General features: G+C 32.9%; 2 protein-coding genes across 2 annotated transcripts; both read left to right on the plus strand.

The window, feature by feature from the left end:
• The first annotated feature begins 8199 nt into the window (after positions 1–8199).
• Positions 8200–9538, plus strand: LOC106758677 (transmembrane protein 45B). The gene has a single exon (XM_014641629.2). The coding sequence runs from the start codon at positions 8286–8288 to the stop codon at positions 9168–9170; it is 885 nt and encodes a 294-aa protein (XP_014497115.1). The 5' UTR covers positions 8200–8285; the 3' UTR covers positions 9171–9538.
• A 14101-nt stretch (positions 9539–23639) lies between these two features.
• On the plus strand, positions 23640–47786 carry LOC106759277 (nuclear cap-binding protein subunit 1). The gene is made up of 19 exons (XM_014642369.2): positions 23640–23883; positions 23964–24023; positions 24645–24701; positions 25483–25554; positions 27267–27329; positions 29030–29206; positions 30073–30204; positions 30656–30722; positions 33700–33899; positions 34688–34758; positions 35055–35139; positions 39009–39077; positions 39182–39300; positions 40917–41055; positions 45534–46031; positions 46311–46610; positions 46806–46978; positions 47087–47198; positions 47356–47786. Exons 1-19 carry the CDS (start codon positions 23800–23802, stop codon positions 47464–47466), a joined length of 2589 nt encoding a protein of 862 aa, XP_014497855.1. The 5' UTR covers positions 23640–23799; the 3' UTR covers positions 47467–47786.
• The last annotated feature ends 12332 nt before the right edge of the window (positions 47787–60118 follow it).

Raw genomic sequence — 60118 nt, forward strand, 5'->3', positions numbered from 1 at the left:
AAATTTGGTAAAAAGGACTAAAACCAGAATTTTCAAAAGTTAAAGGACTAAATTGTACATTCATTTGAAAGAGGAACTAAAACCAAAATCGCCCCAAAATATAAAGACTAAAAACATATTTAACCCTATAAAATTTTAAGTGAGTCCCACATTACATGCAGAATATATATTAATTAAATAATGGTAATAAAGTAAAAGTTAAACCTTAATTGGATAGAAACCACTGTACCATTTTTACGAATCCAGGGCATATTAAATGCACAAACCACTGCATGCAATTATTGATTGAAGAAAAATGAAACTGTTGCACTGCTTATTATCTTAAATATATCCTAAGGATTAAAGAAAGCCAATAACCAAAACTACATGGATTGCGCCGCAACTCAACAATTGATTGGTAACAAAAATAACATGACATACCATAGTCTACATATTTACACAACAACCTCTGCCTTTATTTTAACCAAAAAGACCGTGGGCCACATTCTCAAAAAAACACCTGCACGTCGAGCAGCCCAAAAACTGAGGAGGCTCAATCATCCAAAGCCACTTGGAGGATCAAACTTGGGCTAGGGGTGCAGGAAAGGAAAGGCTAGACTAAAATCTTCCCTCTAGTCCAACTTTCCTAATTTAATTTAAAATTTAAATTTTCGGATGCTCATCATAATTATCATTTTTTCAGAATCTCAATTCAGTTCACTTATTTAGTCTTAAACTTTATAAATTAGTAATAATTAAATCTTTTTCGCAATAAAAACGATGTCAAAATACATGGAAATATGATTTAAATTATAATCTGGAATTAGTATTTAATTTATAACATGACATTATTTAATTGGACATATGTGCTAGGAAAAAAAAATTTAAAATATTTGTTACTATATAAATTTGAAATTGCAAATTTAAAATTTTGAAAGAGATATCAAACAGGAATCAAGGCACCACCATCACCATCTTTCGGCAAATTTGTTACGGTTGCGTTTTTCATTTGAACACTTTACAAACATAAGTTCATTTTAATTCATAAAAAACTGTAGCACCATCATCATCTTTCTCACCTCTTGCTCATCCTCCTTTCCCCATTTAGCTCCTCTTCTCTTTCGGAACATAATAGTCTTAATACTCAACAGAATCCAGCACACCGTTAGTCTTTTTCGTTCACACAAAATTTCTCTCTCATCATCTTTCTTTCTTCTTCCTAACTATTTTTTTTTCTCAAAATCGCTTCAGGGACCTCACCCAAGTTTAAATTTCCAAAATTCTAAAATTTGTTTGAAAAACCCTAAATCAAACCATTGTAAATCAAAGCCTAAAGCCAAATTAGCATTAAAACAAAAGAAAAAACAAAATTATTGGAATGATATTGATTTTGTGTGGTGCATAAGGAGCTAGAGAAAACTTTGAAGGGATATAAGATCTAGACAACCTGTGAAAAAAGTTTTGTATGAGATCTTAAATTACCAATTTGTTTCTCTTTCTTTTGCTTTCTTTTTTTTCTTTTACTTTATTAAATTTCACGTGATAATTTAAATTTTATTTCCACGTAATAGGGTTATACAAATCAAATATCTAATATACATCACATAAATAGGTATTGTTATTTTTTACCACTTAACTAGCTTAATTATTACAAATTTACAAAATTTAAATCCAATTGATACCTTTAATTAAATATATATATATATATATATATATATATATTATGAAGCTAATACAAACACCTTACTAAATGCATCTATCACATAACAAATCATTCCTATTTTTGAACAAAATAAATTATAAATTATAAATTATTTCTAATTTTTCTCATATCTCACACTTTCGACTTTAAATTAATCTTTAATATTAACTATGAGTGCATTACTTGATTTTACACCATTTTTTAATTTATAATTTTTCAATTCATTATAATAAAATTATAAATAATTTAGTTCATGATGATAATATTTTGATGTTTCTATTCTAACATCCCAATAAATCTATAATAAAAGTTAAGATTCATTCTAGGAGTTATCATGAATAATAATAAAGAACAGTGAGAAGTAAGCATAAAGATAGAGGAGGAAAATAATGAAATATCATGTGGAATTAAAACTGCACAATAAGCAAGGTGTTTAATTACAATTTACAAACTAAGACCGAACAGTCATGACACTAGTTCAAGACCAATCGGTACATTAAAAGGAAACTACACCAAACGGTTTTACAAAACCCTTAACCGAACAGTTACATACATGAGTTGAAACAAAGAAAACCTAAACTAAGGACCGGAAGGTCCTGCACAACTCTCAGGTGTAGCATCTAGAGGCTGATCAGTCAGCAAGGCGTCCTCCAAGGTATCTTCGTGATCACCCTCTGCTCACACCCAAAAGGATGATCATTGCAGTGAAAAGAATGACCGAACGGTAAGGACCGAACGACACATAGACAAGACAGGAAAATAAGGGTAAGCTTATATAAATTTAATTAATCATTTTCACATACATTTTAAACATACAAATAATTCACATACACCAAGATGTCAAACATGCTATCATAATCCAAGTATATCATTCAAAAATCGAACGGTAAACATCCACTTTAACCGACCACTTTCGACACTGTCCGGACGGTATGAACCATGTAGCTTGCCGCACTTTGCACCTAGGTGGACCTAGCTGGGATACACTCAACAGACCACCACCCAAGGTTAGTCCAGTGGAACCACCTCGGTATAGAAATACCCTGAGGATAAAGGACCTCCTGTCATTCCCACGCATGAGTTACTCTTCTCTACATGAGAAGACGTAATCACGGAATATCAGGATAGAACGGAACCTGAGTCTGACCATAGTCATACTTTACCCATCAATTTCCAAATCATGAGATATTCCCCCTTGGAATACTCTTAAAATCATAATGAATTCATTCTCGTTTTATACCATCCAAAATCTCATTCATATCTTAATTCTTTTTCTTATAGACAATACAGATACAAAATGACCGAACGGTCAGAGACAGAGACCGAATAAAACAAGGGGTTCTAATAGGTGACCGAGCGGTCTGGTAGAGAAGAAAACCGAACGCTATAGAAAACAAGAAATATAAATTTATGCATGAGGAAGAACGAACGGTCATCAACTAGTTGACCTTTTAAGAAATACCGAACACTTTACAGCTTGGACCGAATGCCTTAAAACAGATATGAGTTCTCTTCAATAAAGTGAGTGTCAGTACAAGACCGAACACTCTGTAAGAAATTAAGTGTCAATATAAGACCAAGCACTTTTTCAAATAATGATATTAAAAACTAAATACTTTAAAGATCAAGTGTTGGTATAAGACCGAGCACTAAATTAACAAAAGGCTAGTCTATGACCGAGCACTTCTCAAGACCGAGCACTTTTCAAGACCGAGCACTCAACAATGAATACCATATGTGTAACACCAAAAGCTATTTTAAGAAATGACAATTATTATGAGACCGAGTACTCAGTCTATGACCAAGTACATTAAGGGCCGAACGCTCAGTACAAGACCGAACGCTCTTAAGTAAGTGTTTTATTCTGAATGACTAACTAAGCAAAGTATTTAAGTTTCAACATAATTGGTGCAAGACCGATCGATCTTCAACTGATTCCTGCAAAGGAAATACAATCTAGACCAATCGTTTTAGGGGAAACCGAACGGTCCTAATGACCCTTCGATTACAGAATCAGATTTTCTCTAAGTTATATAACCTTATAAACTATTTCATATCAACATCAAACATGCCTTTCTCAACAGCAAGATCATACAATCATATTAAATTTTCACATCATACAATTAACAATCACGTACTCATATAATCATGCATATAGAAATCTTCATAATTAAATTTATAAGCTTCCCTTACCTCTAACTCCAGCTAGTTCTTCTAAGTCTTTAAACAAATACTACTAGAGCTTCAGCATTCCAAAGTGCTCCAAACAAAATTGTGATCGGTGCAATTGGAAGGTCTTGACGCCGAGATGATTTAATCTAAAAGGAGTAAAGTGGTCAGAGGAGGAAAAAGGGTTAGAAATCTAGAGAGAAGATGGAGGTTTCTAGAGAGAAGGAGGAGGAAAAATGGATCTCTGGAGGTAGAAGACAGAGAGGTTGCATGCAGAAGTGGTGCCATTTTCGAAAATTCAACTTTAAATATGGCCACCCAAACAGACTGTTCGGTCCACTCACAGCATGCCACTTGTCTTCCACTATCTAGAGGCTTTCATTCTCTCTGCCGCCGCACGGATCACGGTGGTAGGGAATTAATTGCACTGCATACCTTGTCTCCCACTAGCCTAGGGAATCCAGAGGGTGTGACACGTGGTTTCCACTTAGGGATGACAACGGGTCGGGTTCGGGTCGGATAGTGTGATACCCGAACCCGACCCGTATGTAAAAAAGTGTACCCGTACCCGCCCCGCTACCCGCCGGATACCCATATAAAAAAAATCCGCGGGTTTTTTTCAACCCGCGGATACTCGTTTCAACCCGTAATTTTTTTAAAAAATTTAAAAAAAAAATAAATTAAATTAAATTAAATTCATGATTCACATATTCAGTACCATTATCAGACCTAATTTTTTATATTTTTTCCAAATTGATTTTGGACAAGATGGAAAAAATTAACAAAAATTTGAAAAACTTCGGATTTATTTTTCATAAGGTATGTCCATGTCACATGGATACAATCGTCAATAAAGGTAACAAACCATCTAGCTCCAAAAATAAAATCTATGACAGGACCCCAAACATCATAATGAATTAAATCAAATGGAGAAATACTCTTTCTATGACTAATAGGATAAGATGAACGATGGTGTTTTGAAAATTGACAAATATCACAATTAAAAGACTCAACAAATTCTTTGGTAAACAGATGGGGAAATAAGGACTTGATAAGACTGAATGAAGGATGTCCAAGCCTTTGATGATGTAACCATATTTTGGGATTTTGCCCACGTCTCAGATGTTGCTTGTTGACTCATGATTTTCGTATTGCTTTGGTCATCAAACTTTCAAAAATACAACCCACTATGCTCCTTAGTAGTTAAAATTGTCTTCCCTGTGGCAAGGTCCTGAAAAACATAATAAGTTGGAAAAAATGTTACTGAGCAATTTAAATCCTTTGAGTTTTTGCACAGAGATAAGATTGTTAGCTAATTGAGGAACATGTAAAACATCCTTCAATACAATAGATGAGTCCAAAATTATATTCCCAGAGCCGCGTATAGGTATACCCTGACCATTCGCAACTATAATAAATTGTTCTTTATTTCTTTTACCATATGAGTCGAAGGACACACTAAAAGGTGTCATATGATCAGTTGCACCCGAGTCAAGGATCCAAATACCTTGAGACACATGATCAACAGTATTGAGGCAAATCTTACCTTTTATGGACAGAGTGCATGATCTTGAGGACTTACTCATTGATTCATCCATTACTTTCAAAAGAATAATTTTTACTTCAGATATCTCGTAGAACGCAACGAGGGAGTCTCTAAGACGATGATGGTGTATGGGTCACACCAAGAAAAAAAGGAACAGAACTTAAACAACCAGATCTACTCAAGAAAAGGTCAAATGGGTCGTCACAAACCCTAGGAACAGACTCAGGAGTCTCCGGCAACTCTTTTGTGGCGGTGACGGCGAGTGGGTCTCGCCGGAAAAAAAAGGAGCAAAACTTAAAACTCGAGTCGTCACCGACCCTAGGAATGGACTCAGGGCACTCCGGCGACCCTGTCTGTGGTGGCGTCGGCAAGTGGGTCTCGCCGGAGGTAGGCGTGTGGGCTACACGCGCCGGCGACGGTGGAGGCGCGTGGCGGCTCCTCTGACGAAGCGACTTCCAGCGTTGTGGTCGTCGGAGTTGGGCGCACCTTTCTGCCCTATCAACGACCCCAACCGGCGACGGCGGCAGCGGCGGTGGTCGGACAGCGGTGGCGACGACGACTGTGCAGCGGAATGGAGTTCCAAGATGTTGGAAGTCCCACATCGATTAGAGATAAGGCCAATTTATAATATATAAGTGGGGTGCAGACCTCGCCTTACAAGCCGGTTTTGTGGGGTTGAGTTAGGCATAGAACCCACTTCTAACACAAGATCGGAAGCTCTTAATACCAAGTAGAAAATAATATTGAAATTTATTATTTTGAATTGATTAAAAATACATTCTCATATCTTCTATTTGTAATAATCTAATTCTCCTAAAAAGGGAAATAGAGAAACTAGGAAAACAAAATAAAATAAAAGATTGTATATCTATTTTCTCTAAAGAAGATTATAAAGAAATTTTTTCTAATTATAACATTTACTTTTTGATTTTTTGTTTTCTGCAAAATAATCTCATTTTATGCACTGTTTTGTAGTTAATTTGTTTTCTTCTCATAATTCTTTTATAGTGTTTTTATGAACGACAACAGTCGCAATTATATGTATATAGCGATGGGAAAGAGTTTTCTGCTACAACTAATAAATTTTAACCTTCAAAACTATATTCTCAGCCCGTTGGTCCTTGTGTGCTTGGCTGACACATGATGATATATTTGTTCATTTTGTATATGGAGAAAATTTTCTTATCATTTACTCTGGTTGATTAAATAAGTCGGCTTTTAATGTTTGATGAAAGTATGTTTTCTGTTTTCTCTGTTATCTTTGTCCAATTCTTACATTACGAATTTGATTGGGCGAGTTTATCCCTAAATACTTTACGTAGAGAAAATTAAGAAAATTAAATTATTATATATCTCCATTCACTTCTCAACTTAATATTCTTTATTTATTTATAGATGAATATGATATAGAAGAGACTTACATTATCGAATCTCATGTCAATTCTATGTTAATTAAAGAAAGTATATCTTTGGTGGTGTGGATGCTGAGCATTTTCGCATTCTTTATTTGATGATGCACATACGTTTCTCGTAATAGGATGCCATTGCAAATAACTTCTAAAGCTGAACTTTCCAGGATTGTTGTGTGTCTATAGTATATCGATGAAAGTGGAAGTGCATGTCTGCTAGTGGAGATCCTCCATTGGCCAAGGGAGTTTTCTCTTTGTCTCCTTATGAAATCGTGTGTTAACTTCTAACTTCTTATTTCATAATTGTAACTTTTGCTGAGTCAAACACCAAAACTTGAAAACTATACAATTAGAATAGAAAGGAGCATGGGTGATAAATGACCAGTGCTTTGCCAATATGTATCTTTCAAATGCATTCTATCTTTTCATTTTCATTTTCTTATTCTTTTTATTTTCATTTTTCAAACAGCATTGAAAATTTTCACCAAGTAATAAATACAATTCATGTTTTAATATCATTGATATTGAGGGTTCTTATGAGTATCATTGATATTAAGGTTTAAGTAATTCATATTAATCTTGGGATCCACTCGACCTATTTAACACCGTTGCTTCATCTACATCTACCCTTCTATATTTTAGTGAGGTACTTGTACATGTATTCAATATACTTATGTATTCGTTCATTGCACATATAATATAGTGCTCCATATCTTATGTTTCTGTTGTATAATATGGTATATGAAATCTCATTTTATATTTATATATCTCTAAAGTGAGAGCTTAACTTTTCTGGGGTGGTCCATGTACCTGGATTATATGTTACGTATACGGTACATGAATAATGTGGAGGTGAAATAATATACCCATAATCTTATCTCTTTCGCTGTCATATACTTTTACGTGAATTTGATCTGATGGAGAAGCAGCTCCTTTTAATGAGTGGGAACATATTGCTTGCCACATGAATTTAATGGAGAGTTTCACTCTCCACTCCTTGAAGAGACACATTTGCATGTATAACTCAATGCAAAAAAGGCAAAAGCACTATAGGCAGGGCCAGTTTTCAGTTTCACTACGAAAGACAATGCTGTTATATTTGGCGTTTTTGGTAGTGGAGTTATCTCTTATCCTCAAAATTCTAACGCGGATTTCAAATTATTAGAGTGCAGACAGTTCTGAAGAAAACAACAGGTTACACGTCCTCCAACTTTTACTTGTGTCAAGGGTTACTTTAATCTCTAATCAAGTGCTGTCCCCATTTTCATCTTCTTTTGTGATGTTGCTAATAGTAGGTTTTCTTTTCCGTTTGTGGAAACACATGCAACATGCACTTAGTCAAATGCTCGGACAATCATGTATCACATAAAGCACTTTATTTCGTGTATGCACCATATTTTTGCTGTGGCTTCATATATTTAAATGAAGGAATTGAGCTCAAAAGTGGTTGTCTTCTGAAGAGAAACGAAAGTTATCATTCATGGGCTCATTTGTAGGACACGCAGTGCAAGGTTCAGCTCTAGCTCTCCTTGGATTATGGCACGCCATCAACACCATCAGAACTTACCTTGTGAAGGGCCCTGCAAACTTCACTGTTAGATTCTGGTACCAGTTTAATACCCCTCACTCCAGACTCAAACACTTGGAGCTTGTCTCCATTTTATCCTTTTCCATCCTTGCAATATTCATGCAAGTTTTGGACTTCCCTCATTTCCACTATGCTTTTAAGCTTGATAACTTTGAGCATGCAACTATGTTCATACACCTTGCTTTGTTTGCTGGTTTCTCCCTCTGCACTGAGTTGACTGATTCACTTGACCTCTTTTCTGGCTTTGTTGGGATACTTGCATCCTCAGTGTTCAGTCAAGAACTGTTCCTTCTCCATTTTCACTCCACAGACCATGTTGGACTTGAAGGCCATTACCACTGGCTGCTGCAGCTCATAGTGCTTGTCTCACTGGTTGCAGCTTTGGCTGCAACTTTTTTTCCTAACAATTTCAATGCGGCTCTAGTGCTTCCTATTTCAGTCATCTTCCAAGGATGTTGGTTCATAAACATGGGGTTTATGCTATGGATTCCAGCTTTTGTCCCTGAAGGGTGTTTGATGAATTTGGCCAAGCCAAGTGGCCATGATATCATTGGAGCAGTTACTTGTGGCTCCAAAGAGGCTGATTTTAGGGCCAGGGGCTTGGCCAATTTACAATTCAGTTGGATCCTTTCTGCAATTCTGATATTTGCAGGAATCATTTGCTTGAAACTTGCTAGAAAATCTACCATTGCAACAAACCGATTGGAATATGAGAGAATTCAAAGTAAAGGTGCAGACTCAGCTTTGGCCAATGAAGGTTTGAAGCAGGGCAGATAATCTACCACAGTTCGTAGAACAGGCCAGGTGCTTTCATTTTTAAGGTCTCAAGTGTATATAAGAGACCTGAGCTATGCAATGAAAAATAAGCTACAGTGTGACCAAGTTTAGATTGATGTCCAACAATCTGTTGGGTTTTATAAAGTCTTCAGCATGCTATATGATGTTGGTAGTGTCTATTAAGTTGCTGGTATGTCTGTCTAAGAAACTAATATCTCCAGATCTTGATTGCTTCATAAATTCCTTAGATTTCCAACAACGGACTGTGATATTGGACTACTGGATTATAAGAATGCTTCTGTGTATTAGCTTACTGTTTAGTTTTTTGTGTATAGTTGATAACTATAAATGACCTTGATGTTGCAAAATTTCTGATTTTCATTTCTCTCTTCACTTCTTTATGACATATAGCATTTATAAATGCAGTAAATCCATTTTCCAATTTGACAAAATGAAAGCATACTGATAAAATTATTAAACTGATTTCTTACATGTACAGGAAACTCTTAACAGGGACTTGCTTCTCCAAAAATATGTTTTTCTCATCTCCATATATTCCACCTAGTTTTTATACCAGAAACCAGACAAAGTTGTGTACTAGTGAAAATTCAAATAATAATAATTAAGTTCTGCAGGGTGAAGAAGAATTGAAGAGAGATACAATTTCTTTTTATATAAGAAAATGAATCAAAATGAAGTTCACGAGATTCTCACTCAGACTTTTCCAAAGTTGGTTCAATTCAGAGAAGAACAAATTGTATACCATAATTTCAATATGAACAAGCCCATTCATGATGACTGCAATCTGGAAAATCTCAGATGCAGCATTACTTGTTGGAGATGGGGCTGGTAGCAATATCAAATTGGTTCACCATCGAGAGCATATTTATATTTTTGCCATTGTTTAATTTTTAATTAATTTTTGTGTTTTAAAAATTAATTAATTAAAATTTATAATAATTAAACAAATTAAACTTGTTAAGTAAAAACATATCAAAATAATTTTTTGAGTCGCATAAAATATTATTTAAATATTTTAATATTTGTTAATAAAGCGAAAATTAAATTTAAGGTCATTCACCCCATATTTACTGCTATTCATAAAACAAGTCCCAATGACAATGTTATATGTCCACATGCAGCACCTTAGTGTTAGAAAATTGTTTCTGAAACATGTCCACTTTTAATTCTGTTTTTATTTTTTTTCCTAGTTTTAAGGAATCAGTTTTAGATTTGTTATTTCTAATTCATGCATCTGATTTAATGGCTTAGGAACACTAAACTAGTGGGGGTAGTTATTTTTAAATTTTATAAATTATAATGCTCTTTGGTTTAATAATAAGTGAGATTCATTGTTCTCCTTCATATATTCTCTTTCAATATATTTGTCTGTTCATCTCTGTTCATTTTTGTTCCCTGTTAAAACCTTTGCTATCTCATATAAAAACCAACAATTGGTATCCAGAGTCCTTTTCTTACGGGACCTGTGAAAATGGATGCTGAATCAAATTTCTCACAAGTTGCATCTCCAGTCTTTGATGGAGAAAGCTACCATCTTTGGGCTGTCAAAATGGAAGCTTACCTGGAGGCTCTAGATCTTTGGGAAGTTGTAGAAGCATAGTATGAAGTTCTTCCGCTGCCGAATAATCCTACCATGGCCCAGATCAAACTTCACAAGGAGAGAAAAACTAGAAAAGCAAAGGCCAAATCATGTCTATTTGCTGGCGTTTCTCAAACCATCTTCACAAGAATTATGACTCTTAAATCAGCCAAAGAAATTTGGGATTATCTAAAGGAAGAGTACGTTGGGAATGAAAGAATAAGAAGCATGCAGGTGCTTAATTTAATGAGGAAATTTGAATTGCAAAGAATGAAAGAGTCTGAAAAAATCAAAGAATACTCAGACAAATTGATGGGTATTGCTAACAAGATAAGGTTGTTGGGCAGCAATTTTCCTGATTCTATAATTGTTGAGAAAATTATGGTAACTGTGCCAGAAAAGTATGAAGCATTTATTGCTTCTTTGGAGAACACAAGGGATTTGTCTAAAATCACATTTGCAGAAGTGCTACATGCATTCCAAGCCCAAGAGCAACGAAGTTCGATGAGGGAAGATCTTGTTGTTGAAGGTGCTCTTCTAGTCAAAAGCCAACAAGCCAAAAACTACACTGTGGCAAAATGGGTCACCCTCCATTCAGATGTTGGAGGAGACCAGATGCCAAATGTATAAAGTGCAATCAAATGGGACATGAAGCAGTCATATGTATGAGCAAAAATCAGTCGCAAGAAGAAGAAGCTAAAGTTGTTGATCAGGAGGAGGAGGAAGATCAATTATTTGTGGCCAGTTGTTTTGCAAGCAGTGAAGAAAATGAAAGTTGGCTGATTGACAGTGGTTGTACAAACCATATGACCTATGACAAGGAGCTTTTCAAATATTTAAAGCCAACCAACATCACCAAAGTCAAAATAGGCAATGGTGATTATATTCCCCTTAAAGGAAAGGGAACTGTTGCAATAACAAGTTGCTCAGGTACAAAGTTAATTTCTGATGTCCTTTTTGTACTAGAAATTCAACAAAACATGTTGAGTGTTGGCCAATTGATTGAGAGAGGCTTCAAAGTCGCTTTTGAAGACAATTTTTGTTTGATTAAAGATGCAGCTAGTCGAGAAATTTTCAAAATCAAAATGAAAGGAAAAAGTTTTGCTCTAAATCCATTGGAGGAAGAGCAAACTGCCTTTCCTGTCAAGGAGAACATCACAGAAGTTTGGCACAAGAGGCTTGGGCATTATCATCACCAAGGGCTGCTGAAAATGCAGTCTAAGAAAATGGCAGTTGATTTTCCAGAAATCGATGATCAAATACCAACATGCAAGACATGTCAATTTGGAAAGCAAAAAAGAATTCCATTCCCAAAGTCAACATGGAGAGCCACTCACAAATTGCAGCTCATCCCCACGGATGTTTCAGTCCCTCACAGAACACCTTCCTTAAAAGGTAGTCTCTATTTTATTACCTTTATTGATGACTTCACTAGAATATGCTAGATTTTTTTCTTGAAGTTTAAATCAGAAGTGGCTCAAGTTTTTTGGAAGTTTAAGACAAGATTTGAGAATGAAAGCAGTTGCAAAATTCAGATTGTTAGATCTGATAATGGAAAGGAGTATACTTCAGCAGAATTTGACAAGTTTTGTGAAGATTCAGGCATAAAGCATCAGTTGACATCCCCTTACACACCTCAACAAAATGGAGTTAGTGAGCGGAGAAATAGATACATCATGGAGATGTCAAGATGCATGTTGCATGAAAAGAATTTGCCGAAAAAGTTTTGGGCAGAGGCAGCAAATACAGTTGTGTTTCTTCAAAACAGGCTTCCAACAAAGGCAGTGAGAGAAATGACACCATTTGAGGCATGGTATGGTTATAAACCATCCCTAAAATTTCTTAAAGTATTTGGTTGTTTGTGTTTCACTCATGTTCCACAGAATAAGCGTGACAAGCTTGATAGGAGAGCTTCACCAGCCACAAACTGGAAATATTATTGTCAGCGGGGATGTTTACTTCATAGAGGATGAAGAGTTGAACCTGGATGATGCAGAAAAGAAGGGTCAGAACGTGGAAGAACTGAAACTCAAGTTTTCTAGTTCAAGCATTGAAGTAGAAGAAGATGACTGGCAGAATCAAACAATGGATGATGCTCCTGTGAGAGGAACAAGGTTGCTCTCAGATGTTTATGAAAGGTGCAATGTTGCCTTATGTGAACCTGGTGACTATGCAGAAGAAAAAAAGGATCAAAGGTGGATAGATGCAATGGAGGAGGAGTTGTCAATGATAGAGAAAAACAAGACTTGGATCCTGGTGGATAGACCTCAAGATAGGAAGGTAATTGGAGTCAAGTGGGTGTTTAAAACCAAACTTAATGTTGATGGCTTAATCAACAAACACAAAGCTAGGCTGGTAGTTAAAGGGTATGCCCAAATCTTTGGTGTTCATTATTTTTCCCAAATTATATTTAATCATAAACATTCATCAATTATCAAAGCCCTTTTGGTAGAAAAAATAGAGAAAATTGCAAGATCCAATTTTTGTTGCTTGTTCCCTTCTCTTGACTTAGTTAAATTTCTTCACTTTTTCATGTTATGCTTGGATTGACTTCTTATGGTCTTGATTATTTTTTATTCTTGGATTTATCTTTAAGGTGTCATGACACTTTACCCAATTTATTTCCACACCTTAAGGAGCTCAATTTAGCTGCAACTGCATTAACACACCTCAAAATATCCATAAAACATTTATGCAACTAAAAAGCTATTTTTAACATGTTTTTGTATCTTATGCTAAATAAACCCAATTGTAACAAATATTATTTAAAATATTCTATTAAAGTAGAAAAACCAATTAAAAATCCAATATTAAAGGCCAAAGGAGGGCTTAAATATGCACTCATCAACATATATAAGCACTCATCCGCAAACCATGTTGTGTAACTCATCCAACACATATTGAGCCTCTGACTGCGATAGACGCTTTAGTAAAAGGAAAAATACCTATTTATTTAAAAACCTATTTTATTTAACTAAAAGGAGAAAATTAACTTTATTTCTATCAAAAGCCTATTTATATTAATCTATCTTAATTCTAGACAATTTCCAGACTTAAGAAACATTGAATTGCACCAATAATTTGAAAGTTGGATTTCTACGCAATTAAATAACGTGCATCAAAGAATATAATCTTGCTATTAATAGTGGAAATTAGTTTAGGAATGGATATGAGATGAGTAACAAAATCTAGTACACACAAAACATTAACAAGGGTAAATTTTCCAAGATGAACATTGCCAAAAAAAATTAATAAATAACAATAACATTGTTTAGTAATTTGATTTGAAGTTATAGGTTTAAAAATAAGAATTTTGGATGGATAAATGTGGTTTGTTACACCACTATCCAAAATCCACAAAGACTATAAAGAAACATCACCTGAATGATTAACTTGTGAGGACTGAGTATTTTGAAAAAAGACGAGTTAGCCTTAGATTGTTAGAGAAAAGCCATAATAGCTTGATATTGTCCCTTTAAGAAACTAAATTGCTTATTATTAGAGCAACCAACCAGTTGAAATTGTTGAGATGGTGGTGGAACCATATGAGTTTCCACAAGTAGACTTTTGTATCCAACAAGAAAATCAATCTATCATTAACAAGTTTCAATAATGTGATTGGTTTTCTTACATTTTTCACAATATTTTTGTGTTTTTGCCATTGGATTTACCCAAATTTATTCTTGTTCATCACAATATGACTTTTATAGATATTGTGAGATTTGAGTATATCATGTGGTAGAATAAATAAAGAAACAAAATCTTGAGAAGGAGATTGAGATGGGTTACCAACAAATTCCCGTTCATGTTAAAGTATCATGGAAAAAAAATTTGACAATTAAAGGCATGGGATCCATCATCATTATGTAAAATCTTATTAGAGAGTAGTCATCATTTAAGTCTCAAAGAAAATTAATTATGAGTTGTTTTCTTGTTCTTTCTGTAATTTCGAAAGAAGCCCACAAGAATAGATGTTGAACAGGTGAAGAGATTAATGAACCTATGAGATTTCTTTCCATATAATCTTTAATCTAGTATAGTATTCAAAGATACTTGAATCACCTTGTTTGTAGTTTTGGATTTGATCTTGAAGACCAGCAACAAAAAAATTATCGACACATGAGAAATTGTCTTTAAGATCTTTCTATATTTCAATTGTTTTGTCCATCCACATAATATAGATTGTTTAACGGATGAACTTATGGATCATATGAGCCATAATATGACTATTTGATTACATTGACACCAGACATCATGAAGAGGAATTATGGTCGAAGGACATGAAAGGCTACTATTAATGAATTTTTTCTTGTTACTGGTTTCGAGAGTAACCATTAGTGGTAATTATTCTTAGTCAAGAATGGAAAAACAAGAATAATTGTCAAATTTTTACCAGGATGAAGATAGAAAGGGTTTGTCGAATTAATAAGATGATCCAATGAGAAACTTTGAATGGGAAAACAATGAGAATTATATTAGTTTGAATTTGCCATAGCTGATCAAAAAATGGAGCCCAAAAGAAAGTAAGATGTGAAGAAAGCAAAAAAAAAGGAAGTTAAAAGGTTGATACTAGGGATGGCAAAAAAACCTGTGCCCGCGGGTACTCGCGGATTATACCTGTTGTGGATAGTTGGTACCTACGGGTAATAGGTACCTACGAGTAGCGGGTAGCAGGTTTTTTAATACCCGCTTCTTATCGGGTCGGGTTCGAGTTTTGCATTATCCATACCCGCAAGTACCCGTTACCCGCTTAGAAGTTAAAATTACATCTTTGTCCTTAGTTTCCTCTACATATGCCATCATTCTCTTTTTATTTTACTTTTCTCATTAACTTCCCTTCCACCTATCACATTTTTTCTTCCCTCCCTTTCATTAAATGTTGTTGTCCACACTAAAAATACATTTTATTATTCTTCATTTTATTCTTTTATCTTCTTTAACTCTCAGACTCATTGTAAGTACCTTTAACTTAAAATCTAAAACATTTCAATTTTTTTTTCAATTTAATTTGGATTATTTCATTTAAAAAATTATAAAATATTTTTTTTGAAATATTCACGGGTTGAAAACGGGTATCCAACTGGTACCCGCGGATATTTTAAAACCGCGGGTATTTTTTAAACGGATACCTGACGGGTAACAGGTCAGGTGACGAGTACATTTTTATCCGGCGGATCGGGTTGCGGATAAGCATTATCCATACCCAATCCGACTCATTGTCATCCCTAACTGATAGTGTTATTTTCAAAATAAGTAATAAAAAGAAGATATAAAACAACATCTGAATTACTTCACTTCACTTGATCAACTTAGTCTTTAAGAATAAGTCTTTAAAATACAAGACTTGAATAAAGCTAAATAGAAAAGAAAACATAGGAAAATTACCTTGATCTCATTCCAGAGGCTTTGAAGAGAAAATTAATCGTTTTAACAAAACTATATAAACCTATATCTAATTATAACTATTAAAAATACATATAACCATTAATTTTAAAATTAGTTTTATAATTATACCTATAATTTTAAAATTAATAAAAATATATCTTAATATTAATTCTAAAATTATAGGTACAATTTTAAAATTATTAAAAATATATAAAAGTTTTAGTTCAAATATATAAATTAAAAACTATTAAAAACACTTATAGCATTAATCCTAAAATTATAAACAGGTTACTATATATATAATATTACTATGATTATACATTAAATATAAAATAATATGCATAATGTTAAAATAATTATAATATGTATATAATATTAAATTAAAATAACTTTATTTATAATGTTTTAGATTTTACATCAAGATAAAGATAATAAAAAATATATATTTAAAATAAATTCAATTATAATATCATTTACAACGATAACATAATAAAAATAAATATTTTTTTTATTAATTCAAAATAATTATAGTTATGAATATTAAATTAAATTTATTGCTGAAAGTTATTTGAATAAATATTTCTATAGAAAATTATTATAAACTAAACTAGTTTACATATACAATATTAACCAAATTTAAGAAACAAATACTTTAATTTATTAATTACAAGCTAAATAATTATATATTAAAAAAATAAATATATTTTTAAAGATAATAATTAAGAAAGGAAAAGCATAATAGAAAAAGCTAATGACAACAATAAGAAATATTGAAGCCTCATATACATATATATATATATATATATATATATATATATATATATATATATATATATATATATATATATATATATATATATAGCTTAGAAACCGCAACTCTATTTAAGTTGAGCTGTTATGCCGAAAAATAACTTGGGCAGTGATTAGAAAGAGAGAGGCTTGAGTGGGAACCCTAATTCCATTATTGAAGAAGGTGCCGCCATCTCCTTGCTTCAAAGGTTTCGGCTTTGGTATCTCATCTTCACAAATTGAATTTGGTTTTCCTCAGTGACGGCTTTCAAAATTTACACTTGATATGAGCCCTTTTCTTTCTTCCTTTCTTTTTTTACTCTCTCCTTCCCCCATTATTATTTTTTTCTGTAAATCTATTTTATTTTTTTACTTTAATCAACATTTGCATTCAATATTTTTCATTTAACCAGATTCTGTTCTTCTGTTCTTCTTTTAGGTCTGAATATTAAAGGTATTGAAGTTTTGTTTTGTTTTTCTTTTAAGATTTTTTTATTGTCTTTGAAGTTCCTTTATTTCGTCTTTAAAGCTCATTTTCTGTGTGTTTGAAAATTTTAATTGCATTCAAGTTTTGCCTTTTTCTTCAGTAAAATTTGTGTTTCAGAAGATTTTTCTCCTTCATTCACACTAAATATAGACTCTTCTTTTATCTAAACAGCTTTTTCGTTCATTTTTTTGTTCTTTTAATTAACATTTCTTCAATTCTTAAACATCTTTTTGTCTATTTTTGTAGATTTTGTTTGATGCGAACCATTATTTCCTATATGTTTAATATCTTATTTATTTTAGTAAATTAGGTTTAATTTTGTCTTTTTGTCATCTAAGTTCTTATGGAAGATAAATCAGTCTATATAAGGTGTCGAGTTAGCACTGAGTGTCAGCAGCATAACTCAAATCATTGTAAAATATTTAATTTAATTTCAAATTTTGTTATTTTGTTTTTAATTTTAGATACAAATTATATCACTATTTTTAAAATTAAAAGAAAATTCATCATTATTTTTAAAATTAAAAAAAAATCATAATTATTTTTAAAATTAGAAGACAAATCATCATTATTTTTAAAATTAGAATTAAAATCATTATTATTTTTAAAATTATAAGAAAAATTCAAAAATTAGAAGGAAAGTTTTAATTTATTTTTAAAATTAAAAGTAAAATTCTAATTTATTTTTAAAATTAAAAAGAAAATTCTTTATTAATTTTAAAATTAGAAGAATTTTTTTCATTATTTTTAAATCAACTTTAACTCTATTTTTTACTAATAAAAATTTAAACATAAATATAATAATTATATTCCAATAATATAATTAGAATTAATTTAAAAATAATTAAATAAATATTTAATAAAATTTAAATTTGGTTTCAATTTAAAAAGATATACAATTGAGACTAAATTGATTAAAATTAACAAAAATTGAGATTAAATTAAATAAAATTAATGAAAATTAAAATTGAATGACATATTTATACGTGGTATTGACATGTGACATTAACACATGGTATAAAGAAGCCTTACATCCGAACCCCCAACACGTGAGAGCTCTAGTACCATCGTTTCTCGGTGTAAGGAAGTCGCATTCCCCCATAGAAGCCTTTTCCTAATCTAAAATCCTACTTTTGGGTGGGGAAGGGGTTGCCATGTGGCAGTCCCTAATTGACTGATTTTATCTGATAAAATAACCAAATTCTGGTCAACTAAGGAACTAAATTACAATTAGAAAAAAAAAGAAATTAAGGGAACTTTTAGGAGCTTTTATGTAATTTTGAAAACTTAAGAAGGACATTAATGAAATAGATAATTCAGTTGATATTTTTAAGATAATTAATTTAATATGAAAATATACCAACAGAAAATGTCTTATCAACATAATACTTAGAGTCCAAGTCCAATAAAGTTTATATAAAGAGACTTAGGGGAGGAAGAAATCATAACTCATTCATTCACTCAGACTCTTCCAATGGAAGCCATCATTCACCACTCCTCTCACTTTTATTTTATCATGTATTATACTCCATTCATGGAGGGCTAAGCTTTTAAGGCTACTCCATTGTAATTTCATTATGGATTCCGAGGTTAAGTTGAATTAATGAATTTGTTTCTTATGATTATTGATTTTAGTTATTCTTCTTCTATGTCTTTCATCTCTCAATAATGTTAAAAGTAATTATTTTTGCATCATAAGGTGTTTGAATCTACATGCATGTTAATCATATGAGTTCAAGGTTTTCTATGTTTTAATGATAATTTACTTTGATTGAGTTTAGGAACCTTCATATGATTAAACGTGTTCTTACTACTAATTAATAATGTACTTTGATTGGTGGTAAGATTTTCAACTGTAATTAATTGAGAATTTACTTTGATTAAATATATTTTAATTTGGTCAAGGGATATAAGAATAGACATGATTAAATACAATAGGATTTGACTGAGAATGTATTTTGATTGAATTCATTGTGAATAATATAGGAAGGTCTTACATTTGATTGAGAATCTACTTTGGTTAATTGTATGATCGCCCTCAAGTGAGAATATACTTTAATTAATTTGAAACTCAAACAATAATCAATTGAACAATGATTTGTGGATAATCGATGATGAATCTATCTTGGAAAAATAGTGGAATTAGTCTATTTTATTATAGTTGCTTCAAAGTTTCTCATTTGTTCTTCACTTAAACTCACAACATTCTTGAACATCAAGTTCATTAGGCTATATTTTCATTCTTATTTTTAAGCATTGCATAGCATTCACTAACTTTTTCAAAGCCTTCGTAAGAGTCAAATATTGAAAAGCAATTACGTGTTCGTTGGGAAACGACTTAGGGTTACTTTAACCCTATCCACTTTCTTGATTACTAACATGGCAATACTGAAGTTACCGTGTAAAGTAGTTGTTAGAAGTGGACTTTAAGCCTAACCCAACCTCACAAACCAATTTGTAAGGTGAGGTTTGCACCCACTTATATGCTATGAATTGGCCTTATCTCTAGTCGATGTGAGACTTCTAACACACCCCCTTCACATCGAGGTATATACATCTCAAGCGTGGGACTAGACATTAATGGGTGGTCCAATAACGGCCCGATAGCGGGTGGAACAATATGCCTAACAAACAACAAATATCGCTAGGATAGGCTTTAACGACGACTCTGATACCATGTTAGAAGTGGACTTTAAGCCTTACTCAACCACACAAAACCAGCTTGTAAGGTGGGGTTTACACCCACTTATATATTATGAACTGACCTTATCTCTATTCGATGTGGGACTTCCAACAATAGTATTAATTTGGTAGCTTCAACAACAGCGTATACTCTCTTGCTCAGTTAACGACGGGCTGACACCTAAAACATCCTCTGCTCACACTAAACGATGATGATTGCCAAAGAGATTATAGCACAAAGAGGCATACAACACAAAAGTAAGGGTAAACTAGTATACAAATAAATCAACATATTACAATTTGATATGGGAAATCATATCTCAACATTCACAACAACTCATCACACACTTAATCATATCACAACTTAACTAAGGATGACAACGGGTCGGGTCAGGCACGGATAATGCCTACCTGCAACCCGACCCGCTACTCGCACAGATACCCGTAAAAAATATCCGCGGGTATTTTAAAATTCACGGATACCCGCGGATATTCGTGAATACCCGCAAATATTAAAAAAAAATATTTGTTTATAAGTTATTAAAATAAAATTTAAATAGAATTATAAAAAATATATAAAATATAATATAAATAATATTAAATATAAATTAAATTCAATTTTAATTAAATTTAACCTTGTAAAATATAAATTAATGTTAATTTTAATTAAATTTAACTTAATAAAATATAAATTAAATCTTTATTTTTATTTTTTGCGGGTAGCGGATATCTCGGGTACGAATAGCATAATACACACCCGACCCGTTTATAAGCAAGTATTAAAATATCCGCTACCCACAGGTTGCGGGTAGTAAATATCCATGGGTATCAACTATCCGTCGCAGATTTTATCTGCGGATATCAACGAGTGCAGATTTTTTTGCACCCATGCTAGTATTTATACTCTGTAGAGTCATAAATGAGGGTCAAATGACCTACTTCCCCATGAGTTTAGTCTTCCCTTACACGACAAAGGGCTAGGGTAAAAACCTCCTATCATTTTCTCCATCACCCCATTCACTCTACATGAGTTGAATGATTAGTAGAATATCAGGATATTTTCTCTTCAAAGTCTCACTATTAAGCAGTCACCACAACTCTCATATAATCATTCCTTAAGATTCCTCTCACATCACCCATCTATCATTCTCACAACATACTCATCATCATCATATTCATCAACCATAAACATACCCATAAACAGGTTCACAAATCATAAATATATGTATACACATCTCCATTAATCACCTCATAATCATCATCATTATCATCACATACTCAAGGTGTTCCAAGTATAAAATCATTTATAAAAATTTGGAAATAATAATTACACAATAGTACATTTTTCTTCATGGTAGCTTGAGTCCCACACTAGACATGAAAAATAGCCTTAAAACCCTCACCAAAAGCTCTGGAAGGGTCTAAAACCCCCAAAACGACCTAAAGAACGTCCAAAACGAATGTCTGAAACCCTAAATTCGAGATTCCCCACAACATAGTTTCTGTTAGACAACTCCGCACCAGACTACTTACTAGTCAATCTTTTACCAGATGACCCCTTATTAGACGATCTCTTACCAGACTACTCCTTGCTAAACGATCTCTTACCAGACGACTCCTTATTAGACGACTCTTACCAATACGATCTCTTACTAGACGACCCCTTACTAGATGCTCTCTTACCCAGACAATCTACCATATTTTTGTACAATAAAAGACCAAATAGGCGCTAAATGAGCCCAAGACAATTCCAAAAACTGTAAACTTCCCCTTAAACCATGATCTCATATTCTTACTTGTTAAAAACTCAATTTTTTTGTCCAAAACTCACCCTTTTACTACTTTATTTCTTACCCAAGTTCTGTAAAAACATATCAGCTCAAACTCACTAAATCCACATTCACAAATCCATCAATAAACAAATTTTAACAACAATAAACCAAACACCCCAACATACATTAGTTCTCAATTTAATTAAACCCTAAACCCTAAACCCAACATACCAAATTTCACGATTTAATTAAAGTTCATAAATCAATCATCACATCATCATACAAACATCAAATATCACATGCATAACAAATCCAAAACCAAACAAACTAGCTTCCCTTATATAGTTGATGCTTTGATAGTTTCAAGAACTCTAAAATTTCTCCTACGACTTCAATATCTATATTTGCCCCTACAATTCATGGCAATTTGATCAAAGTATACCCTTAATAACACTAATCAACAAAGAGTCTTGAAGAAGACTTAGACATAAAAAAAGTAAAGAAAACCCCTACACGCAAAGACATCAAACTTTAAAGAAAAAGGTAGAAATCGACTTACTTTATAGTTGAAATCAATTGGCTAGACATGAAGATCTCGTCTAAATGAACCCTCAAGCGGTCCTTAATCTTTCCATAAATGGATAGAGAATTAGGATTTCTAGAAAGAAAACAAAAAAAATTTAAAGAAAGAAGTTTTTAAAGAAATAAAGTTTCTTAAATAACGAAACTCTAAGATAAAAAATTTATTTATACTTTCAATATTTTTGAAATAAAATAATAGAATATCATTATTTAAAACAACGTACCACGTTTAATACAAAATTTTTGAGGATCTTACAATTATATAGAATATTTTTATAAATATAAAAATAATTAAATACATTATTGTCAAAAAAATAATCAAAATATTATCATTTAAATTTTTAAAATGATATAATTATATTATTACAACATCAAATTAATATAATAAATAAATATATTTTTAAACATCCATTGCACGAGTACAGTTCGTAGTTATTTATGGTTTGGTAGTTCTTTTATAAATAATAAAATAAATAATACGAGCTATGTTATAATAGAAAAACAGGTAATACTGTATATACTAAAATAATGAAAAAAAATTTAAAAATTAAACATTATAATAGTTATTACAAAATATTAGTAAGATTTTTATATATAAAAAGCATTTCCTATATAGAATGTGTCACAAACGATATCATCAACAGTTATATTTACAATAATAAAATATAAAAATACAAAATTTAAAACAATATTATAATAATTACTAAAATAAAAAAGATTAGCCAAATTTATAGTAAAATAATAAATTCAATAAAGAAAAGCATAATTAATTACAAAATATATATACTAAAGAAGATATACATAGAAGAAATTATTTTTTTATGTCTACATTAATTTTTTGATTTTTTTTAAATGAAATTAATAATTTTATAAATATTATCATTTAGGTGTTTGTTTATTTAAATTTAATTATTATATTTATTTAATTATTTTTCTAAACTTAATTATTTTTTTAATTAAAAAATTGTCTACAAAGTAAATAAAAACTACTCAGATTAAAATTACAAAAATTATTTGTAATTAATTTTATAATAATAATAAAAATTTTATTACTTTTAATTATCATAAAAAAATAAATATATATTTCATTATAAATGTTAAAATGTTAATCAGATTAAAAATGATTTACTCACATTGTTTAAATAAGTCCGACAAATAAGAAGTGTATTCCCTTCCCACTTCCGGGTCACCAAGTAACACCGTTAGGGTAGAAAGTTGAAGTCCTTGCAGTTCAGGCCTCAGACCCAAAACCCTCATAAAAACCCAACTCTCCTTCCTTTTAGTTCCTCTGTTGGTTTCTCACTCTTCCGTGTGGTAGTAGTGTGGCAAACAATGAGCAGTTGGAAAAACCTTCTTCTACGAATCGGTGACAAGAGTCCCGAATACGGAGTCTCCTCTGACTATAAAGATCACATTGTAGTTTTCTCTTCTTTGTTTTTCTCTTCGCCGCGAAACTGGTTGATGTCTAATCTTTCTTTTTGCTTTTGATTTCTTAGGATACGTGCTTTGGCGCCCTTCGTCGCGAACTTGACCACTCCCATACCGATGTTTTGGAGGTAAACTCTGATTCTTCTCGTTCGCATTTTGGTCGTGTTTTGTATAGTTAGGTCAATTGATTTATCGGTTGAGTAATTGAATTGTTTCGATTCGCTTCTTGAGAGTTTTGAGGCTTGTACTTGTTTTGAGGCTTGTACTTGTAGCTTCGATAGTGGACTAATTCGTGATATGCTATATTATGTTGTACGAAGTAGTTGTGAATCAATTTTCGTTCTTAATTGTAGGGCCATCAATGTGGAACACACATGTTTGAGGAGGATGTTGATATTGCTTGTTTTAATGCTAGTTATACTTTATTTTGACCTTTTTAGCTTGTTGCTTGCCAGTGGTTTTCTTCAGAAAAGAGCGCAATATGCTTCAGAAATCTTAAACATTTAAAGTAGATTGGAATCTATAACCTTGTAATTATATTAGAAGCGTGTTATCTGGACCTGTTAGTTGCTTCGTTGCATTTTCTTTACATGTTTTAAAATGTTATACCTTTTATGTTGCTTTCTTATTTAAATATTCTAGCATGTGTGATTTTGTGAGTTGTGCAGTATTTGTACATGTCTCTTTCTGTATCGTAATGCCTTGCATGATATCACATCAGATTTACTTTATTGGATTTGTTTGTGCAGTTCCTTCTCACGTGTGCTGAGCATTTGCCTCACAAGATTCCTCTGTATGGAACCCTGGTAGAGATTTCTTTTCTCTTGAACTGTAATGACATCTGTTATTTTATTCCCTGCATGTTGCAATATCTTACTGCGGATGTGCATGCACGAATGTCATGTATATATAAAGTCTTCTTCTTCTCATCAGCATTATTATTGTTATTATTGTTACTTTTGGGAGTGTGTATATATGTGTTCCATTTTTAGAGGTAGCTTTATTTAGTGAACGCTAATGATATCAATATTGGGATGTTGGTGGACTTAATTTGTTATTGTCGTGGTTGTGCAACTGGAAGTTCTACTGAATATTTTGACCTATTTGCACAGAACTTCTAGTTATTAATAATGACATGATAATGTATCTGATCTTTAATTTTTAAAATGTTTTCTTGTTTCCATTTTATAAAAAGACTTAACATTCTTTTTGGCTTTGGAATTAACATTTTTGTTAAATGCATTTGGAAAACATGTTTTTTAGTGAGCAATGGTATGATTTTAACATCATGATGACAATAATGTTCATAGAAGGTTTATACTTGACGTGCTTTTCAAGAATGAAATGTATGTAACCAGCAAAATTTGGGTGAAAACTAGATACTTAAATAATAAAAGAAGCATTGTAATTAACCTAGTCTAACACCTCCACTCTTTTATGCTGTTACATTATTCAGTTATTAATTTATTTGCTGTATTTTACATTGAATGTGAATTAGGTGTATTACTGTGCTATAGTTGTCTTGCTTGTATAGTTCCAATTGAAGTTTCTGAGCATTCTGTTTCTCCATGAATGATTTCATTGCAGATTGGCTTGATTAACTTGGAAAATGAGGACTTTGGGAAGCAACTAGTGGAGAAAACTAAAACCATGTTTCAAGTAAGCTATTAAGCCACTGAAACTTCTAGGTTGGTTTATGGGTGTTGTATTTTCATTGTCTTTATTCCTTTAATTAGCTGAATGTTCAGTTAAGGGTATTAGTACTATTTTCATTTAACTAAGCTGTCTATAATTAATTGAGTATTGATTAGGAATTCTAAAATCTAATGGTGTAAATTAGAATGTGAAAGTTTATGTAATTAGTTTTCACAGCAATGTTGACTGCTTGCTATATATAATTATTATCAGGTATTTGGATCTGAAACTAGGAACTTTTTCCTATAGAAATTCAAATTGAGTTTCATGTATGTGGATGCTTGATTAGAAAAAAAGAAGCGAAACTATTATTTTAGATGGAAGCATCATTATCTCTGTTAAATCTTGCATTATCAAAGCTGGCCATTTTGGAATGACATGGAAAGTTTAATGCTTCTTTCCATAGAATTATCTAGGTTTAGGAATGGATGGCCTTGTTCCTAACCAATGAACTTGTGATTTTTTGGAATGTATACTTTGGCCATGTTTGATATAAAATAGTTTAATCCCTCCAAAAAGACTATCAAAATAGTTTGATATTGAGGTTCAAAATATTGGAATGTTAGTAAGAAAAAAAAGTTATTGGTATTAGACCAAGGTCACAAGTTCAATTTCCAACAAGACAATTGTCGAAGAAGAGATTGTTGTGGATTGCATCAAATGTCACATAGTGGAGACTAGATATGCCAAGGCTTCGATGGGGGCATTGTTATAAGCTACATCAATTGTCCTATAGTAAAGGTCAAGTGAATTAAGTCACAATTGAATCATGGTGCTTGAGTTCTTATGCTTTTAAATATCAAGAGTTGCATCTTGATTATAAACTATAACTTTTAACCTAGTTATATGTCCTCGATCCAACAACAATAAAGTAGGTTCCCAACTCCATCAAGCTTTAACTTTCAAAATAGAACTGGAAGAGTACTTACTGATAATAAAAAACGTACAAATATGAGGATTGAACTGGAAAAAGAATAAATAAAAAAGGAGTTAATTTTTGGTTGAAAATACTAGTTTCTTTATATTTGTTGGTGTCGATTATTAAAATTTTCTATCTTCTTTCTATAAATGTGTTCATTATAGTTTTTTTTGTTTTGATTCTTTTTTTCTTTAGTGTGTCTTTCAACTGGCTTTGGCTTCTAGACCACTTGTCGTAAAACTGGTGCTTTTTTCGCCTGCTTCCACTAACTGATAAATGAAAACAGTTTTGTGAATAATATTTTCATCTTGAATTTTTCTTATGATAATTGCTTACATTAAAGTGCATATAACATAAGAAACCATCGGTTTAACCTTCACCATAGTGGGATGAATGACATGGCCATTTTGTGTCTGTTGCAATCATTTAAACCAGATTGAAATATTAAATTTTTGGTTAAACATCTTTCTGCTTGATTTTTATAAACAAAAAATTGACAATTATTTTTATTGGGTAAGGCTTGTTTGATTTAATGCAAGGTATGGTTCTTACCAACGGTTTTTCAGTACACATTCATTTTCAATTTGTTTTGTTCACCCAAAATAATGCCATTATATACTTCTCTAATCTGCTGCAATGTTTTTGAATCTAAGAACTTATTGAATTGATCTTTTAGTGCTTCTGTCCTGACTCCCTTTAATTTATTCCCTATAATATTGCTTTTGTGCATTTCTCATTTATTATATTTTTAATTCAGGATGCCTTGGATACTGGAAACTGCAATGGGGTTCGAGTTCTAATGCGGCTTTTGACTGTTATGGTATGTATTGGCACTGTTTTTATGCATAAAAATTGTGTAGCATTATTGACATTCAACTCTCAGACTGAAATATTGTTATTATTGGAATTTTGAGGAAGATAAGAAATCCTTCTAGTTTTCACTTATTCTACATTTATGAGTAATTTGTGTTTGAGCATGTCTTGTTTTTTTGCCTAAAATATTGTATAGTTAGCTTGTAATTGTTGAATATAGTAAAACTATGTATGAGATTAATCTCTCTTATGTTGAATATACACATAAGGTATTCTATTTATAATAAAAGAAAAATGAACTAAGTCCAAAATACAAATAAGAAATAATAACAAACTAACTAAAGATAAAAGATAAAAATAAGATAACTCTCTAGGATATCTGACAATATAATTAATCTAATACTCCCTCTCAAGCAACTGCATATGAATCATATGTACCAAGCTTGTTACTAATATAATCAATGAAAACTAAGTGAAAATATCTGTTTTTGCACTCGAGTAATACCAAATTGTTAATGATTTACAAAGACAACATAAAAGACAAAATACCAACCTAGTCTCCCTCTGAACAACAAATTTGAGAGGTTGTTCTATATAAATCTCTTCTTGCAAATCATCATTGAAGAATGCATTGCTGACATCTAATGGATAAAGTGGCCATTATTGAAGAGCCATCATGGCTATAAATAAACTAACAAAAGTCATCTTTGCCATTAGAGAAAAAGCATATATATATGAGTCCAATGCACTAGTGACAGAAGAGAGGTCAAAAGAGACAACAGAAGAAGTCATGGAAGAATAGGAGAGAGAAAAACCGGAAAAATCCAAGATTCTACTATCAACGCACTTGAAAGAGGAAAAGAGTAATCTTGACCCTTTGAATAGCTGCTTGAGAAGAGACGGGACATGCGACTACGCACAATGGATCTGAAAGAGGAAAAAAGAGCAACTTTTACGCTTTGAATCGTTGTCTGAGAGGAGACGGGATGTGCCTCCACACACGAAGAAAAGGGAGCATATCTACACTTCAAAAGACATTGAGAACAAATGTACAACATATAGGGCATGCTTGTTACAAATTGTAATTTTTAAATGACGTTTCCATAAAAGAAGCTAATTAAGATCCTGTTCCCTACTGTATTTTACATGTACAACTTATAGAGCATGTTTCTTACTGACTGAAATGTGCAAAAGAAGGCTGTTTCCATAAAAAGAGCTGATTAGAAAAACCTTTCTGCTCTTTTGTATTAAACTATTATTGGTGAAAATCATTTTATAAGGTTGGGTTACATATATTGCAAAGGAAAAAGTTGTATTTAGATAACCACAAATTTGGAGTTTATGATGGAAAGTTAACTTATTTTCGATAATTAACTATTTTCAATGCAAGGCAAATTACTACACTAACTCCATACTTTTTTTTTGTAATTTTACTATAAAAAAGAAAATACTTTGTACAATCCAAATAGAATATATTATCTTGTAAATAAAACTTATTCCTTATAGTTGCTTATAAAGATATAATTGATTGTTCAAATAAGTTCTTTCCCTTAGCTAATGCAGACACCCTTGTTTATTTTTTCCTACCCTTTTGATTTCTAAATATGATCACATTTTATCTTTGTATTCATGTTGTTTGTTCATGTGATGTATTTGTGTAACTGAATGAATTTTTTTTTGCATGTTGCTTTCTTGTAAATTCTTTAGATGTGCAGTAAGGTTCTTCAACCGAGCTCCTTGGTGGCTGTCTTTGAAACATTTTTATCCTCAGCTGCCACAACAGTAGATGAGGAAAAAGGCAATCCCTTATGGCAGCCTTGTGCAGACTTTTACATCACTTGTATTTTATCATGCCTTCCATGGGGCGGAGCAGAACTTACTGAGGTAATTATTTGATGCTTTTAATTACAAGTGTGGTTAATTTTTCAACTTTATATTAGCAGTCTACGTCAGTTCTTGTAATTTAAAATGTTCCTTTGCTTGTATTCCAATCGTTTCTCTATCTGATTATTAAATTTATAAATTATTTTTTAATTCTTATATATTAACTTATTTTCATCTTTCTTTGATATATCACTTGTTTTTTATATTTAATTTCTTAAAGTAATATGAGCTATTATAGAATAAACTGTTTAATTGCTTATTCAAGAACAGCTGTATTTTTTGTTTTTCATATCTAAACAAAAGACTGATTTCAGTTATTTATCCATTCTTCAGTTGGAGTTATCTGTGTTTAAATATAGATGTTGTCTGTGAGCAGAAAGTCGCTGTATCTCTTCCATTTGTGGGTGTGTATTAGTTGGTAGCATTGGTAAATAGTGAAATAGCAGTTAAGTTGTGTGCTGTTCATATTATGGCAACAATGAGTAAATAAACATTGCAAAAAATGATAGAACTGCTATGCTATCTGTTCTTGGTTGGTACTTCCTTTTTTGTTAAAATATATTCATGTATGTTCAAGTTACACTTTTGAAAATGTTTTCCCCCATAGAATCTCAATTATAAATGGAATGATTGGAAAAGGGCCTTTTACTTATGTTTGATTTTTAGGAAGTATTTGTATGCTGATTAGCATCTTCATTTATTAGAATTTTCCTTCTTTCTTTTATGTATTTCTATTGTACTTTAAATAGGAACCAACCCCTGACCTGTACGGTCTCATACGTTAAATGCAGAATTCATTCTCTTTCTACAAATATGGATTTCTTTGAATTCTTTTCCTTTTAACTGCATGTCATGTCTGCTAACAGCAAGTTCCTGAAGATATTGATAGAGTGATGGTCGGTGTAGAAGCTTACTTGAGCATCAGAAAGCATACATCTGATACTGGCTTATCCTTTTTTGAGAATGATGATGAAAATGGGGAAGGTATTAGTGACAAGGTTAGCTCCTTTTTGGCTAATACTTATGGTGGTGCATTTGATGAAGGATGAACAGTGCTTTAGGATTTTACCATACTATTATATAATTGCCCATGGTTTCAAACTTATAATTGTCTGACACATGTTGGACACTTGTGTTAAATTCATTGAAATCCTAATGAATCATATCAAATTTTGTTGCATGTTGAAAGGAAGCTCTCCTAGTGGGATAAAGACTCGATTTTTGTTGATCATGTCTCATTTCTGTGCTTAATAAATTCCAAAATTTATGAAGGGTTATTTCTTTAGTTAGTTGGTAATAGACTTAATGTATTGGCAACTTAAAGCATTTTTCTTGTAACTTAAATATTTTTTATCTTGGTATGTTTCTGTATTTTTACTCCCTTTCAATACTCGTTTAGAGGGTGGTTGAAAGTGATTATATTTGTAACATTTCATTTTCACATTGCAGGATTTTTTAGAAGATTTATGGGATAGAATACAGGTTTTATCAATGAGGGGATGGAAAGTTGAAAGTGGTAGTATTCTCTTCTGTGTGGAATGGTTTATGCTACTATACCTTTCTCTCAAAAATTGAAATCCTTTGCACTGTTTGTTGTTCACCCCTTTTTCTTTCTGTAGCTTTAGGGAATTTTGTCTTAACATTACTTGTTCTTGTTTTGTGGTTATTTCTCTACATATTGATGTTAAGTTTACAAATAATGTCTTAAAGTTAAACTTAATCTTGTGTTTGGAAAATAATTTTTTAGAGGGTAATTCATTTTTATAAACCATTAAAAATGCTTAATGACAAAATATGTTGTTTAGATAGATAATTTAAAAAGAAAGTTAAATTTTCACAAATTGTTTCAGTATTTTGATTTCTTAAAATCTGTAGAATTTAAAATTTCAACTAAAAAACTAGGAATTTGAAATTCTTGACACGCTTATCATAAAATTTCAATTACACACACATATACACACACACATATGATATAGTAGAAATTAAATTACAGTATTAAAACTAAATGCTTGAATTTAGATCGATTTATCCAAATAATTCAAGTTTCAAGTTTTTTAAATTCTTTGAAATTTTAAAACTACTTAGATTTGTTTTGAAGAAGTTGGATTTGACTGTACATTCTACTTAGTGCACCCCTTTTTACTTTCCTTAAACATTTACTTTTGTGTTTTTAATTGTTTGTCGTTGGGCCATTTTATTTTATGCACCACACTGTGTACTATCTTGCAGCCCCTTATTTGTTTGTTTTTGTTGTTGTCTTTGCCGTTTGCACCTCTGTGCTTTACTAACTTGGACCACCAATTTTCTATTAAATTTGTTTTGTTCTTGTTTAATTTCATATTGTTGAAATAATTTTTAATTTTACGTAGTAATTACGTCTAAGATAGGAGGTTGAGTGTTAGATAACCTTTATACCTAGTTCTCTGACCAAGTAGTATAGGACAGTGCTTCTGATATTTCATCTCCTTATTGTATAATCCTTCAAATATATAAATAAAGAACCATGAGATGGATTTTTCAAGCCCTTTATAAATATATTTCTTTGTTTTAATCTCGAGTTGGTAATATAGCTGGTCAATCCTACTTTGGTTACTGTCTCGTCTTATTCATTGACACTAGTCTTTGCTGTCCTCAAATTTTTGATGCCGTTTGCGATTGTTTGATGTCGTTTCGCTGCTGTCCACCTGTATTTGAAGCTGTCCAATGCAGTTTGAAACTATCCAACACTGTCAACCATTGTTCTCTGCGGTTTCATCATTGTGTGCTGCCTTCCGTCATCGCAGTTTCGTCCAGTGACCATAGGATTTTGATCGCCTCTCCACGCTATAACCAACCCCGTTGGTGCTGAAGGCTAGTTGTCTTCCATGCACTTCATATTTGTAACCTACGAATAGGCGCATGTTGTCCAATGTGCTCATCCGAACAACATCTCGTCACCTCCATAATTGTCGCCAGACCCCCTTTTCTCTGTTCTGACCCTCAATACTTAACTTTAATTTTAGTGAAGTCCAAAAGCTACCCTCGTGGAAGTTACCTAGGGTTTTCTTTTTCCCTTACTATTATTGCATCCCTTCATTGTTTTTTTGTTCCTGATCAATGATGATGACTAGAAGTGTTATTTGATTCTCTAAAAGTCCCTCAATTACTTTCGAGAATCTAAATGGGAAAATTTATCTATCTTGGATTGCTGCCATCGAAATGTGATTTCTTGGCCAAGGGCATCATGACCACCTTGAGCAAGTTGGAAGCCATGTGTCTGCTGAAAAAGCTAAACAATGGAAACAAACAAATTTTCAATTATGTGCCCTGTTGCGGCAATTCGTGGAGCCAGGACTTCTTATGTCTTGTAGAGCTTTTAAAACATGTACTCCTTTTGGAAGAAAGCTCAAAGCATCTATGCCAACTATATTCAACATACAACAAACAAGCTTGCATCTCCCAAAATGGCAAACCATGATATGGTATCCTTCATGACTGAAGTCCATTCAGTTATGGAAGAACTGAGGATATTCTTGGAAGTCGAGTCTTTGAAGGAAATCAAGAAGAAACTTAACAAATATTATATGGTGTTGATCCTTTGTACTTTACATCTAGACTTTGATCATATCAGAGATCAACTTCTAATTAGTCATGAGGTCCCTTCCTTAGAGACCTTGACCACACAACATGCCTTCTTTGTGTCCCGGTGCCTCAATCTCATGAAGCTTATGAACTAGTGGAATCATCTGTCATGGTTGCCACACAAGGAAAAGAAGGATTGGCACTAGAGGAGGAGGATGTGGAGGCTGGGGGCGTCCCTAGTGCACATAGAAGGATGGGTCACAAGCAAGAAATCTGCTACTCCTTGCATGGTTTTCCTTCCAAAATAGCCAATATCTCTAAAGCTAAAACTACCAACTTCAAGTTCATTGAGGATGAATATCAAAAGTATCTATGGCTGAAGTCTAACAACTTGGCACAAAGATCTCAATCTCTAAGTAAATCAACAACTTGCATTTCTCAATCCATGGAAGGTCAAAATTCATGGGTAATTGACTCAAGTGCTTCTGATCACATCTTTGCTAATACCTGTTTGACCTCTTTGATCTCAACCATTTTCTTTCAAGGAAAACCTCATTTCATAACCCTTGCAAATGGTTCTAAAGCTTCCTCAAAGGGAGGCAGTCAAGTTTCCCTGTCTCCTTCCCTAAATTTGAAGTTTGTCCTTTTTGTCCCTAATTGGTTTTTCAATTTAATTTTCTTAAGCTAGTTAACCAAAATGTTTAATTGTTCAATACTAAGATGACTTTTCAAATCTTATGTTGTCTTTTCAAATTATATAGAAGCTTATGTTGTCTTTTCAAATCTTTTAATGAATAATTAATTCGTTTGATTTATCTTTTTCATTTCTTATTGTTCTATTTTTTCTTGTCCTTAACATCAATTTGTGTATCTTTATTTAAATTTTCTTGTGTTTTATTCCCTTTTTGATTATTTTCGGTTTCAATTGGTAGTTCCAAGACCTCATCTTTCATTTGAAGCTCAATTGGTTGCTGGGAAGTCTCATGAATTTGGGCCAATAAGCTGCCCCAGCCTACCAGAACCACCTTCAGTCCCTTCTGGCGTCTCTACGGGTAAACAGAAGCATGAAGCAGAATTAAAATATCCTCAAAGGATACACCGGTTAAATATATTTCCTCTCAGTAAACATGAGGTAATTTGCGTGTCAACATTTCCATTCTTTTAATCAATTTTTATGGAAAGTTCTTTTTGGTATTTTTACCTTGTAAATGGAATTACAGTTATTTGTATCCAGCTCTGCGCTTTATTAATTTAGGCTTTTATTTTCAAAACTGAATTTTGTTTTGACAGTTTTCAAGCTAACCAATGTATTAATTGCAGACAACGTCTGCATCATTCCTCTGTATGCAGACAATGTCAGTGGGTTAAACTGCATATTCTCCAAACAATATTTCTAATGTTCTTCCTAATAGATTTCAGTCAGCATCTATGGTACAACTGCATTTGTAAAACCATTGAAATCCTTAGTCAGGCATTTTTTTAATTATGTGTCTTTATATTTTGAACGGAGAGAAGTCTTTCATACATTCATTGCAAATTAATCTACCATTACTGAATTGTTAGTTTCAATGAAGTGGTTGGTTTTGTTATTTGATGGCTAAGATGGCGATTTCATGGTTGAACAGCCAAGAAATCTGTTTTTTTTTTCCTTGTATGTTGAGTTTCCTTGCACAATATCTTGTCTGCTAGTGCTTCTGTATTTCTCTTTAATAAATCTTCTCTTAAATTAAATCTTTTCTTAATAGCTTTCAAAATCTTTTTGTTTGAGGATCAAAGTGCTTTCTGCCTGATGGTCTGCTTTTTATAGCATGTTATGATGTTCATTTCGTGTGTTATAGCTGTAGTTCTAGGTTCAGTAATTTCAATTTAATACTTGTCAATCATATATGCGGGTTGAATGAAATAATCTTTTGGATGCAGGATATACAACCTATAGACAGATTTGTTATGGAAGAGTATCTCCTAGATGTGCTTCTGTTCTTCAATGGCTGGTTTGTATACACCATTCATTTTCTCTAGTACTGAAAGTGTTGTGATGAACCTCTGATGGAGTTTGAATACCAAAAAGATATTGTAGAACACATCATGACTTGCGGTTTTGTGTTATTAATTTAACTTTTTTTGTTATATTGAGTGTCAATGAAGAATTCTAAGTTCTATTCTACATTATTTTGTTTAGAATTTTCCTGTAGTGATATATATTGCATCTCTGCCTTAGCGCTTTATCCTATAAAAATGTTTTGATGTGAATATAACTATTATCATTTCTGGTTTATTGCAAAGCTAGTCGAAAGGAGTGTGCATCTTTCATGGTTGGTTTGCCTGTTTCCTTCAGATATGAGTACCTCATGGCCGAGACAATATTCTCTCAGGTACTACTTGTGAATTTGCAATAAATATCTCACCTCTTTTATAACAATATAGTATAAAGCTTAAGCAATTAGCATTATTGAGACCTGAGCAAGATGTTTCTAGACGTCACTTGAGAAAAATAAATAGAATATATTTTAGAAAGCATGTTCTAGTCCCTCTCAGGTTCAAATATTTATACATAAACTGTTGATTAATCTGCAGAAAAAGAAGTAGAAAACAAGTAAAGGCACCTCTAGGACCCTGGGTATAGATAGGTACAACTTTTTAATAAAGCCTATTCTGACAAAGCTGAAGAACAATATTATTTTCCACTGACATGTTAAGTAACTTTTATTGTCGATTGAATGTTAAGCAAATTCAGTGATATGGGAAAAAGAAAAAGAAGCTCATCTCTTAACATTTGATGTCATATTCAGCCTGTGAATGTTGTATGTTCCAATTTCTATGTTTTGTTCTCTCATAAAACACTAGATTGAAGACAATTGAAGGGTTGTTTGGTTGGTGCAGTAAACTTCATCTGCTCATTTTCATAAAATTTCAACTCTTGAAGGAGTTGTTTAATCCACACAAACATGGTTATCAAACTTGCCAGTTAACTCGTTAACTCGTCTGAGTTTACATTCCCAATCATGGTTGCCGAGTTAACTCGGTACCAAACTCGTTTTTGGACTCAACTTAGTAGAATCGGACATGCACTCGGTGGAATCTTTTGGAATCGTGATTGCACAACGATTTAGAGAGTTCGAAAAAAAGGCAAAAACGAAGAAAAGAGGGATCGTTTTGTTTAGGGTTTAAAACTTGATTAATGTTCTTTTCTTTTTTTTTCACTCCACCGTTGATCTTCGTTGCTCGTGGTCAAGTTTCGCTCTATTTGATCGTCATTCGTGGTCGTGCTTGGTCCGGTTGCCGATTGTGGGCGTCATCGCTCGTTCAGTCGCTGTGCGTGGTTTCCTTTCGTCCCCGTCGCTGTTCACCTGGTTTGTGATCACTGTCACAGTGGCCGCTGTCGTCACTGCCATCCTCACCACCTTCCTCGCTTTGCAGCTTCTGGTCTGCCCTTCTTCTTTGAGCCGCAAGTGGTGTTGGGTGAAGTTTTGTTATTCTAAAAGTATAAACCGTGCCACTGTATGATTTTATTAGGAAATGAAATTTTTATTCTTTTATTACAGAAACGTAATATACTTATGTTTTTATTTTTATGTAAATGGTTTTTTATTGAAATTGAAATTTATATTGTTTTATTAAATTTTTTTACTTTAGTATATAAATGATTTATTAAAAAATTATATTCTCATAGTTTTATTAGAGGAATGAAAGCTTTTGTTTTTGTTTTTTCAAATCCTAAGTCTTGCCATTCTTTTAGTGAAAAAATTTAAAACATATCAAATTCAATGGAAACTAATGCAAGTGTATCTTCATTCCATACATTTGGAGACAACGATGTCCAACATTCATGAGAGGAAGACTTGGATGAAGATAATGACAAAGATAATGATGCCATTATTAGAAGATTAGAGGAATAGACATAAAGACTTTGACATTTCTATTTATGTTTAGAATATTTCTATGAATTTATGTATTTCAATTAATATATTTGTATGAAAAATATTTCTATGAACTTATATTTTTTTTTCATACAAAAGTAAACTCTTACGAGTTTACGAGTTGAGTTTACTGGACTCTCACGAGTTTACGTAAACTCTCGAGTTTGACAACCTTGCACACAAGTTCACATGTAGTTGGAGCCATAGATCGATATTATGCATCTGCACTAGATCGAGTAACAACATTATGTTTTTTACTTTTCCAAGATACAAGGTTCCCTCCAAGTAATACACAATATCCTATGGTACATCTTCTGTCAATTGGACAACCGGTCCAATCTGCATCACAATATCCTTCTCCTCAAGTACTTCCCTTGTTCAAATATAACAATCCGTGTCCTAGGTTCCCTTTTACATATTTGAGAATGCAAATCACAACATTCCAATGATCAACATGTGGATTTTGCATAAATTGGCTCACAACTCCCTTCGGATAAGAAAAATTAGGTCTTGTTATGGTAAGATAGATGTGTTTTGCTATCAACCTTTTGTATCTCTTTGTGTCAAGAAAGACTAGGTCTTGTTATGGTAAGATAGATGAGTTTTCTAACCAACCTTTTGTATTTGTCTGGGTCAGAGAAAAGCTCACCTTGGTCTATCATTAACTTTTGATTTGAGTCCATAGGGCTATCAATGAACTTGCAATTTGTCAGGCCTGTTTCTTCCAAAATATCAAAAGCATATTTTCTATGTGAAATGAGGACACCTTCTTTTGATTGTGCCACTTCAATACTAAGAAAATATTCTTTAATGGAGCAATTCTAGTGACATCATTTCCTGTAATAACAATATCATCATCATCATAAACTATAAGATAAATACATTTGTTTGGAGAATAATGACCATAAACACTGAATGATCTGCCTCACAACGTTTCAATCCAAAATTTTACACAACTTGACTAAATTTACCAAACCAAGCTCAAGGTGATTGCTTCAAGCCATAGAGTAAACAATGTGATTTACAAACTAACTCAAACTCCTCCTGAGCAATAAACCCAAGAGGTTGCTCCATGTATATCTTCTATTCGAGATCAGCGTGAAGAAAGGCATTCTTAATGTTCAATTAGTAAAGGGCCTATTGATGAATGACAGTCATAGCAAGAAAAAGACAAACATTTCTGTTTGAGAAAAAGTATCACAATAGTCGAAGTCATAAACCTAAGTACATCCCTTAGCTATTAGACGAGCTTTGAGACTATCTATTGCATCAATAGGACCAACCTCAATACAATAGACCCATCTACAACCCACATGCTTCTTACCAGGAGGAAGATGGACAAGTTCCCAAGTGTCTGCAGGATGACAAAGTGCGTCATGAACATTATTAGGAACCTTAATGGTAGATAAGGAGGAAACAAAGGAGAAATATGGAGGAGACACACAATGTTAATTTAAAAATACTTGTATTAAGTAAACCAGTGTATTTTTTTTTTCTTATTCCACTCTTACAATTTACTGCTGTATTTATACAAAAGGTTAGGCACCTCCTAAAACCCTAACCTAAGAGTTGGGTTCCCATACATAATAATAGTAATATAGAAACATTACATTTCAACAATTCTAATAATATATGTGATGGCAAATGATAGATATATCTTGGGGTGTCAACATAGCTGATATGTCAAGGAGCATAGTGATGTCTACCATGAGTTTCATAAAGAAAAAGATCTTGAGCCGTACAAGATATCTTACAACCTCTTGTGAAACCCTATTTCTAGAAAACCTCATGACAACCCCATTCAAGAACAATACACCTCAAAGAAAGAAATCTTTTATAGAAGAAAATTAACTATAAGATAAACTTTTCAACACATTCATTATCAAATCCAAGTGCATCAGATCAATTCAATCAAGATTGCTTGCATCTTCAATCTCAAACAGTGACAAATGTATCATTTATGTAGGCTTTTTTGTCATATATTTAATCTAACATTCTACGAAGTGCAGTATTGATAACCATTGATTTAAACTCAATGGTTTTGAATGTTCTAAATTTCATGCAAGTGGATAGCAACTTGGGATTTTTAAGAACTGGAAAATGTTACAGTGAATCCACCTACTATTTTTATTTGCAAGTGTTTGTTTAATGAAATTGTCTTATTCTTTTTCATTATTTTTGTAAATAACAAGCTACGTAAATTAAATACACTGAAATGTTTAATTTTCTAATTTGATGTAACTGACATTTGTGAATCTGTACTTTTAATTAGTGGCTTCTTATATTGGCTGATTTGTGTAACGTGATGTCTATTTCTGTTGCAGCTGCTGATGCTACCTCAACCACCTTTCAGACCAGTATATTACACACTTATAATTATTGACCTTTGCAAGGTATTGTGTTTCAGTCACTGGGGAATTATTGTTGCTTCAAAACAATACAGATTTGAAATTTAAGCTCATGTTTAATGCTTTTGTATACATGTGGCTACCAATAGGCTCTTCCTGGAGCTTTTCCTGCTGTTGTTGCTGGAGCAGTTCGTACTCTCTTTGAGAGGATAGCTGATTTGGACATGGAATGTCGAACACGTCTAATCCTTTGGTTCTCCCACCATTTGTATGTTCAAAATTTTAGTAAATTCTTTTTGACATGCATTACTTAAGATAATTCGTACGTGGTTGTGCTGCTTGATATGTTGTCTGTCCAACTTTACCTTTTTTTTCATTTATTTCACTTTGTAGATAGAAAAATAAAAAACCACGGGTAACCTTGTGTGGCGTCTAGGCACTAGAGTTGAACGATATATTATTCATGAATTAGACACGAAATTTCTCTGGTGTGGTTATATTCAATGGTGAGAAAATCATTGAAGTGAAACTGTTGTTTTTGGGTCACATTTCTTAACACTTTAAAGCAAACTTTATATTTCCCAAATTATAAACGATTTAATGGATGTATTTACNATCCTTCTGATCATGACTAAGTTACTAATTTATATAGGACAACTGTGCAATACTCACTTTATCAACTGCAAATTATCAGTTAAGTGTTAGATATTTTGTGCACACCCAAGCCCTACCAACCTTTCTTAAATGTTAGCCATTGATACTACCATTCAACTACATGGCCCAAATAAATGGATAAAATTTAATTGCCAATTACCATTAATTGATTGCTAATGGGTGACCAAACATAATTAATAACATAATATATTATTTTTATCATGCAATTATATTTTCTATTTTAGTTTGATAATATCTGGTGTTGCCTCTGTTCCTGGTCTGGTCTGGTCTTTTACTCCTAGTGAATATTTTCGAATAGAAGGTAACTGTAAAAAAGTGAAGTATTGGTTGACGTATGTTGGAAGTCCCACATCGACTAGAGATGAGGCCATTTAAGTGTATATAAGTGGGTGCAAACCTCACCCTACAAGCCGGTTTTGTGGGGTTGAGTTAGGCTTAAAGTCCACTTCTAACAACGTATATCTAGTTTAGGAATGATCAGCTACTCAATTGGCTGAAGTGAATATGTTGTTACTTCTTAACCACTTTTTAAAAGTCATAAACTGGTTCATTGTTTAATCCTCTGTCCTGCCAAAGTTCAAAGTTCAACTAACAGAAAAGGTGGAAACTCAAGCTGCATTTCTGACATCTGTAGCCTCTGATCCTGGCTACAATATTTCCCTGAATTTCCTTTTAATGGAATGCTGGAATTGGCATGTTAAAGGATTGATCTAATAGAAGGTTATAATGACTTCAAATAAAGATTGCAGTGTCATTTATGACTCTGCAATGTGGGAGTTATTTTGGTCAAAAGGAAACGGAGTCTTGTCTCTCTAAGCATAGTAGTGAATGATTCCAACTAGTAAGGATTAAAGAATTTGAGAAAGTGACTTGGTGATATTGATGAGGCAGTTGATGTTTATGATGAAGTTGGTGTTAGCCTTAAATTGTGGTTTTAACTGGTTCTCCGATTGTGGTCTAATTTGTTACTGGAAACAGTGGTGTGATGTTTGATAATTATGCGTAAAGTTGTTGGATGAGTGTATTAAACAATTAGATGCTCATTTATAGCTCTCACAATTTGGTGCGTTGTGATGATAAACTGATAATTTGTTTCAATCATCACTTTCAGATGAATGTTAGTAGTTGAAAGCACATTCTGTGTTTGTGTCCTAAGTCGTGTATTAAGTGTTTTCATATTCAATTTGGTTTATGGTCTATATTATGCAGATCAAACTTCCAGTTTATCTGGCCATGGGAAGAGTGGGCTTATGTCCTAGACCTCCCAAAGTGGGCTCCACAACGTGTCTTTGTCCAAGAGGTTTTGGAGAGGGAAGTTCGCTTGTCATACTGGGACAAAGTTAAGCAGGTAATTTATCAAAGCTAGAACCACAGTAAATTTTACATTTGTTGCACATTGCCTTATGATGAGACAATTAGACTGCATTGCCACTCATGATCTTTTCATGGTTATGGACCATATAGGGAAATCATAAAAGGGTTAGATATTTTGTTTCTGTTTTTGTTATGTAGAGGAATGTATGCTTTGTTAAATAGAAGGATTTTTTATTTTTCAGTTTTCTTGTGAGGTAACTCACTCCAGGATCATGTCAGGGGAATTTTGGTGGAATCTTCTTAGATAACTTGAACAGAGAAAAAAGAGGGAAAATTGAATAAGAACATAATATTTTTATTTACTGTTTTCACACATTGTATGTTATGTACAATAGTTATTTATGGACACAAATGTCTAAGAAGCTGTTATAAACTGACAGCTGTACAGAGAAAAAAATATAAAATGAAAGAAACCTACCGCTGAACAGGTTTGACTAATTATACAAGTTGACCATAGTTGACTATAGTATATACACTAACAGCCCTCCTCAAACTCAAGGAGAAGACTTTTTTAGATGCAAAAGTCTTCACATTGAGGTTGCTGCGAAGAAGCACCAACCAAGTGTTGGACAATGAATATGATAAATTAAGAGTTGCTTTGCCAAAATATTTTCTCGTACAAAGAAGACATCAATCTCCATATGTTTAGATCGATTGTGAAAAAACAGGATTATTAAGAATAGCCACTGCACTTTGCTTATCACAAAGAAGAACTGGAGTATGGAAAGAAACTTGCAACTCTGTTAGTAGTTTGGAAATCCATGACAATTCTGCTGCTGTTTCAGCTAGACTTTATTGAAATGTACAACAACTTGTTTTCTAGACCTCCAATTAGGACCATGAAAAATGACTGCCCCTGAAATAGATCTTCGATCATCTATATTTGATACCCAGTCAACGTCACAACAGGTTTTTGAGCATAAAGAGCAGTTAAGTGATGCAGGTTGAAAATTCTCAAGTTTAGAATAGATACTCTCTCTTATGATATTCTGAGGTTACTAACCTCTATATTTATACACAAGTCATCAACATATTATGGGCTGCTAAATCTGCTGGACAAATCCCTATAATTATGGGATCAATCAAACATAAATAACCTAATAAAGGCAGCATTCAACAGTTACAGAAATACAACATATTTAAATAAAAAACTTCCTAAACTACTCCATGCCAATTAATACCACGCCAATCACGGTTTTGACACTCCTTCTCAAGCTGGTGAATAGGTGTTTTCCATTCCCAGCTTGGAGACAATTCCTTCAAAGTTTATGCAGTTCAGTCCCTTGGTGAGTATATCTGCAAGTTGGTTCTGTGTAGATACATATGGTGTGCAAATCATGCCACTATCTAGTTTTTCCATTATAAAGTGTCTATCAACTTCAATATGTTTAGTTGTACCATGCTGTACCGGGTTATGAACTATGCTAATTGCAGATTTATTGTCACAATATAGCCTCATAGGTTCATCCCACTTTATCTTCAAGTCTTCCAATATAATTTTCAGCCATAGAAGTTCACATATTCCGTGGGCCATTGCTCGAAATTCTGCTTCAGCACTTGATCTAGCCACTACACTCTGTTTTTTACTCTTCCAAGTCACCAAGTTTCCACCAAGGAAGGTACAATATCCTGTGGTTGATCTCCTATCTACCACTGACCCAACATAGTCTGCATCCGTATATGCTTCAAGGCATAAATTCTTGTTCCGTTTGAACAAAATCCCTCTTCCGGCGGTCCCTTTCAAGTATTGTACAATTCTAAGAGGAGCTTGTAGATGTGTTTCCTTTGGTTGGTGCATAAACTGGCTAACTAGACTTACAGCAAATGCAATGTCTGGTCTAGTGTGAGATAAGTAAATAAGCCTGCCCACAAGTCTTTGATACATTTCCTTGTCCACAGCAATATGCTCCATACTTCCCAATTTTATATTTGGATCAACTGGAGTACTTGCTGGTTTGCAGCCTGTCTTCCCTGTTTCTCTAACAAGTCGGTAATATATTTTTGTTGAGATATGAAGATTCCTTTCTTGGAATGGGCCACTTCAATTCTCAAAAAATATTTAAGCCTTCCCAGTGTCTTGATCTCAAATTTCGTGGCAAGACATTTGCTTAATACTTGTTCGCTTTTGTCGTCCCCACTCACTATAATATCATCTACATACACTAATAGAATTGTTACTTCCCTTGAAGCTGAATGTTTGATAAATAATGTGTGATCCCCTTGGCTCTGTTTGTAGCCTAGACCTGTCATAACTTTGGTAAATCTTCCAAACCATGCTCTTGGGGATTGTTTCAACCCATATAGAGCCTTTCTTAATTTGTAAACAGTTCCAGCAGCAACCTGTTCCTTGTAACCCGGGGGCAACTCCATGTATATTTCTTCTTCAAGGTCTTCATGTAGAAATGCATTCTTCACATCAAACTGCTGTAGATCCCAACCATTATTTGTTGCTAGTGACAATAATACTCTGACCGTGTTCATCTTAGCAACCGGGGCAAATGTCTCCAAGTAATCAACTCCATAGGTTTGAGTGAAGCCTTTGGCCACCAACCTTGCCTTGTAACGTTCGATTGTCCCATCAATCCTATACTTTATTGTATATACCCACTTACATCCCACTGGTTTTTTTCCAGAAGGTAGGGTGACAAGTTCCCAGGTCCTATTCTTGTTTAATGCCTCCATTTCCACATCCATGGCATTTTTCCATTTCCTGTTAGACAATGCTTCAGATACAGAGGAAGGTGTGTGTGTGGAGTTGAGGTTAGTGAGAAAGGTTTTATGGGTAGGTGAGAATTTTTCAAAGGATAAGAAATTTNATAGTGGGTAAAGTGGCTTTTGGGTGCAAGCTCNAGTTCCTTTTCTAAGGGCAATGGGTAGGTCAAGGGTTTGGTCCACCTATGCTTCTAGATTATCAGAAACAAACTCATTAGAATCATTGGAATTTATAGGATTTGAAGGTGTTACNTCATGTAGTGCTGGTGGGTTGGATTCTTGGACATTGCCAGATTCTAGAATGGCCTTTTCTCTTCTTGAGTATACCTTTCCAAATTTGTCGCCATCATCAGGTGCAGGTCTTGCGGATTGAGTAGGTTGAATTCTTTCCTCAATTTCAAGGACAACAGGTTGAATTCTTTCCTCAATTTCAGGGACACCAATGCCGCCACCATTTGTCCCAGTTTCAGGCCCAAACGTCGTATTTGGGGACATGAGAGTCTCATCTTCCTCTCTTATATTCTCCCCTTGAAGATGAGGCTGTTTGAAGTAGCTCTCTTGTTCGTTGAAGGTGACATCTCTTAACACATAGAATCTTTTTGAAAGGGGTTGAAAACATTTGTACCCTTTTTGTGTGGTAGAGTACCCTAAGAAAACACATTTGACAGCTCTCGGATCCAATTTCCCCCTTTCATTACTATGAACATGTACAAAGGACACACACCTAAACATTCTAGGTTGGAGTTTATTTGTAGGGTCTAGGTGTGGGTAGAATGAGGATAGAACTTCCATGGGACTTCTTGAGTTTAAAACTTTAGTGGGTAATCTATTGATTGGATAGCTGGCGGTAAGGAGATCTTCCCCCCAAAATCTTTTAGGAACATGATTTTGAAAAAGTAGAGCTCTAGTTTGATCTAAAGTTTAGAATAGAATCTCTCTCTTATGATATTCTGAGGTTACTAACCTCTATATTTATACACAAGTCAGCAGCATATTATGGGCTGCTAAATCTACTGGACAAATCCCTATAATTATGGGATCAATCAAACATAAATAACCTAATAAAGGCAGCCTTCAACAGTTACGGAAATACAGCATATTTAAATAAAAATCTTCCTAAACTACTCCATGCCAATTAATACCACGCCAATCACGGTTTTCACAAAAATGCAAGCCATTAAATATTGTATCCTTAAGATACCTCAGTATACATCTTAGGTACCCAGGTTTGCAACCTAACAAGAACACACTCAAAAGATAGGAAGAGGAATGGAAGAATTGTTTTCTCATAGCTTCTGTTTCCCTATCCTAATCACTCATCTCTGTTTTTTGGCTTTGTATTTATATTTTATCCGAAAGAAACAACTTTAATTGACTAAAACAGATTATTTTTTTAATCAACCTTTATTTAGTGAAAAACTTGTGTTATGTGGCTGTTTATCACTCCTACATTTTATTGAATGACATGCTTAAGAATTCAGTTCTAACTTGATTTATTATGTGATTGAGAGGTTATTTTCATTATCTGTTATGATTTTGCATTTTTTTGTAGGATCTTATGCTTCGTGTTGTGAAACTATGGTTTATGATATTTTATTCCCATCCTACTAATCTTATCTAAAGTTTTGATATTGACTACATTGGATGCTTTTCTATTAGCAGCAGAATTAATTGAAAGGTATTTTTTTATATAGTTGGCATATTGATGTTTTTATGGTATATTTTCATGATATTTTGTAGAGTATTGAAAATGCACCTCGTTTGGAAGAATTGCTTCCTCCTAAAAGCGGGCCAAATTTTAGTTTTGGTTCAGAAGATGGTAAAGAAAGCAATGAGCATGGACTGTCTGGAAAGCTCAACAGTATGGTTAAAGGGAAGTCACCTGTCCGTGAAATAATCTCTTGGATTGATGAAAGTGTGCTTCCAAATAATGGTCTAGAAGTTACCCTCAGAGTGATTGTACAAACACTTCTCAATATTGGATCCAAGAGTTTCACTCATTTGATAACTGTCTTGGAGAGATATGCACAAGTCTTTGTGAAAGTATGTCCGGANGAGGATNGACAAGTCATGCTGATAGCTGAAGTGAGTTCTTTCTGGAAGAGTAACACCCAAATGACAGCAATAGCTATTGACAGGATGATGGGTTATCGACTTGTATCAAATCTGGCTATTGTGAGATGGGTCTTCTCAGCAGAAAATATTGAGCAATTTCATACATCGGATCGGCCATGGGAGGTACATAATTGAGGTTTTTACGGATAGATTGTTGTTAACTCTTTCCTCCTCGGCTATAGGTCTAAGGGGTCAGAAACCATCTGCCTTTTGCTTTTTATTGTATTTGATGTGATCTGCTTTTTAATTTTTAAATTTAAGTGCTCAAAATTTACACCCTTTTTGTTTTTTGTTTGATTGGCATGGATTATGAATTTTAGCATGTATGGAATTTTCAGTTGATCATCATGATAATTACTTTTGCTTTCATATAGTAATTCGACCCTGATTTCTATTGAACAGATTCTGAGAAATGCAGTAAGCAAGACACATAATCGTATTTCTGATTTACGGAAAGAAATATTAACTATTAAAAAGAACATTTCATCTGCCGAAGAAGCTGCCAAGGAGGCAAAAGCTGAGCTAGATGCTGCAGAGTCAAAACTTACACTTGTGGATGGTGAACCAGTTCTTGGTGACAATCCTGTTAGATTGAATAGATTGAAATCACATGCTGAAAAGACAACGGAGGACGTGGTGACTGTTAAAGAATCCTTAGAATCTAAGGAAGCTCTTCTTGTCCGAGCAATTGAGGAAAATGAGGTAATTGATGGAAAATTTGTTAAGTTAATTGTTTGCATAAAGTTTTTTGTATCAAACATGTTTACAATGTCTGGGAATGGTTACATTTTTGTTACAGCCAGAGATAACTTTTCATGTATTTGAAAAAAAATAGATTTGCCAATAGTGAGTTTCTAAGAAAATTTTCATTGCATTGTTGGTTATTGGCATATACAGGCATTATTTCTCTTGTTGTACAAAAGCTTCTCAAATGTGTTGACAGAGCGGCTTCCTGAAGGAACTAGAACACTGCATGAGTTGAAGTCTGTGCAAGTAGATGTGATGGCAGTGGACGCTGAAGAGCCACCAACAATGGAATTAGATGACGAAAACCAGAGATCTCAAAACAGGTTCTCGTGCCTGTCCTTCTGAGCTAGATTAATAATTAAGAAAAGTTAATGTTTCTCTGGCTTTGTACGCATGTGCATATTACTATTGCTTTTTAATGTCTTCTACAGTCAGTCAAATGGAGAGAAGAAAGGTGGTGCTTATGTTGTAGGTGAAAAGGAGCAGTGGTGTATCACCACTTTGGGCTATGTGAAGGCTTTTTCTAGGCAGTATGCTGCTGAGGTATTGTTCCATTCCCTGTTTGCATTTATCTTGGCTTTTAAGGGAATGCCTTGTAAACAAAACTTAGCATATACAAAATCTTTTACCTGTTCCTCCAGGGTTAGATTGCTCTATATTTGTTTACCTCTAAAAACTTGTATTAAATTGTTGGTTGCAGATATGGCCCCATGTTGAAAAGTTGGATGCAGAGGTATTGACAGAAGAAACACCTTATCTTTTTAGGTCAGCTGTTTATACTGGTCTTCGAAGACCAATTCACGAGGCATGATCAATTTGTTACTTCACCTCTGAGCTATGTTATTTAGAATATAATGTAATTCCATTCTTTAGTCTGCTAGTTAAGCATTTTCTTAGTCTGCTAAAAGCCTAAAACTGTATGCAATTGTAATTTAAAAATGACAAGGTTGGTATGACGAGTCTCTACATCTTAGATTCTAACAGGGACTTTATCACCGCTGCTGTACATTAGATTTCGATTATAGCTTTTAATTGGACCTCAAATACCCAAAAAAAAAATGGAGTTTGCACCATACTTGTGTTGTACTTGGTAGTAAAATGAAAATTGAATTGTGATTATTTGCATTAAAATGTGCTTTTTTAATAGGCCTATGATGCCTCGTTTGGAGGAGAAGTAAAATCTTATATACCCTCAGGAAAAAAAAGAAGCTTAAAGAGAATAAGTAGATTCAAAATACTAGACTTGATGTTAGCCAAAAGTAATTTGATTAAATTATATACATTATTTGACTGCTTCATAAGTTGAGTTTGATATAAATGTATAATTTGACAAAACATCAATTTTTTCAGATTGGTGATTAGAAACACCGCATTGAGTAGTGATATGATGAAAATAGTGTATGTAATTTAAGGATGAGTTCGTTTTCTAAAGTTGAGTTTGGTTTAAACCACCTAGAGTCCGCACCTTCACTTGTACAAATGCAAGATGGCTCAGTTATAAAAAGATTTTAGATGATTTTTCTCTAAATACAGAAGCTTACTTACAGGAACCAGATTTAAAGAAGAAATTTGTATCTACCATCTATTCATGTGAATTGAAATATTATGTGGTATGAACACTGGGTCAACACCAAAAGTAGATGATGCACTGGGTCACAGAATTATTCGTAGCCCGTAGAAAATTTTGTTCCATGTATTTGACGTACTTAAGAAGGTCTTTGGAATTAACAAGTTTTACAATGTAATTATTTTATAAAAAAAATGTATTTTGACATCCACTTTTTCTCTGACCATCATTTGACTGCTTTTTATTTATAAAGTATTATATTTAATAAATATAAATAAATAATAATATTTAAGAGTGTTATAATAAAAACACAGGGATCCTTATTTTATTCCCAAATTTAAGATGGTTACAAAAATTATATCTTCCCGTGAAACTGAACCCATACTCTTATATGTCTTTAACTTTTAATTTGACATCTCCGTACCATGCCCCATGGACCCTAATTTCCAAACGGCACTCCATCTCTTCCGGTCCAATAAAAAATATAAGAATTAATTCTTCTGATAGATTTCATTTTGGTGAAAGTGTGTAAGTTGGTTCTTCATTTTAAAAAAGTTTTAATTATGTCTTAATTTTTTTTTTTAAAAATAATTAACAGACATAATTTATTCTGAATTTTTATCAAAATAAAACAACATTATCTATTTTTAAATTTAAATAAATTATTATTTATATAAATATTATATTAACATTTTTATTAAAAATAATTTTTAGCATATTATATTATATTGTCAATGTCACGTATCATACCGTGAATTTAACACGTGACAATTTTTTATTAAAAAATTAAAAATATTAAGAAATTAAAAAACTGAAAAATAACAATTAATAAGAGTTAAATTGAAATTTGGCATGTAATACTATGATCAGTGTCACGTGTTCCAATAGGATTTGACATGTGACAATAAAAGCCTTATAAAAAAAATCACATATTGATTCATGATATGTTAACGTTATTAGTAATTTATTTTAAAAATAACATAATTTAGACATTTTTTTAAAAGTTAATATGCAATGGAAATTTGTTTTAAAAATGGGACCAAATAATTAAGTCTAAATATAAATATATTGAATAGCATGATTCATTCTTTAAATTATTTTATTTTTTTAATATTTGGTTTAGATGAAAAGACATTCATGACATGTTAACAAATTTCATTAATTCAAAAATATTAACATTAACATTGCTTATTGGAGTTTCTTGTGTCAAAATTTCAATCAATGTTATTAAAGTGTCCCGAACTCACATGGATAAAAAAAAATTAGTAATTGTTGGTAATTTTTTTTTCAATTAATAACAAAAAATGTCTTAAGAAATTATTGATGAAGAATAATTTGTGTAATTGATATAAAATTAATCGACAAATAATAATAATAATAATAATAATAATAATAATAATAATAATAATAATAATAATAATAATAATAGGTATTAGTAAAAAAAATCTAGTTTATACTTTTAAGATAGTTTCCTTGAAGTGAGAGAAAATCCTAATTAAGGTTGAGTAAGAAATTTCAATGGTATATATAAAAAACATAAATCAAGAAATAATTTTAATAATATCAATGATAGAGGACCATCTTGAGGAAATATTGGACCACTCACATAAGCTATGACAAAGAGGATGGAAGAGGGAGATGAAGCTCTAAGGACTCTACTTTTGTGGAGATCAATTATTAGCCTTTTATTTTCTCTTAAACACTTTTGTAAATATGTAATATAACTTCATTTTATATCTTGTATATGGCCAAGAACCTTGTTTAGTAGTGATTAGGACCTTGGCGCAATCAGAAGTGGATTAATGCCTCATTTAAGGTCTTAAGCCTTAATCAACGCCTAAATGGGCTTCAATAGGCCTTCAAGAAGCTTTGGACTTGGAAGAAAGAAGCCTTGGCCGGTCACATCAAGGGTAGGCGCCTATGCATTGTATTTGGATGAAAGTTAGGAGTTAGTTGGAAGGGAAGGCTCCCACTCATCCCCCTTGCCAAAGAAGCTTCTAGGCTATTTCTTAAGTGCATGCACTTTAGGTCTTCCTTCAACTATAAAAGGAAAAGCACTCCTCTTGTAATCCTTATAACTTGAATGATATTAGAGAAACTTTACCAAAATTGCAAGCCTCTCTTCCTAAGTTCTCATTGCAATAGTGTCTTTTAAAGGCTTCTTCTTCCTTTTCCTTCATGTTGAGACAAGACAAGCTCGTCTACTAAGTATAAAGGAAAGGTGTCCACACAACAAGTCTAACACAATAAATAGGAAATACAAATGACTAGGAATTAAAGGTCCAGTAAGAAGCATCTATAAATGACTTCCATTGGGAATACAAACATTAGATGAGCCTCACCAAAAAATGGTCAAACTAATTTCAGGCATAGTCGGAAATCAAAAGAATTGAAAAAGATATAAGAATTCTATGCAACACTAAACGACTTCCAAAGTTAAAAGTCTAATGACCGAGGAAACTCATATAAAAACACTTAGGCTCGGCCTAGACGCAACATTAAACGATTCTAAAAAGGTTAAAGCGTCTATAAGAGAAGTCCTACTAAACGCAGAAAGCTTACAGTACCAAACGATAATTAATAAAAACTCTCAATTAGACAAAAGTGTGAAGACAAAGTTTTTGGTAAGCTATTTGAAAGTCATAATCAATAGTCCAAAAACTTGTAAAGGACAACTCGTTAAATGCTTCTTCTAAAGAAAGCAGAATCCTAAAAGTGTTTACAATAGATTAGTCGATAATATCCTCTCAGTATGTCATAGCTTGATAAAAAGTGTCCAACAATGAAGGCATGACTAGAAAGTCTTAAACAATGTTACAGAAAGCATTGTGCCAAACGTATGGGCTAGAGAAACCTACATGGTTTAACTAAGCTGGACGAATTCCCACGATAAAATGATGAGTTTGGAAAATACATCAAAAGAACAAAACTTTTTCCAAAACACATAATAAAAGGCATTCAACTAAACACAATCTTAAAAATAACAAGTAGCTACCAAACAAAAACTAATTAAAGAAAAAGTCTCTTCTAGGATAAAAGATACGACATGCCAAACACATTTTCATTCAATGATAAAACTCTCGTGAAACATCTTGTATTCTCATTAGATAACTGAAACAGTTAAATCTTAACCAAAACATAAAATCCCTGACTATTCTGGACAAACATTAAATGTTATTAAATGCTCAATGTTTAAAAGCAAGAAGATAGATAAGAAAAAAGATATATATACTATAAAAACATATATTCTACGCTATGCAGGTTATCTACTACAAACATTTACCTACAAGTCAGAAATGAACGTTAGAAAGAAGAAAAAGATAGGTGGAATGTTTCGTTCATCAAAAGTCGTGCCACATGAATAATCTAATATGTTTTTTGTTAATGTTCTGAAAAACAAGTCTCCTATGACATCAAGACATCAATCTATGACTGTCATCTGTGCTACGAAGAGTCAAAGCACATGGACAAGCTTCATCCAATAGTCATATTATCAACAAGTTTCAAGACAAGCATCATTTAACGACTATATCATCAAAGGTGTATAAATAGAGGATCGAAAAAGAAGAAAGACAGATGATGAAAAAAAATGGAGTGTAAAGAAAAATTAGCATCAAGGAAGAGCCAGGAAGTCTCTCTGAGCTACTAAAGTCAAACCATTTTACTCAAGAGAAAAGAGAAAAAGAGAAGATTTAAAGAAAAGGAAACACTCTCAGTCTTCAGGGTTATAAGCTTACTTTTGTAAGGAGAGAAAGAGAAAAGAGAGAGATATAGTGAAACACTAAGAAATACTCTCAAGTTTCATTGTAGTATTAGATAGTATTGTAATGAATATATATCCTTTATGTGAGAGTAATCGTCTAACGATTTGTAGGCAATCAATTTGATTGCACATTCTGAAGAGAATTAAAACACTGATTAAGTAACTCATAAGAGTTAAGGATTATTAGGCAGCGTATCGGCGGATACCGGGATTGTCTAGTGGAAATCAAGAGTGGGTAAAACTCAACTAGTCAGGATGATCAATGTTATTCGTTGACTAGGGATACCAGAGTGATGAAGAATGCTGCTCAACCAGGAGTGGGTGAAACTTAGTCGAGGTCATAGTAACATGTGGTTATTGGGTTGACAAGGACAACTAAGAGTGAGTTAAACTTAGCTAGGCAACATATCAAGGGATACTAGGATTGTCTAGGGATACCAAGAGTGGTGAAGAATATTGCACAAGTAGGAGTGGGTGAAACTTAATCAAGGTAATAATAACAGGTGGTTATTGGGTTGACAGTGACAACCATGAGTGGGTTAAACTCAACTAAGTAATGTATCAGGGGATACCAGGATTGTCTAGGGATACCAAGAGTGGTGAAGAATACTGCACAACCAAAAATGGGTGAAACTCAGTTAAGGTCACAGTAACAGGTGGCTACTAGTGTACGAGGGCAACCAAGAGTGGGTTAAACTCAAATAGATAGTGTATCAGTTTGATACCAGGATCGTCTAGGGATACTGGGAGTGATGAAGAATATTGCACAACCAGGAGTGAGTGAAACTCAACTAGACGGTGTATCAGATTGATACTAGAAGCGTTTAGGGATATCGGGACTGGTTAGAATACTCAAATGTACTTTGTTGAATATTTAATGAAACTGTCTAAGTTATATTAGAGGACAATTGGACGTAGTATCAGATTGATACTAGGAGCGTCTAGGGATATGAAGTTTTTGGACATGAATCCAGAAGATTTCATCTCGCATAGGTTTAGAACCTCGACGTATGAAGAAACATGCATTCCAATCATTTTCCCTCTCAATGGACCTCATATATGGCAAAGGACCTCATATCCTGATATTTTGCCTCCACCAAAACGGGGTGTTTCCAGGAAGACCAAGAAAAAAAAGAAGGCTGAAGAGTTGGGAGCAAAAGAAGGATGATACACAACTTGGACAAAAAGGAATCCCTAAGAGATGTTCCATGTGTAGAGAACTTGGGCATAGAAGAACTAATTTCCCACAAGCAACTCAACAACAACACCAGTAGGGTACATCACACTTCACTCAAGCAAGTCAACAACAAGAGGAAGAACTTACACCACACCCCACTCAAGGAAGTCAGATTACTCAAGAACCCCAGACTGATCAAATTATAACACCACTTTAGATTGTTCAACTTTCAAACATTAAGTACATCTTTGTTGTATTTTGGATATGTACTTTGATTTTAAATAGTGTCGCTTTCTGTCATGTATTTTGCACTTAATTTTGGATGATATGTGACTGTATTTTGGATTATATATGAAGTACTTTGGATGATATGTGAATGTATTGTGATAGTCACATTAATTTGGCTTCTAGGATTTCAAACTTATTTATATTAATTGTATTGTCATAGCCATATTAATTTGGCATCCCTGATTTCACAGTTGATTATATTTAGTGTATTGATTATATTTAGTGTATTGTGATAACCATATTAATTTGGCATTCCTAATTTCACAGTTGATTATATTTAATGTATTGTGATAGCCATATTAATTTGAAGTAACAAACACTTGAAGTAATGAAAATTACACTTCTCCATTGAGTAAAATGTCATTACAAGCATAATCTCATTACAACCAGTTTCTCATTCATTAGGTAACAAACAAACATTACAATTTAACTAACTTCTTCATTACAATTTAACTAACATAGACATACAAAGATGATATTAATCAACCCCATTGTGAACACCCAATTTCGTCCGGGTGACTAAAATACACTTTTTCTCATTCTATCTTATTTTAAGTCTTTTTATCATTTTTATTTTTATTTTCTTTTTAGTATTTTATTTTATTCTACTTTTCCTTTCATAATTTTCATTTTTAATTTTTGTCTTTACTTTTTACTTTTTAGTCTTGTTTTCACATAATTAATATAATTAAGAAAAGAAAAAAAAACAAGAGGAAAGGAAAAAGGGTTGAAACGTTTTTTCTTTAATATGATTTATTTAAAAAAAAAAGAAAAAAAAAGAAAATGAAAAAAAAGGTACAAGCAGTACCATGATCAGGCGCACACACTCTCCTTTTCTCGACACACCTCTGCTCCGCGCAACCTGTAACCACCCCCCGACAAACATTACCCACACCACGCTCTACATCCTCTCGAGTTTTGCTGACTCTTTTCCCAATTTTTCACTCACTCCTGAGGAGGAGATTTCTTCCGATTCATCTCTCTGAGAGAACACATTTCACCTTCTTCATTCTTCCTTTCCCTCTCCTTCAACTCGACACTTTCCAAACTTGACACCAGGGCCAAACTTCCTTCCTCAACTCCACTCCTTCAATACCTTCTCCTTTGCACCTAACCACCATAATCATCTTCAAGTCCTCCTACACTACAGGACTCTCCATTCTCACCATCAATTATTGACTGACATACAACTAGAATTCCTCCATTCACTCATCAAATATCACCTTCACCATCACATTAACCTACGCCCAACCACTAGCTCTGGAGGCCTCTCACCCAATTCTCGACCATCTTCTGCAACTGCCATTCACTTACAACAGAGAAGAAAAAAGTAAAGCTAGCAACAAAAAAGGAATCCATTTGAAGCATAGGAAACTGACGATAGCAAACGAAGCTCCAAGAGGTAAGTATCACCTTGCTCATTAGTGTTCTCATGCTCTAATCTAGTAGGCTTGCTGCATTGTATACATCGTTTCATGTTTATTGTTGCTCTGCTTAAGTATGGTTGCTGTGCTGTTTTCCCCTTTCTCCATCACCACCTTCGATTGAGTTTGACAAACCATCATAAAATAAATAGAAAAAAAATTACCAAATAATCATAAAACCCAAGCCCCCCAATTTGGTTACGGCTGTTCACTCCCAATCATCAACAGAGGAGTTGAATCCTCTGCGTCAGGTGAAACCAACAACTAATTGAAAAACTACACTCTTGAGGGTTTATGCAAATTTTGTTTGGGCACAATAAATGGTTTCCTTACTGCCCATGATGCTAGCTTATTTGGAGCACTTCGCTCACGGAAAGGATGCGAGGTCGAGGCAAGACGACAAGGTTGTCAGCTTCTCCAGAGCGCTTGAACTTCAAGCCTGTGCTGATGAATTGGGCTACAACGGAATCGCCAGTAAAGGTCTCGGCGGCGTTAAGTCCGTGAAACACTTGGCCATGATCGGGCCTTCTTCGGTTGTCGGCGTGGCCAGAGCGATGAAAGCCGCCGTGGGGTTCCAAAGTCTAACGGTGGCAGCGCAGAGGAACGAGCACTCGGTGGCCAAGCTCGCCCAGGAGGCGATTCACGAAGGAGAGAACTATCTCTCTCGCGCGCGAAGAAGCGAGGAGAAGGGAAGCTTGGAGCTGCGGCCGGCAATGCCGCCGGCGGTGAACGACGGTGATGGCAGCGCCTTGGAAGGCGGCTCGCGGCGACTGATACGGTGGCGGCTGGCTCGGCGGAGGCAGCAGCGCCCTCACGCAGGGAGACAAACCCCAACCCTGGGCTGTGCGAAAGAACGAGACTTTGAGTCTCTGGTGTGTTTGAGTGTAGTGATTGAGAAATGGGGAGGAATGAGAGAACCCCTAAAGAGGATTGTGAGCTTGAGAGTGAGGGTTTCAGGGCCCAGCTTTCTGGGCGGTATTCTATCTGCAGCCCCATTCACAGCTTTTGTTTTTTATTTTCTCCCCTAAGAGCATTGAGCCTGGGCCTAAACCAAAAAAAAAAAGAACGGAAAAGACATCTCATTTGCACCCCCTGTTTTTGCTAAGTCGCGCCCCTTCTCTTTGGGCTCAGGCCCATCCGGTTTTATATAAAAAGAAGTAGTAAAAAAACCTTTTCTCCTTCTTTCAGAAAATATCAAAAAACGTTTTAAAGGTTTAAACACATGTGTGATCGTTCGCATTGTCCTTGTGCTAAAAAATCTTTTCTCTTTCTTACATAAAAATACCAAAAATATAAAACATCCATATTTTCAAACAAAAACAATCTTTCAGCTAGAACTACGTAACCCTCATTTCTCAGTCTGACTGAGAATACGTAGGAGCAAGGTCAGCCATGGTTGGGCACAAAACATAAAAAAAAATATATTTTTTCTCTTTTGATTTTTACTTTTTAGGGGAAATTAAACATTTCGAAAACCACATCCTAGTTGTGTATAATTAAAGGTACTGCCTTCGGGCAGATGTGGTAGGGTGCTAATACATTCCCTACACGTAACCGACTGCCGAACACAAAATATGGTTTTCATGGACCTTGCCTTGTCATTTTACCGTTTTTTCATAGTTTTCCAGAATAAACTATGGTGGCGACTCCAAAACTTTTTCAAACTCATTTTTATTTTTGGATCGTCTTCCCGTCGCGATTTCGGTTGTGACACCCATCAAACATAACATCCAGATTAAGACCTTCTCCCTTTTTTGACAAACCAAAACTTATTTTTCCAAGTTAATAATCTTTCTCCCTTGCCATCCAATTCTAGTATCCCTTTCATCTACATTATCTTCAGTGCGCCATTTGAAGAAATTACGTCCTCGCACTTTTTCATTTCGATTCTGCTGTACAAAACATCGAACCAAAAACATCTCATGAAAACCAAAATAATTATATCCCAAAATAAAAAGACAACGAAGGAAACAAACCTTGTAATTAGGGCAGCCTCAAAAAGGCTTGCCCTCGTTCTTAGCAGTTTTTGAGACTCTTAATACGGCAAGCTCTCCTCAATAGCATATTTGGCTGCCAACCATTCCTCTTGAGCAAGACGAACAATGACTCATTGACATTGCCTCATCGTGACACAATAATGCTTCGTCACCACAAACAAAACAACCCCAAACACTAAAAATTAACCACAAACAAAGAAGACAACAACGTTAGGGTACCCACGTCACACGAAGGAAACAACGAAGGGCACCCTACCTTAGCTCAGTTCCTTCACCTCAGAAGAAAACAACAATACTTCCTCAAGTTAGGGCACCCACCTCACACGAAGGGAACAACGAAGGGAACCCCACCTTAACTGACCTCCTTCACCTTAGCTCCTTCACCTAAGGTCCTTCGAGATCAATGTCTGAAGGCAAGCATTTAAGCCTTTAATCTATTGTAATGAAATGATTTTTTCATACCTGTCTTTGCTATAAAATTTCCTTTTGCCACGACAAATAAGTTATTTGCCACATCATTTAACATTTAACGCCGTTTCAACAAACTTAACAAATATGACTAAATTGATATAAATGTCAAAACATAGGGATCAAATGTCTACTTTTTAAAACCGGGTGCTAAACTGAAAATTCTCTCCTAACTCGAGGACCAAAGTAAGCATTTAAGCCTATAATTTTTTATTTTTAAAAGAATTCTTTCCTTTTTCTAAGAAAATTGTAAAAGAAAATATAAAAAATTATTACTATTATATAATTTGTTTAATTCTTCTTTAAGTTGGGTGTGTTTTTAAATCTTTACGTTGTTATGTAAGATTAACTTATTATAGTTCTAAGTCGTTTATAGTGTATCCGGTAATTGTTGGAGGAAGTAGTTCTAGTAAGGAAACTCATTGTGTAGCTATGTTCTTTTATGTTGTGTTTACTTGCATAGATATTTCTGTTCAAACATATTTGTGAAGATAGAATTACGAGATATGTTATGTTCGTTTTCATTGATTTGGAAGGATTGAAGAGCAATGATTTGAAAGATAATTGAAAATTTCAATCTTCTCATTTTATGCAAATTTGAAACGATTTGCAATGAAATCTCTATTTTACCCCTATACAATAATTACAGAAAAGAGAGAACTGAATACATTGTCTTCCATGCATAAAACTATATTCGCTTCCGAAGTATAAAATCTAATAAAGATGTTATAGATAAAAAAAGTTTTCTTTTTGGAAATCTTAATTTAGTTAACCATTTAAATATTTATCTATGCACAATTTTTTTCTTTAAAAATGTCTTAGTTTAATTTTTTTTTCTGTGATAATTCTTGTCTTATTACTTTAAATGTTTTTGAATTTGAAGCTTTATTAGACAATGTAGTAAATTTTATAAAATTAACATGATTAAATAATACAAACGTATATATTATATGATGGTGGTTTATGTGGGTGAAGTATTTTTGTAAATATCTTTTGTTTTGGTGAAGTTTAAAAAAATAATTTCACTTTACTTAATTTTTTTTATTAATATTTTTTGTTTTCAATATTTAAAATTCATTTTATCAATAAATATATTATTAATGAATATATTATTAATATATAAAATTTTATATTACTTTTATTACTAAAGATATTTTAATAATCTATAATTTCTATTAATTAAATCATTTTTTTTATGTCATATGATCAAATTCTATATTAATTCTCACAAAATCCATTCTTAATTCTCTCTAAATTCACTCAAATAAATAATAAAAAATTTATTCTCAAATTCCTTCAAATCAATCCACTCACTCTCCTCAAAATAAACACACTCTTAGTTTTTAATAAATTTCTAATTTTATTCCGATCAACTTTTATAATAACTTTCTTCTTCTAATCAATAAAATGATAGTATTTGGGTGTTTATATGATTTTCATTCTATCGAACAGGAAAGTTATGACAATGTTTCTTACATCAAAGTAAATTTGCACCGAATTTAATAAAATTTCCTCACACTAGTATTCTATTATGCATGTTTATACACTACAAATCTTTGTTGACTTTCTACTTTTAGGAGTATTTATTGGATATACACTTCACTTCATCCTCAATGCATTTGTATGGTTAAAACTCTTTTCAACTCCAAAATGGAATGCTACACTCATTTAATACTTTTTAGTAACAAGTTTCTAAGAAAACATGTCACAATAATTAATGAATGTTATTCTAAATATGATATATAAAATACCGTCACAATTTTTTTTTAAAATAATATAACTGCAGATGAACCTAACTTGTTCTAGAGAACATTTTTTAAAAATGTTATTTAAAGTGTAACACTTTTTAAAAAAATACTTTGGTGGTTTGGTTATTAATCACGCTTTATTATATATCAATTTTATATTATTATGTATAAATTTTATTATATAGCAAACATATTAATATTAATATATTTCACTATTACATAGAGAAATGGTAAAAATATCCATGTCTGACATAGGTATATAAAATTCATGATAAATAATTAACATTTATGAGTTTTTATTATTTGTAACGTATAATAGATATTTTATTTGTATAATAAATATTCACTATTTGAAAAAATAAAAATAAAATTTTAATTTATATTTTATTAAATTTAATTTAATTAAAATTAAAATTATTTTATATTAAATCATATTAAATTTAATTTTGATTTATATTTAATTTAATTTATATTATATTTTAGATTTAATTACTTTTTGGTCTCCATATTTAGAATTTTGTTCCTGTTTTTAAAAATATCTCTATTACCTTCTAATAATATGTATGATTACATCAATCAAATGCTTTGTGTTAAATGGGTATAAACTAAAAATAAATATATTTTTTTTTCTCAATCTTCTATTCTCCTTTTTGTCCCGCCATCTTTCATTAATTATCTTCCTACTTCAGTTTGTTTATAACTTACAACCTATTTAAGTTGTTTCTATTACTATTCTTTATCTTTAAACACACTTTTTTTTTATCATTTTTAATTTTGTTTTAATTATCATAGTTTATTAGATTAAATTAAGAATTAAATAGAAGTTTTAAGAAAATCAATACAAATGCCATTATTTAAAAAACCTAAATTAATAATTCTGCAATAAGATAAAAAAAAATCATTTGTATAATAAAAATTATATAATTATTTTTATATAATTTTACATTTACATACTAACTATTTTTTTAGTTAATATTTATAAGTTAGAAATTTATTAACAGAACAGTAATTTATCAACTATTAATTAACTT

The sequence above is a fragment of the Vigna radiata genome, chromosome 4 (genome assembly GCF_000741045.1).
Source record: "Vigna radiata var. radiata cultivar VC1973A chromosome 4, Vradiata_ver6, whole genome shotgun sequence".
NCBI classification, from domain to species: Eukaryota; Viridiplantae; Streptophyta; class Magnoliopsida; order Fabales; family Fabaceae; genus Vigna; species Vigna radiata.

Bases quoted from the DNA above. Each gene is read 5' to 3' on its own strand.
- LOC106758677 (XM_014641629.2), top strand. From the start codon at position 8,286: ATGGGCTCATTTGTAGGACACGCAGTGCAAGGTTCAGCTCTAGCTCTC.